Source organism: Leptidea sinapis, chromosome 42 (genome assembly GCF_905404315.1).
Source record: "Leptidea sinapis chromosome 42, ilLepSina1.1, whole genome shotgun sequence".
In the NCBI taxonomy this organism is placed as follows: domain Eukaryota; kingdom Metazoa; phylum Arthropoda; class Insecta; order Lepidoptera; family Pieridae; genus Leptidea; species Leptidea sinapis.
The window spans coordinates 6998172-7070260 of record NC_066306.1 but is presented as its reverse complement, the minus strand read 5'-3'; positions in this window follow the sequence as shown (position 1 = coordinate 7070260).

The window sequence follows — 72089 nt, the reverse complement described above, 5'->3', positions numbered from 1 at the left end:
TCCAAACTAATATTTACTCTGTTACTACATACCAATTTAGATGTCTCCGAAGTTGCTTGTTTGGGTTTATAAGAATTTATATAGAATCATTCCTATTAACACTTACTTTTTCATTGTCTAGACTAACAGACAGCGGATTTTAATAATATAGTACTAGCTGACCCAGCAAACGTTGTATTGCCGATATTAAAATCGCGATACAAAAGTAACTTTGATCGTAGATGGGTGAAAATTTGAAGTTGTATGTATTTTTTAATGCTGACTCATAATCAAACAAATTAAAAAAAAAATTTTTGGCGTGGACCACCCTTAACATGGGGGATGTTGTCCGATTCACAGACCTACCCAATGTGCACTTAAAATTTCATAAGAATCGGTCAAGCCGTTTCGAAAGAGTTCAACTACAAAACACCGCGACATGAAAATTTTATATATTGGATGATAATAATATACAACAATTGAGTATACAAAAAAAACTACGTTTAAAAAACCGACTTCATAAACTGAAAATTACCTAGTACCTACTATTACATTTGGCTTAGCACCGACTTAAAAGTTATCAATATGTACCATGTAAGATACGTATAATAGTATTTTATTAATATTAAAGGTAAAGGTTTGCATAAGAGGTGTATTAAATTAAATTTTTAGTTATTTGATATATTTCAGTCTTTGAAGTCGGTTTTTTTAAACGTAGTTTTTTTTTTAATTTTACTTTTTAGTGTAAAATAAAAAATAAATAACAAATAAACAACCGACTTCGAAAACACTTCCAAACCAATAGATATAATATGCACAAAAAAGTATTAAAATAATTGCGTATTTTTATACAATCTAATTAATAAATCTAATTCTAGTTACGATTATTGTTATTTTTGGAGTCGGTGTCATCTAAGATAGGTTTTGTAACTACATACATAATTATAGGTGAGATGTGCTTGAGTCGTGAGGAGGCTTATATTAATCACATATTAATATAACCGAGAATAGAAACCAAGAAATATTTAACCAATGTTGCAAACGTTAGACTTAATACTTTTATTTATTATAAAAGTAGTATTAAATAAACAACTACACTTGAAGATTTAAAAAAGATATTATTGAGAAATTAAAAAAACAAATAAAATCTTTAAATTATTTATTACGTACTGTACATCCGTCAGAAAAAAATATGAGTTACCCCCAAGCCGCACCTAAAGAAGTTTTACTTCAAAAACAGCGGCACTCCGGGAGTGCCGGCAGAAGTGAAGACGTGAACAATCACGTGTGTATTTTGTGAATCGACCGAAAATAATTTAATTTAGTAATTTATTAAGACAGAAAGAAATACTTTCAAAAGAAGTGTTTTGTAACGCTAACGGTAACAGTGTCGTGAAATTAATGGTTTTCTACGTACATACACAATATACGTACATACTTATATACACAGGTGTCGGTAACGGAAACGGTGACTGAGTTCAATGGTTTTTCCAATCTCAAAAAATGCCTGCTGCACCTCAGAAGTTTCCACTCCAAAAAAGAAAATATCAAAGATAACGTGATTTATAAGCCCTAAATTGTTTTAGTACCTCACAAAACGATCGAATCACAAGTCCTAAACGTACAGTACGTATCCGATCAAACGCTAGACTATAAAATTTAAACGCGGCGCGGTAGAAACAGTCTTGTTTTAATACTGTTTAATGTTTATTGCCCTTATCCGAGATTTCAATTACTTAAGCCTGTGTTCTTTGATGGACCTGTGGGCGTTACGTCGTGGGCGTTACGTCACATTACAGATTACACAATGTATCGTGATTAGCTTTTAATCCTTCTATTCTTTTGTATTACTCATGCAGCAAAAGTAGTATATTGGCGCTCGCTGTTGCGTTTGAAAAAGAGCCGTTTGCCCTTTTTAAAATTTGAATGCGAAAAGTTTACTTGTTGCACGCATATTATACTTGCTGTTGTTTGAGTGCGAAAAGTTTACTCGTCGCATGCAAATTAAACTTTGCACACACTTTAGATAATCAAAATTGAATTGAGGTTGACGTGTCTGACTGTTTAATTTGAATTGAGGTTGACGTGTCTAACAGTTTAAGTTAATAAAAAAAGCCCGCAGAGTTCGGTTCGCCCATTCTTCTCAGGTTGGTTCATTCGTTTTGGAATGGGTGGTAGTTTTTCACTTTCAATAAATCACATCCTATTTTGAATAAAATATTTCAACTTGATAATTGCTCCAAGACAATAGTTACTGCGATTGTTTACTGCTGTAGGCTCTAGGCATTAACAACGATTTCGGGAAACAATCCCTCGAAGTTTCAACTAGTTAGGATTGTTTCAGTGGTGTCATATTACGTTCCTCGAATTGGTACATAATTATGGACTGGTGGAACGCTAAAAGTTAAGGCGAAGAGTAAGCAGAAAACACGCAAACAAGGTGTTTTTAAACAAGATTTGTTGTGAAAATATAGCATTTGGAGCTATAAACACTACTTTATCCTGTTACACATACCCTTAAGTCTTATTTGTAGGTTGCTAATGCTTGCTGTTAGTTAAACTTAACACTCCAGAGCTATTATGAATTACCAGTTTTATTTGCAGTTAAACAAGTTTTTTCTCGGCATGATGCATTTGTTTAGTATATTGCTCTCATAAAAGTTGTTCTTATAGCTTTTACTTTTTTGTGTTGGTACATTTATTAAGATTGGTAATCAATAATGAGGATTGTAAGCAATTAAACTGTTTGCGCCTGTTAAACTGTTAAATTTTCGACGCAAGAATTTTGAAAATATTGGCTTTGTTACATAGGAGCCGTGATCTCATATCGCTCAAGGTCGCTGGCATTTAGTGTCGCCTTAAGTCGGCGAGTGACCATTGAATTTCGACTGGACAAACGCATCACCTCTTAGTCTTAGTATAAAAATCGCTTTATCAATCTTAATTTTATACTTGGAAAATTGGAATGATGATGAGAAATAATAAAAGTAGACTCCAACTAATATTTTTATTGAACTATGTTAAGACATAGTTCTATGCGCACCTCAGAAGAGCCGAGCCCGAGCTATTGTCGCCTATGTGAATTGCAACATGACCATGATAATAATTATTTTTTTTAAACATCGTGGCATCACAATTCCACTCGACACTTTTACATCACATCTAGGAACAAATCTTCGATACACACTTATTAACTTCTTTCACTTTCTAATTCAGTTTTATCAAAAAGTTACAAACCTTTTAAATGTTAACATAAACACATATTAATAATTTGCTCTTCCTACTAGACAACCGATGAAAACAGGCCATGTTTATTACTTTGGTGTGCGTGACAAGCTACGTTTTACACTCGCGATTTGTATGCCACTTTGTGTTAGTTTTTTTTTTATTCAAGTACGGGACGAGACGAGCAGGACGTTCAGCTGATGGTAATTGATACGCCCTTCCCATTTCAATGCAGTGCCGCTCCGGATTCTTGAAAAGCCCAAAAATTCTGAGCGGTACGATAAGATGTTAAGTCTCATTGCCTAGTAATTTCACTAGCTACGGCGCCCTTCAGACCGAAACACGGTAATGTTTACATATTACTGCTTCATGGCAAAAGTAGGCGTTGTAGTATCCATAATCTAGTCGGCATCCTGTGCAAAGGAGCCTCCCACTTGTAACACTGGTGGTTAGTGTGTGTGCATTGCTCATTATAGAGGTTAACAGTCACTCTCAATCTTCTTCGACCTATTCACAGCTGTCACAGTCTATCTAGACGTATAAATGATCTAAGTATTATTATTATTGATAGTGTATCTCGTGCTTTTGATCTGAATACACAACCAATACCTTCATTATTCAGCATCACGCATGACCTTGTTCAGTATCGCATGAAGTTCGGTAAACTTTAATCTACGGATTAAATGAATATTAATTATATTCATCGAAGATATTCCGTTAGCGAACATTATCAATTTTCGCTGTGATAATAATTGAATCTGCATCAAGACGTGCTATATTCGAGAAAGTTATATCAATTTTGAAGTTAAAGTGTTTGGGAAAAATGATGAAAGTGAATATTTAAGTTGCGCGTGCATACTGACACTATATCAGGATGAAGTTGGTTTTTAAATATCTAAATGGTAAATTAATTATAACTAGAAAGCTCATAGTCGCTCAGAGGGCAATGGAGAGGGCTATGCTCGGAGTTTCCCTGCGAGATCGAATCAGAAATGAGGAGATCCGTAGAAGAACCAAAGTCACCGACATAGCCCAAATGATTGCGAAACTCAAGTGGCAGTGGGCAGGGCACATAGTTCGATGGACAGATGGCCGTTGGGGCAGTAAAGTCCTCGAATGGAGACCACATACCGGAAGACGTAGTGTTGGTAGCCCCCCCACAAGATGGACCGATGATCTGTTCAACAGCGCCAGAAGACGTTGGATTAGGGCAGCGCAGGATTGATCGTCGTGGAAATCTTTGGGGGAGGCCTTTGTCCAGCAGTAAAGGTGATGATGGTATGGTAGATAACTATTATAGAATAGAAACTCTCTAAGATAAAAGCGATTTAACAGATGACGGTTACAATCATGTAAAAAAAGGAAGATAACCGAAATGCACTGCGTTTTAAGCATCTGTTCGCTTTCAAACTTAGCCGGATTATACTTCGTGGCCAATCGCCATACTGTAATCACAACTACTTCAAAGTTATGTCAAATCACTGCACGTTTCATACTAAACTACATCTCATTTTTTACTGAAGCAGTTCCGCCTTTTATTAAGTACTATTTACATTCTCTTTGTTTCCAGTCTTCATATTAATTACTATGTTTAAATATTTATGAATCTTTAACACACGAGTTTTATATTAAAGGGTATTATTAAAAAATAATAAAATATATGGACGTGAATGATACTGTAATAAGAATGTTCGTGGTAAAGTGGCATATCTTTATATATATAATTCTTCTGTGCGTGTGTATGTCACTGAACTCCTCCTAGACGGCTGGGCCGATTTGGATGAAATTTTTTGTGTGAGTTCAAGGGGATTCGAGGATGGTTTAGATTCACAATTGAACTACCTCCTAAACGGCTGGACCGATTTTGATGATATTTTTGTGTGTTCCAGTGAATTTGAGATTGGTGTGTGTCTTCAGGTGGATTCGAGAATGGTTAAGATTCACAATTAAACTACCTCCTAAACGGCTGGACCGATTTTGATGATTTTTTTGTTTGTTTCAGTGAATTTGAGATTGGTTTAGATTCTCAATTCCGTCCATATAATATAATTCTCTCCGTCCATATAAATAAGAACTCCTCTTAACGGCTGGACAGATTTTGCAAATTTAAGACGTGTGTACAGGACAACATCTGTTGGGTCTACTAGTCTTTTATAAACTTTTGTTATTATTTTTAAATTTTAAGTGTATTAACATGTTTAAGGTTAAATGTCGGTAAGTACTCTTTTTATTTGTTTACATCGTACACTTTTATTCAAAGCTTGTTTATTAAATTTAATGTTTAAATTGATTACTGTTTTATTTTTAATATTTATTTTACTGTATAAAATAAAAGGTTTTTCATCGATAATTTTATCATTTTTGCTACTTTAACTTAATGTTTTGTAAACACGTCTTATTCAATCACAGTCAATAAAGAGTACACACACTTCATGTACATTAATACACACACTTTTTTTATTAGGACAAAATATAATTAATAACAAATTCCTTTGTACGTCCGCCAATCTGTAATTAGAAACAGTAACGGCTGTTCCCAACATTCAATCTATCTCTTACTTGAGATAAAAATAGTAACTATCGTTGACTTTTCTGTCCCAATAAACTTATCGACGGTAACTCACTTTATCCGTACATGCTGTCTGTCAATAGGACGACGTATAGCTTACCAGCGATAGAAGTTTGTATGGAAATTTCAATTCACGCGTCCCAACATAAAGTGATAAGAATGACTTATCGGGTATATTGGGAAAGCTTCAGATTATTGACAGCTAATTACTGACAGTAGAAGGTAGTAATTTATCTCTATCTGTAGTAAGTATAATAAGTAAATATAATATAAGTAATATTTAAATATGTTTATTAAATCCTTCAGGTAGTTCATAACACACAAGTTCAACAAAAATCAATTTATAAGTATTGTAGAACTCCCAAACACTATTTTTCTATCGGACTTAAAGGAGATGATTTATCGATATGCATTTCATTCATCACTATATTTCATTTACAGTCTTGTATTCACTAGAGATGGGAACGACCTTCGTATCGATGCTTTTATTGACGTATGCGAGCCATATTTATCACTCTAAAAAGCTGCCAGATGTACAGCTGAAATAATAATAGATCTTAGAAAGTTATAGATTGTTGAATATTTCTGAAAAAATATTCTTTGTCGACACCATCTCGGACTTTACGACATCATCTCGGAAAGGGGCTATTGCAGTGAACTCATATAAAACATATAATAAAACTTTACTATTTTATTACAACTGGCTTATTTATAATATTATAAAAAATTGTATAAAGTTCCATTTGTAACGTTAACTTCGTTTGTTATTTGTTTGGACTTTTTTTTTTCAAATTAAAATATTTTTATTCAAACTAGGATGTGACATCACTTATTGAAAGTCAAAAACTACCACTCATTCCAAAGAGAATGCCTAAGACCTGAGAAGAATGGGTGCAACAAACTCAACGGGCTTTTTTTTCATCAAATATTAAAAAAAATGTTTACAAAGTAATATTGTACAAGTAAACAAACTATTTAATAGCCTGAGGGCGGCCGCTCCATTCCCAAACTGTGGAATAATTAAAATTCATTTATGTTATAGTAACCCCCACACAAACGTTTTTAACAATTCTTTTGAATATCGTAACACTTATGTTTTGAACAATTTCCGGGATCTTGTTATAAAAGCATACTTACTAACTCGACGTAGCCGAGTAGTAGGCACTACAAGTTTATGTTTGTTCCTCGTGTTAGCATTATGATTGTCACGATTTCTAGCAAATTCCTCAATGTCCTTATGAACATATAGCATATTATTAACAATATATTGAGAAGCAACAGTCAAAATGTTTATTTCTTTAAATTTTTCTCTAAATGATTCTTTAGGACCTAGGTTATAAATCGCGCGAATAGCCCTCTTCTGCAGCACAAAGATGGCATTAATATCGGCCGCACTGCCCCATAACAATATACTATAGGACATAGTACTATGAAAATAACTAAAGTGTACTAATAAATTTATTTATTATTCATTGATTGGCATTTATGAACCAACATTTAACTGTCGAATAGGTACTTATTCCCAAATATTTATAAATTCTATAGAAATAACTACGGATTAAACTCTCCCTTCATTCAACTCATATTATGTGTAAGCTATATTTAAAAAAAATATTGAATTAGGCGTTACTTTGCGCAAATCCATAATTATACAAATGATTTAAGTTTTCTTTAGTGTTAATTCCGCCAATATTTGTTTTTAAAACAATTCGACACGTGTTTCGCCTCTACACGAGGCATCCTCAGGACGTGTTGTGTCGCCAAAGTCTGGCACGATTTTTTATTTTTCTAATTTCTTTTTATCATTCGTATTTTTAGTTTAGTAACGTTGTGCATACCTTTGATTAAGAAAGTAAAGTAAATATTAACACTTATTACTATTTATCTTATTTGTAAATGCTACATTATGTACCTAGTTGGTAAGCCTTAATAAATAAATAAATAAATTTTAAACAACTATGATATTGGAAGGCTTCGTTCATTTACGTTCTTCGCACCACTTCCATAATCATATTTTGAATTTTGGGTAGCACTTTATGAAAATCCTGTTTTATGTGCGCATATCTCTGCCGTGAAGCTGTAATGTGTAAGCATTATTGTGTTTCGGTCTGAAGGGTGCCGTAGCTAGTGAAATTACTGGGCAAATGACACTTAACATGTTGTCTCAAGGTGACGGGCGCATTTTTAGTGCAACTCAGAATATTTGGGATTTTCAAGAATCCTGAGTAGCACTGCATTGTAATGGGCAAGGCGTATCAGATACCATCAACTGGACGTCCTGCTCGTATCGTCCCTTATTTTCATAAAAAAAAATGTTTACGTTGTTTATATTTTAATTTTGGTATTTAAAAAGCTTTACTTGATTGATAGAAAGAGCTATAGATCACCAAAAGATATTATTATAAAAGAAAATGTAAAACAGACAAATACATCAAAACGGAAGTTTTTCTACTAGGCGCAATAATTTACTATCCAACCTACGGCTTTATTTTACTCTTTAGCTCTCCAGTAGTTTTATTTAAAATAAAAGACATATCTACGTTTATCTCCACCCATGCTTTAAATCCTCTATTATCTAAAATTACTACTAAGATACTATCTAAGATTTTAAAACAGTTAGCTTATTGCTAACATTAAAAAAGCCAGTCCTAGTAACCATTACATCATCCAAATGAGTGTTGTAATGTTGCACTGAATTTCATTACAACACTCGTTTGGATGATGTTTATAGTTATTAGGACATTGGGTCTCTTTATAGAGGATTCATATTATGGGTGTAGATAAAGTCTTGTATGCAACTGTTGATAGTTAGGTATTCAAATACTCATGTGAAACTATTTTCCGTGTTAACCCACATTCGTGTTTTAATACCCCTTATTACACAACAGTTGCATAAATAATTATTACCATGCTTTAAATCCTCTATTAAAGATTTTGAAACAGTAAGGTTATTGCCAACATTAAAACACCCAATGTCCTTATATCCATTACATCATCCAAACGAGTGTTGTAATGTTGTACTGAATTTCATAACAATACTCCTTTGTTTTTTTTCGGTGCCTTCATGCGCAAACAGTTTCAACAGACAGCCAATGCGTGCTCGATGCGTGGTATTTGTATGAACTTCAAAAAAAGAACATTTTCGTTTACGCGCGTTCCACACTACCAGAACGTTGCGTGCCGTAAAAAAAATGTAGGTAATTCGAATCCCCGCCATTTTTCCTAGATATTTTAAGTGTTTTGTTTACAAAAATGAGCAATTCAAGTTTTGACAGCATACCGCCAGATAGTTTAAACGCTGCAAAAGAGCATAATATTCTAGTGAATTTTAATAATTATTGCACTATACAAAATGTTAATTACTATTGAAATAAATAATTGAACTATTGAAATAATAATTTATTTGTTTATTTGTATACAATCAGTAAATGATTTAATGTAAGACTGGCTGTTTTAATGTAAGCAGTAAGCTGTTTCAGAATCTTTTAGAAGATTCAAATTATGGGTGTAGATAAAGTCTTGTACGCAACTGTTGATAATTAGGTATTAAAATACTCATGTGATACTATTATCACACGAGGAGAAGCCGAGAACCCCAATTCGTGTTTTAATACCCCTTATTACACAACAGTTGCATAAATAACTAATACAATACTATACACAGATGAAGCCACAGGGCACAAATAAGCTTCTTATAAACCAATAATATTTTTTTCTGAAACACAATAGTATTCATCAACTTACTATTGTGCTGTGACTTCAAAGAAGTCTTTTGTGAAGCGGAAAACACCATGTCAAGGTTTGTTTCAGAGAGCACTTACACAATTTCGGGGAAACATTATATTTGACCCAGTATGGAAGTATTCGTACTTTTTAACCGACTTCAAAAAGGAGGAGGTTCTCAATTCGATCCGTATTTTTTTATGTATGTACACCGATTTCGCTGAGATTTATGATCCGATATACGTGATTCTTCTTTAGTTCGATGCAGAATAGATGCCATTTGGTCCCATTAAAATTCACATAGTTTGGCCCAGTACTTTTTGTTTATTCTATTATATTATTATAATAATAAAATAAATAAACCCATATAAGCGGCGGGTCGTGTCTTATCCTAGAAATTGTGCGAAATTTAAAATAAAAAAAAACTTCAATATCCATTCGTCCGTCTGTCTGTCTGCAAATATAATATCTCGTAAAAAAAGAATGCTGGGAGAGTTTCTTGCGCTGCTTCTTCTCTCTCAAAGCGATATTTGGTCTCAAAGCCGTAGTTAGAAATGATATCAAAAATAATTCTAAAGGACTACATTTTGAGAAGATAAATGCCTTTTATGCCATTCTCATAAGCCACTCAGACATCTGAAATGTTTACACTTTGTGCATTACAATCGCCATTACAAATAACAAAAATAAATAAATTAAAACAATCGTCGACAGCACAGCACTACAGCCGTAGCACACCTATTCCCATTTACCAGTGGGAGGCTTCTTAGCACAAGATGCCGGCTAGATTATGGATACCACAACAGCGCCTATTTCTACTGTGAAGCAGTAATATACAAACGTACCTGTGTTTCGGTCTGAAGGGCGCCGTAGCCAGTGAAATTACTGGGCAAATAAGACTTAACAACTTATGTCTCAAGATGACGATCGCAATCGTAGTGCAACTCTGAATTTCTGGATGTTTCAAGAATCCTGAGTGGCACTGCATTGTAACGGGCTGGGCGAGTCAATTACCATCAGCTGAACGTCCTGTTCGTCTCTACCCCTATTTTCATTAAAAAAAAACAATCAATCACTATTATTAATATACTGCGAAAAGTATTATAAGTATCTCAACCGCACCACGAGTGACCCAGCACGATAATATAACAAATTGAATAAACATCAATTAGTATCTCGAGTGATATCGCGATCGAGAAGTTTATCAGTTTACTAAGTAATAATAATGAAATGTTCGATCCACTGATTCACTACTCGAGAGGACTTCAATTATATTTTTACGGCGCGGCGCTCAATTACTTAATAGCATTTTGTGTCGTTAAAGGAAGTCTTATCATACTAGCTGATAACCCGTCGTTCGCGTACGTATTTTTTCACCTTGGGTTAAATTACTGGACATCTAGTAGGGATCCCTAATTTTTTGAAAATGAAATATAGCCTATAACACTCGGGGATAATGTAGCTTCCCAACAGTGAAAGAATTATTCAAATCGGTTCAGTAGTTGCGGAGCCTATTCAATACAAACAAACAAACAAACAAACAATCAAATCTTTCCTCTTTATAATATAAGAATAGATAGTATAGATTATATCATGAGGTATAGATGGATACGTATTTTTTATATTACATTATATGTAACTACCTCCTAGCACGCGACGTCACCCACGTGGGTGCTATAAATAAATAAATCATTTTTATTTCAGGCTACAAGGCTCATAAAACAAATACCTTATAATCTAACATATATATTTTTAAAACTTAAATCTACGTCACATTTTCGCGGCGATGTGAGGTGCGGGTTCGGTAACATCCGGCGGTCGGCGATGTCTGCGATACTTGCGGAACACGACCCCCTTCGGCCACAGCTTCACGTCCAGGAAGGTCGATATATGTTCTGTCGGGACGCGAACAACAAAAGAGTTAAAGTCTACTGCGTGACGCGTCACCAACTTTTCGAACCCCAACCGGAACCTTGTCTTCTCCACCAAGTACTGAACAATGTCGGAGGCCTTGGTGGCACACCACCAAGTTCACAGCGGTGAAAGCGGGAGACGTAGATATACGTCGCTGGGACTACAGGACGCAGGAGCTGGTTCTGTCCTATCGGTGCTGTGCCACATTGATTTTGACTAGGAGGCCTCCTCTTCTAAGCTATATCTTCTCTACTATAAGCAGAAAAGATACCGTACCTGCATACGTTATAATATGTAGCCTATCTGGCCAAGTTTAATACGTATAAGTACTATAGTTTAAAAATGAGGTTTTTGAAGTGAAAACTTATTTAGCGACGTTGAACACTTTTCTTGGGATAGGTATAAAATAAAAAACTCGCGTCAGGATACGTGACCTGATCGAAAATTCGTAAGATAGTCGTTGAAATTATAGATGAAAGTTGATTTTTCTGAGAGATACGCTTTTTAATGTAGAATAATTGTAATAGTTCTGAAGTGTACCTTTTACGTAGTATACATTGTCATTTTTGTGTAATAATATTGTATTTAGCCACATAAATGATATGCATAATAAATTCTTTTACACTGATAGATAAAGCAATCCGAGCGAAGTTATTCCCTAACGATTCCAAAATATTCCAAAATGCACAACGTTAATGTTCAACTTTTCCTTCCTGCCGGCACTTCCGAAGTGCAACCCGTTTTTTGTTAACTATCCCCCAGTGAACCTCGTTGTCGGTGATATTTCGTAAAAGTTTGTGGATCGTATGGTTCTAAAGACATCAAAAATATATAAATAAACAACAAACATCGCCATAAAAAAATTGTGGTATACAAACATATTACGACCGACGTTTCAACAATGAAGTTTGATACATTCTAAAATGTTATAACAAAAAAAGAAAATGCAGCGTAAGCCGCGAAAATACAAATTTCTGACGTAAAAAAGACTTAATGCAATGTCAGAAAGTGCTTAAACCAACTAGCTAAAAGTTGGTTTAAGCATTTTCAATCCAAGCACTTACAGATAAAGTGCACGCCAATTTTGAAAACGTAGAGCAAGACGGATATATTAGAGATAACAACATAACTTAAGAACCGGGAATTGACAACAAAACAGTTTAGACCCATTTGTTCAGTTTACCAACACTGCACCTTCCAGACTTCCTACAGATTTTCATAGGGAGCAGTTAATTGTAAAATTGCCTGTCCCATTTTACTTATCAGGATCTTCAGGATAAGTGACTTTTATATGACCGATACGCGGTAGTAATGGTGCAAAAGACCAAGGCATGTGCATACGAATAATTTCGATTATTCATTGTTTTGGCTTTATCATCGTTTTAGTAGTAAAAAAGCAAAAATAAAGAATAGTAAAAAAAAGAAAAGCTTGTATAGAAAACCTAAATCAAAAGTAGAAAATAATTTAATTGGGAATAGCATGATTACCGAAAAAACTAATTAATTGTCGTTTGTGGACAATGCCGTTCCACTCATCTTGGATCTCAGCCACGCTAATGAATTAACGATGTGGCTAAGCAATCCTTGTAACGTAAACCCTTAATTAAAAGCTTGGTTTATAAATTGTTATTGGTAATTCCACTCAGCGCAGTAAATCGTGGACACCAATGAAACACGTATTGCAACGACTGGAACTAATTAAAGTATTACAGAGGATATGGCGTAACTCTGAGGTTATACTACAACATATTTAATTCGCTCTACCGATTGGCTTGGGTTCCTCTTTGTTTTCACCTACAAAAAAGATAAATTTTAGATATTGATATTATTTACTGTCTTTTAAACTATTGCAGTGATTAAAATATATGCAGAAGTTTAATTTATTATTATACAAAGACGGACAAACTCTTTCGCGACTATATTGTTTTTTTTATGGAATAGGAGGAAAAACGAAATCATGGAGAGCATAATTAGCCGCTAGCTTTTAGTATACCTAGAGGGTCAACAGTTGTTTAACGACCGACAGTACGACTTTCGCCATGGACGGTCGGCAGGTGATCTTCTGGTATACCTAAAACATAGATGGGCGGCGGCTATTGAAAGCAAGGGGAAAGGCCTGGCATGGCCGTGTATGGCACAAGGCGCTCCTCTCAAAACTTCCATCATTTGGGCTTCCCGAGATCTTGTGCAAGTGGACCTCCAGCTTCCTCACTGGGCGTAGCATACAGGTCGTTGTCGACGGATATTGCTCGAACCCGAAGCTCGTGAATGCTGGAGTGCCCCAAGGCTGTGTGCTATCTCCTACGCTGTTTCTTCTGCATACCAATGATATGTTGGACACCGCCAACATGCATTGCTATGCAGACGACAGCACTGGTGATGCCGTATACACGGGCCATGCAGGTCTCTCTCGGGAAATCGTTGACCAGTGCCGGAAGAAACTTGTGTCTTCTATCGAGTCCTCTCTCGACAAGGTCGCGGAATGGGGTACATTGAACCTTGTCCAATTTAACCCCCAGAAGACTCAAGTTTGTGCGTTTACCACGAAAGAAAAACCCATTTGTCGTATCACCGCTCTTCGAACACTTCTCTTAAAGCCGCGCCTAGTATCAGAATACTGGGTCTCGAAATCTCGAGCGATTGCCAATTCCGTGGCCATCTGGAGGGCAAAGCCAAATTGGCTTCGAAGAAGCTGGGCGTCATCAATAAAGCACGGAAATATTTGAAGCGGGCCCACATTCTAGCGCTCTACAATCTGCTCGATCCATTTGACCGCGTGCAACGTAGAGCAGCTCGAATTGTCGGGGACTCAGTGCTCTGTGAACGGCTGTATCTCTTGGCGTTGCGTAGAGACGTCGCTTCATTGTGTGTCTTCTACCGCATTTATCACGGGGAGTGTTCCGAAGAGCTGTTTAACCTGATTCCTGCCGCCGAATTCCACCTTCGCACGACACGCCACAAGTTAGGATATCATCCCCACCATCTGGATGTGTGGCGGTCCTCTACAGTGCGGTTTTCAAGGAGCTTTCTCCATCGTACTACAAAGCTGTGGAATGAGCTTCCTTGTGCAGTGTTTCCGGGACGATACGATATGGGTACCTTCAAAAAAAGCGCGTACACCTTCCTTAAAGGCCGGCAATGCTCTTGTGATTCTTATGGTTTTGCAAGAGAATGTGGGCGGCGGTGATCACTTAACACCAGGTGACCCGTACGCTCGTTTGTCCTCCTATTCCATAAAAATAAACGTGCGTACGGTACCTGGTCTATTGTCCCGGAAACAGCGCACAAGGAAGCTTATTCCACAGTTTTGTAGTACGTGGAAGAAAGCCCTTTGAAAACCGCACTGTTTAATTTCAATTCGACTCAAATATTACGATGTCCATTCATCTACATATATCTGATTTGTGTATTACTAATCATAAGCTCACCCAACCATTTCCATTAGAGTTACTGTGCAATAAAAATGCTACGAATCGAGTTCGTAGCTCTGGTGTAGCGCTTATCTGCAATGTAGCTTTAAGGTAAACTCGTAGGATAATAATAGCACATTTACTAAGTTACCAACCGTGGAAAAACATCTAAATTGTGTGTTATCAAATTAAAAATTCTAATTCGGATGTTTGATTAATAAAATCAATTGAATCAAGTCACACTCCGCTTTTAGCTAACACGTTGTACTACTATAGTTGAAGGATATCTTTCAAACTCTACTATTAATTCCCACATCGGATATTTCAAACAAGATCAAATTTTAAATTACGTTTAATCATGATTACGAGTTATATTCAAATCTCTTTATTGCACAAAACTCCTAGTTCACCAGTGGGAGGCTCCTTTGCAGAGTATGCCAGCTAAAGCGTAAGCATTATTGTGTTTCGGTCTGAAGGGCGCCATAGCTAGTGAAATTACTGGGTATATGCGACTTGACATCTTATGTCTCAAGGTGATGAGCGCAGTTGTAGTGCCACTCAGAATTTTTGAGTTTTTTAAGAGTCCAGAACGGCACTGCATTGTGATGCTCTGGACGTCCTGCTCATCTCGACCTCTGTTGTCATAAAAAAAGTAGATGTCAAGGAAATTCATATTATTTATGCAGAAACAATTCAATAATATTTTGTGGCAATTTATTTAAATTAATTTATACTGATTCTCATAAGTGAACCACCATTGTGGAACCTAATATTTGAAATGGCGTGTCCTGTCTTTTTCTGGTGTTAAGGCTATGTATTTCCGGTTTCTTTGGATATGGTAGGATATTTAAAACATATTTAGTTAATATAAAATAACAAAAATAGGGGTTGCATTAAATACTTGTAGATGAAATAACTTAAAATACTTGTATAGAGAAGGAACTTATGGAAGGCTATTTCAATGAATAAAAAGTGCGTGAGAAGCTACAGTTTTTATTGTTTACGGAACAGCTTCAAAAAAAAAGTTATAAAAATCCTATTGCACATAAATACAATAGTCGGCGCAAAGAAATGTTTATGCTCTCTGTACCGTGAACGCAGAATTATTATGGTGAACGAGCAAAATGATACCAAAACTGTTAATCAGTATACCAAGGCATATCAGAAATAGGCCCAATACAAAAAAATTAATAGGAAATGAACATTCTAGCTCATTTGCTATAAATTTGACTTTAATATCCGTATGACCAAGGCAGCTGTTTCTCTGCCAACAAACTGCTATGCAATAACGTGTTTGGTGGAGGTCTGTATTTGTATTGTATTGTGTAATTGGAGTTAATAAAGGCTTTTTATAATAATAAGAACCTATAATTTTTGGTGAATGAACTTATGCGGAAACTTTTTTTTTTATGGAATAGGAGGACAAACTAGCGTACGGGTCACCTGTTGTTAAGTGATCACCGCCGCCCACAATCTCTTGCAACACCAGAGGAATCACAGGAGCGTTGCCGGCCTTTAAGGAAGGTGTACGCGCTTTTTTTGAAGGTACCCATGTCGTATCGTCCCTGAAACACCGCACAAGGAAGCTCATTCCACAGCTTTGTAGAACGTGGAAGAAAGCTCCTTGAAAACCGCATTGTGGAGGACCGCCACACATCCAGATGGTGAGGATGATATCCTAACTTGTGGCGTGTCGTGCGAAGGTGGAATTCGGCTGCAGGAATCAGGTTAAACAGCTCTTCGGAACACTCCCCGTGATAAATGCGGTAGAAGACACACAATGAAGCGACGTCTCTACGCAACGCCAAGTGATCCAGCCGTTTACAGAGCACTGGGTCCCCGACAATTCGAGCTGCTCTGCGTTGCACGCGGTCAAATGGATCGAGCTGATACTGGGGTGCGCCAGACTAGAGATGACAGCAATACTCCATGTGTGGCCGGACCTGCGCTTTGTAGAGCGCTAGTATGTGGGCCGGCTTGAAGTATTGCCGTGCTCTATTAATGACGCCCGGTTTCTTTGAAGCCAATTTGGCTTTGCCTTCCAGATGACCACGAAATTGGCAATCGCTCGAGATTTCGAGACCCAGTATTCCGATACTAGGCGAGGACAAATGGGGTTTTTTAGTGGTAAACGCGCAAACTTGAGTCTTCTGGGGGTTAAATTGGACAAGGTTCAATTTTCCCCATTCCGCGACTTTCTCAAGAGAGGACTCGATAGAAGACACAAGTTTCTCCCAGCACTGGTCGACGATTTCCCGAGAGAGACCTGCATGGCCCGTGTATATGGCATCACCAGTGCTGTCGTCTGCATAGCAATGAATGTTGGAGGTGTCCAACATATCATTGATATGCATAAGAAACAGCGTGGGAGACAGCGTTCAGCCCTGGGGCACTCCAGAATTCACGGGCTTCGGGTTCGAGCAATATCCGTCGACAACGACCTGTATGCTACGCCCAGTGAGGAAGCTGGAGGTCCACTTGCACAAGCTCTCGGGAAGCACAAATGATGGAAGTTTGGAGAGGAGCACCTTGTGCCATACACGATCAAAGGCCTTCGCTATATCCAGGCTAACTGCCAGGCCTTCCATCTTGCTTTCAATAGCCGCAGCCCATCTATGTGTCAGGTATACCAGAAGATCACCTGCTGACCGACCATGGCGAAACCCGTATTGTCGGTCGTTGGTCAACTGGTGACCCTCTAGGTATACCAAGAGCTGACGGCTAATTATGCACTCCATGATTTTGTAGAGCAGGGAGGTAATAGCAATAGGCCTGTAGTTTGCCGGATCCGAACTGTCTTCTTTTTTTTGGATCGGATGGACAAGGGCAGACTTCCATGAGTCAGGGACTACGCCTTTAGAATTAGAGTGCCGGAATAAACGCGTTAGCACCGGCGTCAACTCAAGAGCACACGTCCTAAGCACGATTGGAGAAATGCCATCCGGCCCGCTCGACTTCCTGACGTCCAAAGAAAACATAGCTCGCCTAACAGTTTTCTGTCTGAACTGTACTTCAGGCATAGAGCTCTGACACCGCGGGATGGTCGGCGGTGTTTTTCCGTTGTCGTCAAGAGTCGATTTGGAGGCGAAAAGAGTGCACAAGAGATCGGCTTTTTCTTTTGCCGTATGGGCCAGGGTGTCATTCCTCATGTGCAACGGTGGCATGGACGGCTGGCTGAAGTTACCAAGAGCAGCTTTCGACAATGACCAGAACTTGCGTGTTCCGGTCGGGTAACTGGAAAGCTGCTCGCCGATTTTGACGACGTGTTTTGACTTTGCACAGGCGATTTGCCGCTTAAAAAATCTGGAGGCACGGTTGTATTTCCTCCTAAGAACTGTGCAGTTCGGATCCTTTGTGCTCAGAACCGCAAGCCAAGTTCGATACACCTGTTTTTTGCAGTCAGATGCTGCTTTAAGTGACGCATCGAACCAGGGCTGTGATCTGCCACCGATGGGTACTACAGAGTTTGGTATAAAAATATCCATACCCTGTAGGATCACATCGGCTACTGGAACGGCGCAGGCACTAGGATCATCCGAAGGGAAACAAACCCTGCCCCAAGAGTAGGATGCAAAAAAGGAACGCATCCTATCCCATTCTGCTGACTTGTAGTGCCAAACGAGTCGGGTCGCTGGTGGTCTGCGACGTTGGCGTTTGATAGGCACTACACTCCTGACCAGGCAATGGTCGGACGTTCCAAGAGGGGCGTCGACAAAGACCTGGTAACCATCGGGATGTGTAGTCAGCAGAAGATCCAATAAGGACGGCATGTGGCTATCCACATGCGTCAATGCAAAATTATGCACAGATCGCCCTGCGTAGTCTGTGGTACGTGATCCAAGCCATTCGGCATTGTGCCCGTTGAAATCACCGAAGACTACGATTTCAGCGGAGGGGATCTGTGCAAGTATGTCGTCAATTGCCGCTTGAACGCAGCCCATGAGATGATCGGTTTCTGCGTTACCACTATGGGACCTGTAGACACACGCATAGATGCGGACGCGGTCCTCTAAATCTACGCGGAGCCAGAGAGTGGACAGGTCCCTACCCTCAAAATTGCCGAGACGGCGACAGCAGATATCCTCCCTAACGTACACACATACCCCGACATGAGGCAAAAAATTGTGCTCAATTTTGTACCCGGGGTACGTTAAATATAACGTATCGCTAGGTCGAGATATCTGCGTCTCAGTAAGGAAACACAAGGCCGGCTGCGCCGTCCCAAGGTGGTGGTGGACGGCGTTTAAATTGGAGTGAATTTCCCTGATATTGCAAAAGTCCACGTTGAGAGTGGAGCGGGGTGCCGTGGTGATACTGCCTCGTTTGTCCTTGGTCATGCGCGGTTCTGTGCCCTCCCCAGAATACGAAGGGCAGCCCGAGCTAGAGTGCCCGGGGAGGGATTCTCCAACTCTGGTAGAGCCGGTACCCTCCTGGGGTAAAATCTTTTTTAGTTCCACTGTCATATTCGGGTGGAGGGGGAGGGGGGGGGGGGGAATGGCCACCGGTCCTCGACACTAACCTATGCGAAACATAGGGGCACTAGGCCGCTACTTCACGCCGGTATTCTGTGCGAGTGTGGTAATTAACCCGGACGAGTCTGGCCCGATTGTGCTGACGTCAAAAGACGGCAGCGTGACTCTCCCACTTCTAAAAAGCCCTTAGTCGCCTCTTTCGACACCCATGGGCCTGGGACTCCCCTATTCTTTTTACGCCCCGGGAAAAGTACACTAAATACAAAGTAAGTAAACTATATTTTTTTGACTTAGAAAAAAAATCACAATGCAAGTTATTCAGTAAATAAATGTGAGAATTCAATTTAAACTTACTTCTAGCCAACCGATGAAAACAGGCCAGGTTTATTACTTTAGTGTGCGTGACAAGCTATGTCTTACACTCGCGATTTGTGCGTCACTGGGTGTTAGTATCCAATCCTCAAAATAGAAGTTATTTTGAGAATTGCATACTAACCAAGCTAAACCAACCTCAACCTTTTTTTCGCCGTTCTTACAGCTGTTACAGTCTCTGTAGACGGATAAATGATCTAATTTGCCGTGTCATATACTAGTATGTTTAATAAAACCTTAACCTGACATTTAGGCGGGCGGGTGCCTCTCGAACACGGAGCAGCCTTTGCTCGATGCTGAAGTGCCAAATGAAAGGCCAAGCTCAATGTCAATGACACTGCATACGTCTCTCTCGCACTCACGAACAGCGGCGGCTCACACAGAACCACGAGTATACAACAGCATATACAGGGTGGTATCGTTAAGAAAGTATGTTAAGTTATCATTAAAATTACATCAATAACTATTGAAAAATCAGACGAGAAGTATCCAAAATTTTATATTAAACACACCCAAACATTTACTTTGAAATGTAAAAAAGTTTTAGTTTTCTTATTTTAAAAGTTTATTTTACCTATTATTATTATGATATTAAGGGAAACTGTGAATTGACCTAAAAAAATAATAAAACTATAATATTTTATTTGAATAACATTTATTTCTTAGTAAGTACAAAATTTTGTATTCAAAGTGTCGTCCATGTTTTGCGATAGAATGACCTTTCTACTAATCTCAAACATAAACATACGAATTGTATTATATGTGAAGTGTTTAATATAAAAAATTTTGAATTTTTTTACTAACATCCTGTATAGAGTACAGGCATAATGTGAGTATCACTCGCCCGCTTGGAACTATTAAATCTTAATATGGCGGTCGGGCTTATAAAATGTTTCAGTAAGTATTTCATAAACTTTAAAGTTTAAGGGCATTCAAAAATTTTATATAACATCGTAAAAAATTCATTTTATTGGCTTTTCATCGCATAGTACTCGAACAAATTGGATAAAAATAATGTCTTACTAGTTGAAATGCTATACTAAAATTGCAAAATTTAATTTCATTAATAAATGGTAATTCTGGTCCAGTTTTAATGTTTGTCTGTCAATCTTACATTAGAAACACAATAGTAACCAATGAAAGCTGTACACAGCGCCACTATGTTATTTAATGATGTGGTTAAAGATTGTTAAGAGAGAAAAAATCTGCGTTTGACGTCAAACATCCTCAATGGAAGTGCCAAATATGTCACACGTAAAATGGCGTTTAAAATGTAAAGCTTATTAAATAGGTGTGCGGTTGGGTGACCCCTGTCAGCTGTCAAAACCATTGTAATATAATATATTGGGGATAATTTAATAGATTATATTTTTTATGAAAAAAACCGATGAAAGCAGGAAGACGTTCACCTGTGTGTATGCAATACGAGAGACCTACGTTTTTTAACATGATAACGTCTTATAAATCGATGAACGCCGGCTGCACGCACGAAAAAGTGTCACGTTACGTTTGAGTCGAGCGTGTAAGCGAGAGAGAGAGAGGAACAAGCGATAGAGAGACACGATCGGCTTGCGACGTATCTTGTACTTTGTTTATTAAAAAACGTAGTATCGGTCGGCAAGTGCAGTTTTCTCATGACGTTATCACCTAAAATTATCGTCAATAAACCGACTTTATAGAAAACCAATTTTTTTTTGAAAAGTCTTTCAAGTTTCAATAAAATTTACAAAATTTATCTCAATTATTTATCCAACAACAGAAAATACATATCTTTTTATATAAAATATTAATTATTTTCTTCGCTTCACCTAAATAAATACATATTGTATACAAAATTTCATATCCTAAAAAACACTACTTTTAAAAAAACCGACTTCAAAAACTCAAAAGTATTAAATAACTTAATAGAGTATTCATTTAATATACCTTTTATGCAAATCTTATAGTTATACTCGCTCAAAGTCACGCGTGGCGAGTGAAGGTACCTGCTATTACATTTGGCTTGGCACAGACTTCAATATCACAACAGAACTTTGCGTCAATTATTAATCTCATACAGAATCAAAATTCTAAATTAAAAAAAGTAACGGCCACGAATCGAAACAACAACTATTATCAACTATCCTATATCTCAATTTGAACCTAGTACAATTATACAAGACGATGCTCAATCAATAGAAAAATATCAGCGAGATTTGTGTCTCAAATTGATTGACAAACAATCCTTGCTTATACACGTAAGTGCCCTACTCTGTGCTTACATATATACTATTAGAAATTACTCAGTTTTAAATAAAACACTTTTAAAGGATAAAAACGCGTATAATTGTAACTGTTTTAACATTAGATTTCTGCGTAAAGTTACATTTCAATTCTAACCAACACGACGTTTCAGTCAACCCGAATTTCAGATCTCGCTTTCTGGGAGACAACAGATAAAAACAAAATGCTATTGTACGCGTTTTAATCCTTTAGAAGTATATTATTTAAATGTGTAACACTCGCTTTAATCAAAGAAAAAACTAATAACTCAGTTACCTAATAGCATTATCATAATTTTTTGTGCGTTTTATTTTGTGTACCGCAACATTTTTAATTCTTTTAATATAGGTTTTTGATGTTATTTTCTTGGTTTAATTGCAAGCACCCAATGCAATAATGATTATAATAATAATATTCTACCGGTTACCAGTTTCCTTGTTATGTTAAACATTATAAATATCATGATAGCTGAAGTTAATTACAGAGTGTTGCCATATAGTACTCAATGTATTGTATGTTAAATATATTATTAGACAAGAAGTAATAATAATAATAATAATAATAATAATAATAATAATAATAATAATAATAATAATAATAGCCTTTAATAACAATGTTTACATAGTTTTCGATTTACATTTAGTTTGCAGTAGACATCGGCACAGATTGTTTTGCTTTCGCATAGGCCTCCCCCAGGCTCTTCCACTGTTCTCGGTCATGACATGATCTGCTCCACGTCACACCAGCGGCATCTTTTAAATCGTCGCTCCATCTACGACTCGGTCTCCCTCTCTGTCTTTTTCCTTCTCTAGGATACCATTCTGTTACTATTTTGGCCCATTTTTCTTGTTTGCATCTTTCGTATTAGGTGTCCTGCCCATTGCCATTTGAGTTTACTAATAGTTTGTGATACGTCTGCAATGTTTGTCCTTTTTCTTATTTATTTTAAGTTTATTCTATCGCTTTTCTTAATCCTTAGTATACTTCTTTCTATGTTATGCTGACATGTTTTTAGTTTGTTGAGATTATCGTTGGTGAGTGCCCATGTTTGACATCCATACGTCATGGCTGGGAGTATGCAGGTGTTGTAAACAATACTTTTGAGTTTAAGTGGCATTGACGGGTTTTTCATAATCTCCTTTAGGGACCAGTAACGTTTCCATGCTATATTTATTCTGTTATGTATTTCCTTTGAGGTAGTATTCGTAGGGGAAGATTATCTGGCCGAGGTAAGTATATTCGTCGACGTAGTCTATTGTTACGTTGTTTACTTCAATCGGTGATCTTAAACTATTCGTCATCAGCTTAGTCTTCTTTGTATTCATCTGCAGGCCCACCTTTTCGCTTTCTGATTCTAGTTCTTTGAGCATGACCTGCAGTTTACTTGGCTTGTCTGTAATTATTATCAGATCATCGGCAAATCGGAGGTGGTTCAGCATCATCCCGTTTATTCGTATCCCATATTTTGTCCAATTTAATTTGCGAAATATATGTTCTAATGTAGCCGAAAATAGTTTGGGGGAAAGAGGATCTCAGGACAAGAAGTAAATAATATGTTTATTTAAAACGAATGATCCGCCTTCATATACAGACATCGTATATATACTATTATAATGCTATACATTTTTCAATATACAACTTTTTCTTATGTCTTCGCACTTCACTATGTCACTTCGCACGGCGTACAGAAATTGTTGTTTGTTCCACTTACGGATTATTCGGAAATCCATTAAAAATATCACAAACAAAGAAAATAATAGGATAAAATATGATTGATTAGCATTTCAATTCAATACAATTCGGACGGAGACCTTGCTCTATAAATTTTCAGAAAATCCACGGGACAGTTACGAACAAAAAGTTATTACCCAATATGGTACAGTCGTACATACATTACTGTGTTTTTTAAAGGATACATAAATGAACTTTAATTTCTGTTATTATAAATGTTAACAGTTTAATCTGGTATATATCTCTCTCTCTTGGGGCAAGAGACATGTGGCAGTTAAAATCAGTAATGTAGTGATTCTCATCTATGGCCCAGAGCTATTCTTAAAGAACTGTCCTCCTATCATTGATTTGCTCTCCTTTGCTTCTCTTGCTATCTAGTAAAGTATGTAATAGTTATTATTTTGGTCCATTCCTCGCTTATTCCAGGTAGCATATGTCCTGCTAATATCACCATTTAATTCGTTGCATACAGTTTGATAAGTCATTCTTATCGCCTTATATTGGGACGCGTGAATTGCAAAGTCCATACAAACTTTTATCGCTGATAACCTATACGTCGTCCCATTGACAAACAGCTGTACGGATAAGGTGAGTTAGTCGTTAAGTTTATTGGGACAGAAAAGTCAACAATAGTTATGATTTTTATCTCAAGTAGGCCACAACCGGAGATAGACTGAATTTTGTTGAATTCTGTGATTATTAATAATCACAGAATGCACTTGGTATCTTCTGTGATTTATCTAAGGCTTTTGATTGTGTTCAACATTCAACGCTGGTCAGGAAGCTATGTCACTATGGTATAAGAGGATCTGCACTCGATCTTCTAATCTCATATTTAAATAATAGGATTCAGAGGGTCGAGTTGAATGGCAGGAGATCTCTTGGAATCCTCTCGGTATGTGGGTACCACAAGGGTCTATACTTGGACCCTTCCTCTTCCTAATTTATATAAATAATCTACCTTACGTTGCAGAAAAAAAAAACAAGGTGGTATTGCTTACGGATGACACTTCACGATATTATTTTATTTGTTTTATTTTACGAAAATAAGGGACGAGACGAGCAAGACGGTCAGCTGATGGTAATTGATACGCCTACCTATTACAATGCAGTGCCGCTCAGGATTATTGAAAAACCCAAAAATTCTGAGCAGCACTAAAACTGCGCTAGTCACCTTGTGACATAAGTTGTCAAGTCTCATTCGCCCAGTAATTTCACTAGCTATGGCCTCCTTCAGATCGAAACACAGTAATGCTTACACATTACTCCTTTACAGTAGAAATAGGCACCGTGGTGGTACCCATAATCTAGCCAGCATCCGGTGCAAAGAAGCCTCCCACAGGTATCTATCGGTAATGAAACTGCTAACCGTACTAACGCAACAGGACGGAAACGGGAGGCTTTAGGTTCCAGTGAGGTCCAAAGATAATGTTGCCATGAAGTACATTTAATATATTACTGACGTGAATTTTATTCATCACAATGTTTAATGTCTCGCTACTGTTGGAAATGTATTCCAAATCAATATTGTTATTGAAGTTTATTGTTACTGAAGAAGGCACGTAATGCTTTCTTTATTGCACTAGGAAACTTCCACGCGTTATATAAAACAATGAACGATCCTAACAGATTAATGAAAAAGAAATGCCAACGGCTTCTGAAGAAAAGATTCTTTTATTTAATATTCCTAGAAGAAACACGTATAAGTATATTTATGCTGTAATTTATAAAGTATTAAGTTTAAATATTATATTTTCATGATAATTTCAACAAATTTCTCCGAAGAAATCAGGCAATTTAAGACAAATAGATATAGTTTTAGAACGACGAAATTATGTATGGTCTCTGTGAGATTGAAATATGTTTGAGTATTGTTATCGTTTGTGTAATATTAAATAAATAACATAAGTTTATTAACCACGTAACAAATGATAGAGACAGATAATATAATTTAAAGTTTATATAATTTGTTATTCTGTCTTCAATAACATTTCAGTTAAATTAAATTGATGTATCTAATAAATGATGTACTAAGCGTTTTTTGGGTGGCATTTGTTCTTAGAAATCTTTATCTGTTTTTATAATATATTGCGGGTCTTTTAGGAATCTAACGCACTTTTTTTTAAGGGTACTCTTGTAATATCGCCTTGGAAACTCAGCGCAAGCAAGCTCATTCCATATCTTAGTTGTTCCTGGCAGATTGTTCCTTAAGAAACGCCACACGTCGGGATGGGATTATGAAAGGTGGAGAAGGTCCCGAACGTGGGACTTTGTGGCAAGAAACAGGTCAAACAGCTTTTTAAATGTGCCCCGTGATAAATGCGTTAGAAGATATATACAATGAACGGACTTTTCTACGCAACGCCATGTGATCTAGCTGTTCAATATTTTGTTTATAGTATTAAAATAATAAAAGGAAATTTGTGTATTAAAATATAAAACATTTGATTATTGAATTACCAAAATGATAACTAAAATTTTGTCAAATTTAACCCCCAGAAGACTCAAGTTTGCGCGTTTACCACTTAAAAACCCCATTTGTCGTATCACCGCCTTCGACAACACTTCCCTTACAGCCTCGCCTAGTATCAGAATTCTGGGTCTCGATATCTCGAGCGATTGCCAATTCATGGTCAATGGGTGCCATAAATAGAGCAAGGCAATACTTCAAGCCGGCCAACATTCTAGCGCTGTTCAACGCACAGGTCCGGCCACACATTGAGTATTGCTGTCATGTCTGGTCTGGCGCACCCCAGTATCAGCTCGATCCATTTGACCGCGTGCAACGCAGAGCAACTCAAATTGTCGGGGAACTAGTGCTCTGTGAACGGCTGGATCACTTGGCGTTGCGTAGAGACATCGCTTCATTGTGTGTCCTCTAGCGCATATATCATGGGGAGTGTTCCGAAGAGCTGTTTCACCTGATTCCTGCCGCCGAATTCCACCTTCGCATGACACGCCACAAGTTAGGATATCATCTGGATGTGTGGCGGTCCTCCACTGCGGTTTTCAAGGACCTTTCTTCTACGTACTACAAAGCTGTGGAATGAGCTTCCTTGTGCGGTGTATGCGGGACGATACGACATGGGTACCTACAAAAAAAGCGCTGTCACCTTCCTTAAAAGCCGACAACTCTGGTGTTGCAAGCTAATTTAGATTTGAAAGAGCGATATCTCAAGTCAATTTCCTAATACGCAATAATGGGGGTTGAGTAGGTTATCAACTGTAGAGTAGATTCTGTAGGTGGAACTTGAGAGTTCAACAAGACCTAGATTAACGTTCGATGGGTTACTCCGCCTAAGCCAAAGACAGTAAGAGCGCTCAGACGGAACCCGAGAGGCGCGGGTTGAGTTCCGGATTGTTCATAAATTTTGGTACAGTTGAAATGTGTAGAAATATGTTAATCAGTAATGGGTACATTCGAACATTTTTTCATTTGGATATATTTCACTTTGAGAACATTTCAAGAGATAAGTGATAATTAGTAATTGATAACATTATATAAATATAACACAGCATAGTACAAATAACTATGAGTACATTTGCAACACTATTGTAATAATCATCCACGTTATGATCCAAGTTTATTTAAGTATATTAATCACTTTTATAAGCTTTGTTATTATAAAGACAAAGGTAGAATAACAATTTTTCACTTTACGTTAAAAATTTGCAATTTTATAATTGAGTTTTCGTAAAAGAGATGCATAATTGCCATTTAGTCAGTGACTCGAGCTTCTGAAAGTTAATGGAAATTGCTGAAACTATTAAAAGGCATAAAAGGCATTTATTTTCTCAAATTTGATTCCTAAAGAATTATTTTTGATGTCATTTCTAGTATACTAGATACTACTACCGCTTCGGAAACAAATGGCACTCTGAGAGAGAAGAAGCGGCGCAAGAAGCTCTCTCAGCATTGTTTTGCGCTCTCTTTATTAAAATATACAAATATAATATTATGAATCAGGGATCTAGGGCGCTACAGTGCTTGTTGTGTCAATTACTAATAGATAAGTCTCATCAGACTATTTTTCTTCGTAAATTTCTTTATTACTATACATATTGATTTACAAATTTAAAGATTTACAAATAGGCTTAGTTCTGCAACATACGCCGTTAAAAAAATCGGGTTGTACTCCGGGAGTGCGGACAGAAGTGAAAACTTGAACATTCACGTTGTGCATTTTTGAATATTTTCGTACAGTTAGGGAATAATTTCGCACGAATTGCTTTATTTATCAGAATAAAAGTACTAGCATTTATGTGGTTAAATACAATATTCATTTATTGCGATATCGTACACAAAAATGACAATTTATATTACATAAAAAATTTAACACTTCATAACTGTTACAATTATTTACATTAGAAAGGCAGAAAAATCAACTTTCATGCATAATTTCGACGACTGTCTTACGAATTTTCGATCAGGTCACGTGTCTTGACGCGAGTTTAACATTTTATACCCATCCCAAGTTAAAGTGCTCAACTTCGCTACAGAAGTTTTTACTTCAAAAATTAGACAATAACTGACATAGATACGGTGCGACTAGTTTATAAAACATTATGTCCTATGGTATATTGATATGGGATAGCCGATATTAATGCCATCTTTGTGCTGCAGAAAAGGGCTATTCGCGCTATTTATAACCTAGGCCCTGAATAATCATTAAGAGAAAAATTTAAAGAAATAAACATTTTAAACCAATAAATTTACAATTACGATCCAAAAGTTTCAAATTCAAACTATTAGATTTTGTTCAATCAAAGGTTAAAGGTTAGTCAAAGTTGTCTTACCCAACAGAGAAATGTCAAATGTGTATACACTATTAATTATTAACACAGAACATAATCAATAATTAAGAGTATATGCTAGAAAGTTATTTCGATCTGGTAATTTCTAGTGTTATAATTGTGGAATTCAAATCAAATCAAAATCACTTTATTCATATAGTTCAAGGAAATGACACTTATGAATTAAAAGTTTTCTTTCTCTATATAACCGACTTCAAAAATGGAGGTAGTTCTCAATTCGTCGGTGTTTTTTTATGTTGATAACGATGATTCTATTTTTATTGGAAAAGATTTACTTCGAAAGATGTTTGGTGAGAGTTTGGTTAGGTCCTGATTATGTGATCCATGACAAAGTAACATAACTCTTCGAGCAAATTATTTCACACATATTCAGCCGAATCTTTTGATGCTATAGTTTGAGTACATCTGCATCTACATGCATCATAAATAAATGTAGGAATAATGCCGGCATTTTCTTAGCGATCATAAAACATATACATAGAACAACTTTAATTTTAAAAGAATGACGCAGAGTTTCTGTTAACTGGATCATCCAGCCACCACAAGAAGCGCCCACTTACCAGCATGCCGTATGCGTCATACTGACCAGCCTGACTGACGTGACATAGACCAGCCATCGCCTCCGTCGACCATATTTTATCGAAGAGAACGACCTGCCCACGACAGGCATAAACAGTGACATTTAAGTGAGAATAATGAAGCCTGTCACGAGAACTCAACCAAATAACAAAAAAGAGAGTGCATCTACACGGACGAGTAAAAAACGAAGGACTCCGTGTCACCTTACATAACAGTGATGCACCAAAACATGCCGGTAAACGAGTAAATACATAGCCCCACGCACACACTAATACAAGCCGATCGGCCGCCATTATGAGATTTGCCATCGTCTGACAGATCAGTTTGCGTCGCAATTAAATATTTTAAAAATGCCGTCGTGCGTTGTGAAAAAGTGAAAAAACGATACTATAAAAGCATTTGTGGCCATATACGATTATTTAAGGGAAAAAAAATTGTGTAAATGGTATCCCCCGTAACCACACACACGCACTAGCATAACGGTGCTTCACTTGCTAATATCGCGGCGCGGAGTCCTACTTTTTTTACTCGTCCGTGTGCATCTACAATATATTATTACGGAATACTCACTAAATGGGTCTTCTTACAATATATAATACTTATTTAGTTGTCCTAACTCAATTGACGTACTTACAAGTAATTTAATTAGAATCAAAATAAAATACTGTTACTAAGACATTAAATACATATTTCATAAACAAGTTGTGAATTGAACTTACAAAATAATAATATCATTAATGTATATTATGCTTCTGAATTAAAGAAACAATTTAAAAATACATTGGTTTATCGCGTTATTTGTACGAGGTCAACACTTACCGATTATCGAATAACGCGATGTACACGAACTGCGGGCCAGGTTGACCTCAGCGTTTAAGCTATCAGAGACAATAAACTTGACCATGCACAGTGACATGGCCACTGATATTATGTAGATGATATGGACTGTAGACCTACTCTCATATAATCTATTGTTCAACAATATCTTGTTTTTATATTCTTTACTAGCAGTTCCCGGCCGCATCGCTCAACGAATAATAATATAAAGAATAAAAGAAAGGAACGTTGGAATTCGAAAATAATGCCAAAAACTATCTAGGAAAAATTTCACATCGAATGGTGGTAGTTTCATGTCGATACGATCAGTGGCTTAGGCGTGATTAAGCCTAAAACAAAGACCATTTTCACTATAATATATAGATAGATAAATTCCAACTTTTTTTTTACTTTTCGTTCCTTTAGAGAACATAATAATATAGTTATTATAATGTTGCCCCACTTGCATTACAATCTAGCCTTAACTTAGACTTATAAGTAATTCTACTTTAACTTAAACTGCTTGATAGATTAAACTAAGAATGTGTCCATTAACACATTTCTTAATGTCTCTATTAAGGAGAAGTCACTTTTTTCATGTGTCTTTTATAATATCACTATTTTTATATTGTATTACACTAAATCACTAGCACTACACTAACACAAAATGTTTTGTTCGTTTTAGTCTTCTTACTATATCAGTGTTGTCAAGGAACTGGATTACCTCGACATTCACGTGATGGTGAAGTCTATGTTGATGAGCTTCAGAGTATTTTTGGATAACTTTGTCAACGAACTCAATGTTTATTCCAACTTGATCTTATTTCTTACATTTAGACGCATCACTATTTTTTTTTTTTATGGAATAGGAGGACAAACGAGCGTACGGGTCACCTGGTGTTAAGTGATCACCGCCGCCCACACTCTCCTGCAACACCAGAGGAATCACAAGAGCGTTGCCGGCCTTTAAGGAAGGTGTACGCGCTTTTCTTGAAGGTACCCATGTCGTATCGTCCCGGAAACACCGCACAAGGAAGCTCATTCCACAGCTTCGTGGTACGAGAAAGAAAGCTCCTTGAAAACCGCACTGTGGAGGACCGCCACACATCCAGATGGTGGGGATGATATCGTAACTTGTGGCGTGTCGTGCGAAGGTGAAATTCGGCGGCAGGAATCAGGTTGAACAGCTCTTCGGAACACTCCCCGTGATAAATGCGGTAGAAGACACACAATGAAGCGACGTCTCTACGCAACGCCAAGTGATCCAGCCGTTCACAGAGTACTGGATCCCCGACAATTCGAGCTGCTCTGCGTTGCACGCGGTCAAATGGATCGAGCTGATACTGGGGTGCGCCGAACCAGAGATGACAGCAATACTCCATGTGAGGCCGGACCTGCGCTTTGTAGAGCGCTAGAATGTGGGCTGGCTTGAAGTATTGCCGTGCTCTATTTATGACGCCCAGTTTCTTTGAAGCCAGTTTGTTTTTGCCCTCCAGATGGCCTGGGAATTGGCAATTGCTCGAGATTTCGAGACCCAGTATTCCGATACTAGGCGAGGCTTTAAGGGAAGTGTTCTCGAAGAGCGGTGATACGGCAAATGGGGTTTTTTAGTGGTAAACGCGCAAACTTGAGTCTTCTGGGGGTTAAATTGGACAAGGTTCAACTTACCCCATTCCGCGACCTTCTCGAGAGAGGACTCGATAGAAGACACAAGTTTCTCCCAGCACTGGTCGACGTTTTCCCGAGAGAGACCTGCATGGCCCGTGTATACGACATCACCAGTGCTGTCGTCTGCATAGCAATGCATGTTGGCGGTGTCCAACATATCATTGATATGCAGAAAAAACAGCGTGGGAGATAGCACACAGCCTTGGGGCACTCCAGCGTTCACGGGCTTGGGATTCGAGCAATAACCGTCGATAACGACCTGTATGCTGCGCCCAGTGAGGAAGCTGGAGGTCCACTTGCATAAGCTCTCGGGAAGCCCAAATGATGGAAGTTTTGCGAGGAGCACCTTGTGCCATACACGATCAAAGGCCTTCGCTACTTCAACTGTACTTCAGGCATGGAGCTCTGACACCGCGGGATGGTCGGCGGTGTTTTTCCGTTGTCGTCAAGAGTCGAGTTGGAGACAAAAAGAGTGCACAGGAGATCGGCTTTCTCTTTTGCCGTATGGGCCAGGGTGTCATTCCTCATGTGCAACGGCGGCATGGATGGCTGGTTGAAGTTACCAAGAGCAGCTTTCGACAATGACCAGAACTTGCGTGTTCCGGTCGGGTAACTGGAAAGCTGCTCGCCAATTTTGACGACGTGCTTCGATTCCGCAAGGGCGATTTGCCGCTTAAAAAAATCTGGAGGCACGGTTATATTTCCTCTTCAGAACTTTGCAGTTCGGATCCTTTGAGCCCAGCGCCGCAACCCAAGTTCGATACGTCTGTTTTTTGCAGTCAGATGCTGCTTTAACTGACGCATCGAACCAGGGCTGTGATCTGCCACCGATCGGTACTACAGAGCTTGGTATAAAAATATCCATGCCCTGCAGTATCACATCGGCTACTGCAACGGCGCAGGCACTAGGATCTTCCGAAGGGAAACAAACCCCGCCCCAAGGGTAGGATGCAAAAAAGGAACGCATCCTATCCCAATCTGCTGACTTGTAGCCAAACGCGGCGGGTCGCTGGTGGTCTGCGACGTTGGCGTCGGATAGGCACTACACTCCTGACCAGGCAGTGGTCGGACTTTCTGAGAGGGGCGTCGACAGAGACCTGGTAACCATCGGGATGTGTAGTCAGCAGAAGATCTAATAAGGACGGCATGTGGCTATCCACATCCGCGTCGGCGACTCAACCAATTGGGACAGACCATACGCCAATGCAAAATTATGCACAGATCGCCCTGCGTAGTCTGTGGTACGTGATCCAAGCCATTCGGCATTGTGCCCGTTGAAATCACCCAAGACTACGATTTCAGCGGAGGGGATCTGAGCAAGCACGTCATCAAATGCCGCTTGAACGCAGCCCATGAGGTGATCCGTTTCTGCGTTACCACTATGGGACCTGTAGACACACGCATAGATGCGGACGCGGTCCTCTAAATCTACGCGGAGCCAGAGAGTAGACAGGCCCCTACCCTCAAAATTGCCGAGACGGCGACAGCAGATATCCTTCCTAACGTACACACATACCCCGGCATGAGGCATGAAATTATGCTCAATTTTGTACCCGGGGTAAGTTAAATATGACGTATCGCTAGGTCGAGATATCTACGTCTCCGTAAGGAAAGACAAGGCCGGCTGCGCCGTCTCAAGGTGGTGGTGGACGGCTTTTAAGTTGGAGTGAATTCCCCGGATGTTACAAAAGTCCACATTAAGCGTGGAGCGGGGTGCCGTGGTGTTGCTGCCCTGTTTGTCCTGTGACATACGGGGTACTGTGCCCTCCCCAGAATACGAGGGGCAGCCCGAGCGCGAATGCTCGGGGAGGGATTATCCGGCTCTACAAGAGCCGGTTAATCCCTAATTTCTTTTTTAGGACCGCTCTCATATTTTGTTGGGGGGGGGAAGGACGGGGGGGAATGGCCTCCGGTCCTCGACACTAACCTCGAAACGTAGCGGCACTAGGCCGCTACTTCACGCCGGTATTCTGTGCGAGTGTGGTAAGTAACCCGGACGAGTCTGGCCCGATTGTGCTGACGTCATAAGACAGCAGCGTGATTCTCCCACTTTCAAAAAGCCCGTAGTCGCCTCTTACGACACCCTTGGACCTGGGACTACCCTATTCTTTTTACGCCCCGGGGCAGCACAGGGCAGAAGTACTATGTCACTAGTAGTTTCACTCACTTAGTCCTTATTAGTAGTTAGATAAATCGATAAATCCACTGGTACGTAGCGCGAAGGACCAGACATTCGCACGACACGTGCTGTTCCCAATACATTCCAGTATCTGACATTAACTCTGTTTTTAAGAGGTAACATAAGCTAAGGCTCTTTTCAAATTTCAGAATTCTTAAACAATATTTGGGTGAAACTATAATCAATGCGATGAGGACTATTAGATCTCCAAAAATTAGAGTTTCGTTCTTGACAGTTTCCTCGTCAAAAAGTTAAGCAATCGTAACTGACTTAGCTGAATGGGAAGGAAATATTATATGTTTAAGTGTTTAAATTTTTCTGCTTATTGTTGTTGGATTTGTTTGCTAGGCTTCTGTTTGCGGATTATATGACTGGCCGTTTTAAGCAGTGTTTGAAGCACTTAAAAATAAAAATATCGAAGAAAGTACAACAGAGAGATACAGATGATTTATTTTTTATAAAAGAGGAGGTCGACGGTCAATGAGCTCACGTCATGGAACGTGGTGAGACATCTGTAACACAAGGGGTGAAGAGATGCGTTGCCGACCTTTAAGTTAGGTAGTATCGGGGAAACTGCAGCCCGTAATTATTGATTCCACAAAGTGGCTGTGCGAAGCAAGCAATGTCTTGCAAGCGCTTGTAGAATACCAGACATCAATACAATGCGGATGGAATTTCGTCCGGTGGTAATATTGAACTTATATGAAAATAATATTGATCTAGAGTTAAAAAATAGCAGAAAACATTGAACTTTTGTTTGGAAAAATTGCTGCTAGTGTTCTTAAGCGAGAGCCTCTTAAGGTAATGGTCGACGATGTTTGCTATAAGACCGTTTACGGAAACTACTATCGGGACAATTACTGTTGTACCAACATCGCATCGGTAACATCATGTGATATGTACTTAAACAAACAAAACAATAATATTTTATTGCGTAGGTAAATTGCATTACACTTGAAATATGTCATATTTCATGCATCTCGTTCGGAAGGCAGATTTCATTAAAGAAGTTGTTATTTTTAATTAAATTTTACAAATCATTTCAATTACAATATATGCAAAGTGATGCAACAAAATACACAAACGTCAATTACTAAATGCCTTACACGAGTAAGTCAAGAAAATGTAAATTAATATCTAAAAACATAGTTATAGTTATTGAGTTGTACTTGTATTGTTACTTAAAGTACAATATAGTAGATACATCAATCCACACATACCGTAAATAAAAAAAACCTAGAGCCTAGTACCTACTTCGACAACATCTATTTTATCATAGGTTAGAATCCCACTGAATGGTGATATCAACATATGATATGCTATGAGTACACATAAGATCCCATTTCAAAATATCACAATGTATTTTCATTCAAAGAGATTGTTGATACAATTCCATGTCCCTCTTAAGACATTTGTTTAAATGTATTCTGTTTTGTCTTGAAGTAATCCTTGTGTATCCTATAAGGGATGGATTTTCGGCATTTTATCATAATATATCCGAGTCTCGTGTCAAATGTGTTCGGGATAGCATTAAAGTTGTATGGGATCATATAGCTTTTATGCATTATTTATTTGTGATTCTTTTTATGTAAACTTAAAAAAAGAATGTTTGGGATATCCAATATAGTTATTTGGTTGTAAAGTTTTCTACATAACAGTTTTTCAGTAATATAGAAATCTTAAGAAGACTATTACTAAAACTATATGACATGGATTGAAGATTCGGTATTACATGGATCCACAGAACAGGTAAATGAAATAACTGTTCTGTGCATGGATCTCACAACTTTTTACGGTGGAAGAACTGAGTTGCGTGACTTGGTTTTTTTTTAACAAGTTATGATTTCAATGGCATTATAGATTGTTACAATAGCCTTCAGATAATTAATTTACTTGAATCATCCTAACTGTAAGCATTCTTTTGCTACACGTAAAATAATACGCATACGAGATACGCGATCCTCACCTCTAGTTTGTGATCATCCTTCTGATGTCACTAGTCCCAATTAAATAGCACAGAAGGTTGAGAAGGAAGGATATTTGTCCCAGCGGATACACCATTGGGAGTGCCCCTTGCGCCTCTCTCTCCACAAGAGAAGGTCGCGTTCGATGAAGGCTTAGAGGGCTCTTGTTCAAAGCCAACTTTGGGTGGTGTTTAGTGGGTAGGCACTTACGTTTTATGTGACTCCCACATAAACAACGCAGACTTAGGCTGCGTTGGTATGCATGAGCATTCACCACCTCCCTCCCGTCTGTATCTCCTGGCGGAGATAAATAAAATACGCGATCGAACGCGCAAAATACTACGAAGTTACTAAAGTGGCATTCAGCTTAGTGAGCGAATGGTTAAACCCATGCATTTCTTAATATAATATAATAAAACGTTGTCATATGAGAGTTACTGTAATCGATTATACTATAGAGATCCATTCAATTTAGTGAGCAATCACATAATGTGGTTACTATTAGTACGTGGAAATTGTAAAGGCTTTAATTCTATTGAATGATCAATCTTCCGACACGACGCAATCAAGTTGGTGCGAACTTTAATCAAGATTTTGTAGTAAGCCGTAAGCTTTTATCAAATTTAATGCTTAAGGCGAAAAGTAAGCAGAAAACACGCAAACATGGTGTTTTTAGACAAGTTTTGTGGTGAAAGTATATGACGAGGAAAGAACCTCTGTATTGTTTTTAAAAGGTGTGACGTCATTACTATTGACATCACAATTGCTATCTTGTTGAAGATCACTCATTGGTTCTTCTAAATAAAACTACACGAGTAGGCATTTTATTACTTTCGTTTATTCAACGGGCAGCGTTACGACGTCCCAGAGAGGTCCGTACCGTACGACAGCCCGAGCACGACTGACTCAAGTGTCGACCGTGCGGCTGTATTTATAGGACCCGGCGCATGTGCTAATCCACGTGTTTTTGCGCCGATATATAGCATTTAGAGCTATGAACACTACTTAATCCTGTTACACATATCCGTAAGTCTTATTTGTAGGTTGCTAATGCTTGCTGTTGGTTAAAGTTAACACTGCCGAGCCTTTTTGAACTACCACTTTTCTTTGAAGTTAAATAAGTTTTTTGGCATGGCGTGACGCATTTTTTTGATACTTCTCTAAGAAAAGTTATTCTTATAGCTTGTACTTTTTTGTGAAGGTTCATTTATTCAGATTAGTAGTGAATAACGAGGATTGTAAGCATATAAACTGTTTTCCACGCAAGAATTTTGAAAATATTGGCTTTGTTACATAGATGGCGGGCCGGCAGCCGTGATATATATATATATATATATATACTCATATCCCTCAAGGTCGCTGGCATTTAGTATCGCGTTAAAGCGTACCTACGAATGATTTTAAATATTACATTTGTGTATTATTTTTATGGCTTATTATTACGATGTAAATATACTATAGGATTATAGTTAACTGTTCACTATTTTTAACCGACTTCAAAAAGGAGGAGGTTATCAATTTGATTGGTATTTTTTTATGTATTTACACCGATTACTCTGAGATTAATGATGCGATTTACGTAACTTTTGTTCGATGCAGAATAGATGCCATTTGGTCCCATAAAAAATTTACATTGTTTGGCCCAGTAGTTTTTAGTTTATGTACAAAACTTTAAAATAACCGACTTCAATAGCTGAAAAGTATCAAATAACTAAAAATTTAATTTAAAACACCTTTAAGTTTTAAGTCGTTTTATTTTTTTTAAACGTAGTTTTTTTATATATAAATGAAAGCCAAATCCAATCACGCTTCACTTAATATTTATTTATGTTTAGCGCAGCTATGTATTTTACAAGGATTTATTTTTATGTATCAGATTATTTGTGTCATTCGACGCTGACTATAGATACTTATAATCTTTCCGCAATTACAATTAAGAACAATCAAACATAAGTCTATACTAATAAATCGAGAGTCGGTTTTTGCCTTTGGTCAAAAAGCGGAAAAGTGCGAGTCAGATTCGTCCATGAAGGGTTCCGTAGCAGCAAGTAGCATAATATAAAAGTTCTTTTAGTTCGTTGTAACTTTGATCGATGTCTTAATAATAGTAAAATTTTTTAAATTAACACACACACTCACGCCTTGTTCCCGTCGGGGTAGGCAGAGAGTCAGAGACAATAGAATGCCATTTGCTTCTATCCTTACAAACCTCACGCGCTTCCTCTACATTCATTACTCTTTTCATAAATGCTCGCCGATTGCGGGTGCTTTGGACCTCTCCTTTTCTCAAAACGTCCCCAATTTGGTCGACGAATGTTCTACGAGGTCTCCCGCGACCGACTTGGCCACACACACTTGCCTTATATCTTTGATGCGTCATTCTTTCTTCACTCATTCGCTCCTCGTGTCCAAACCATTTAAGCATTCCTTTTTCAGTCCTTGTCACAACATCCTCTTTCAAACTACAGCGCGCTCGTATTACCGCATTCGGAATTCTATCAGTCAGTCTTTTTTAAATTAAGTTGATAAGTAAACGTTATAATTAGGTACCTAAATGATGGGTTGTAGATCTAAGTACATGCGAGCCCATATAGGCCACAAAGTTTGCATGGTAATGTACATCATATATTTTTTTTAGTTTTATCAGTCTCTTATTTTAGAAGTTACAGGGTGTGGGGGGAGGGGCATTTTAGCACTTTGGAAGTGTCTCTTGCGCAAACTATTCAGTTTAGAAAAAAATAATATTAGAAACCTCAATATTATTTTTGAAGACCTATCCATAGATACCCGAATACCCACGTATGGGTTTAATAAAAAATAAAATTTGAGATTCAGTTCGTACGTACAGTACTAAGTACGGGGAAATGACCCTCAAAATTTTGTGTGAAAATCTTAATGCAGTTCACAGAATACATTTACTTACCAAGTTTCAACGGTATAGTTCTTATAGTTTCAGAAAAAATGGCTGTGACTTACGTAGGGACTGACAGACAGACATGACAAATCCATCCGTTTCTTGCCATTTGGCTACGGAAACATAAAAAGTGGTGAGGACAAAAGAAAACTCGAGAGAAAAGTTTTGTAGGAATGAAGTTTAAATCAAGATGCAAAATATGGCAACAGCAATGGTTAAATTTCTGGAAGAAGCAAGTCCAGACATAAACTTGTTATGAAGAACCAACAGTTTACAAAGTTTCAGTGTCCGTATTTTAAAGTCGTGTAACCAAAAAGATGTGCACGAAAGGGAAATAAGTTTTTTTTAATAAATATAAGATTCGTAACGGGTCCTTGGTGAGTATAAGTGTTTGATAATTAAATGTTAGATGCAAGAAAAGCATACCTTATAAAAAAATGCCTGATAATAAATTATGGGTATCAAATGAATAACGGGAACATTACTCGTACCAGCCCTTGATTTTGTAAGTGGCAACCCTACGCTTTTGTTCTTAATAGTGATTTTCATTATCATAACACTAGAAATAAGGGATTGCTTGTAACTAATTCTAGTAGGCTTCATAAGATACATAATAGCTTTAAGGGTAAATGTATACACTTCTATAATAAAGTTCCAGGCACTGTTCAGGCATTATCTATAAATAAATTTAAATGTTTTATAAAAGAAATGGCTCTGTCGCAAATCCTATTACTCCATTGCTGAATATCTAAATGATCGGACAGCCTGGGACTAGATTGTGATTATTTTATAGCGATATAAATGACTGTACAATATTGTATATTTTTATTGAAAAGAGCGCAATAAAAGAATGCTGGGAGAATTTCTTGCGCCACTTCTTCTTCTCTCTCAGAGCGCCATTTGTTTCCGAAGCGGTAGTAGTATCTAGTAGTTATTATAAATGATATCAAAAAGGATTCTTAAGGAATCAATTTTGTGAAAATAAATGTCTTTTGTGCCTTTTATGCCTTTATGCCTTTTTACGCTACAACTACTACGCTTAATTAAACTTTATAGTGTTCAATAATCAGTGTCCTCTTTGAAACACTGGAGCCAAACGACTCATAGCACAGTATGAGACAAGCGCCACAAGCATTTACATATATATATATATATATATATATATATATATATATATATATATATATAATACACTGGCCTTCAAAAGTAAGTATCACACTTTTAAAATTGGGATAACGTTTTAAGTTCACAAGATATACTTTCGAAATAAAAAGGACTCCAAAGAGAATTTAATTTTGTACATAAAAACTTTATAGTCGGTAACCTTCTTTTAAGAATTGGCTTAAAAAAACTTCAAAAACAAAACCATTTCTTTTTCAAAGTGGACGTTTCCGAATTACAATTTTACCATTCACATTTTTCTTTTTGTTTTAAATTTTTTTCAAGATCGATGGGTCTTGTTTTAAAAATATATGCTAAAAAGCACATAACATTTATTTATCATGCCTCTTTCAGTTGAAGAATGTGCTAGGATCATGGCTTTTCTGGAACTAGGCATCAGTATACGTCGCACTGCAAGAATGATGGGTGTGACGGTACGAACGGTCCAGAAGGTAAAGCGAAGGTACGAAGAGACTGTACACCATCTGAGGAGACCTTGTAATAGCAGACCCAGGTGTACCAGTGCCCGAGAAGATCGTTATATTATTTCTACTGTGTTAAGAAATTGCCACCAAAATGCAGTTGAAGTGCAGCAATAGCTACTTCAGATCCGGAGGGACTACATTAGTGACAGTACAGTGTGAAGAAGACTTGCTGAAGCTAATTTGAAACCCCGAAGACCAGCGAGTGGCCCAAAACTCGAGAGACAGCATCGAGTAGCGAGACTGCGATACGCCTGTGAACACATGCAGTGGGATGAGGAAGAATGGTCAAGAATTTTGTTTGCAGATGAGTCTCGATTCTCCCTTTACACTTCTGATGGAAGGCGAAGTGTTTACAGGCGACCCGGTGAGCGATACCTTCAAACCTGCATCTCAGAAAGAGTTCAATTCGGTGGAGGCAGTGTACATGTATGGGCTGGCATATCTTCAGAAGGTCTCACAGAGCTAGGAGTCATAGAAAATGGCACCCTCACTGGGCAAAGATATGCTCAAGAGATTCTCAATGAGTATGCAGGGCCGTATTTAGCAAATATGGGTGATGGATCGATGCTGATGCATGATAATGCCCGGCCACACACGGCTCATATCGAACAAGAGTATATTCAGGTGGTCGGTATCAGCGTGATGGCTTGGCCATCAAGAAGTCCTGATCTCAACCCGATTGAACACGCCTGGGATGAGCTTGGGAGGCTAGTCAGAAATCGCAGACCACCACCTACTACCCTCAGTGCACTAAAGCAGGCCCTGGTAGAAGAATGGGAGAATATTCCCCAACATCGGCTCCGAAACCTAATGTTCAGTATGCCAAACCGGCTCGAAGCTGTAATCAGAGCTCGAGGAGGCAATACCAGTTATTAAAAATTAAATAACATGTAATACATTTTAGTTGAATTTTTTTACACTAAACTAAAAATGTCTATTTTCATTGTTTTATCTTTTTTAGTTAAAAATGTTACTAATGTATAATTTTAGTTTCTAAGAATTAAAGCCTATAAAATTTGCAACAAAACGTTTTTAATCTTAAATCTCTACCTTCTATAGTTAAGAAAAAAAAATTAATTTGAAAAGTGTGATACTTACTTTTGCAGGCCAGTGTATAATATGTTACGATGTTCGTGTTTTTACCGGTGGGAAGCTCCCTTGCACCGGATGCCGGCTAGATAATGGGTACCACAAAAGCGCCTATTTCTGCCGTGAAGCAGTAATGTATAAGCATTACTGTGTTTCGGTCTAAAGGAGACTTAACATCTTATCAGGAGCGCAGTTGTAGTGCCGCTCAGAATCTTTGGGTCTTTCAAGAATCCTGATCGGCACTGCATTGTAATGGGCAGGGCGTATCAATTACCATCAGCTGAACGTCCTGCTCGTTTCGTCCCTTATTTTCATAAAAAAGAGGTCTTTGAAACAGGTAGCAGTTAATATTGCAAATTTAATTTGTACGAAAATTTATGAACGTTGCGAGTACGGTTGGCTTATCTGGTAAGAGCGCTGGGAAGTGACCCGAGTACATATGTCTACTGTGCCCGAGAGGCGCGGGTTTGAATCCCGCAACGTCAATAAAATTTTTGTTTAAAGTATATTTCATTCCAAATGTGAGGGACTGACACTTAAAGTCATTTTACACATTGGTTGTTATTTTAGACGTAACTGTATTCGTTAATTATTAAAGTTATAATTTATTCTTAAATTATCGACAATTTCTCCCTTTGTATAAATATAAATACTCAAAAATCACAAAAAAAAAAATTGAAACTGAATGGCGATAAAAGTGTCATTTATATTTTCATATTACTCATACACTAAAAATATTCAATCCTCCAAGAAAACGTATTAAAATGGCTTTAAAGTTGCTGTTTTATCAAGCAAGATAAAACGGCTTAGACCGTCAAATTTCCCCTTTTCAAAGGGATAAAATGTATATTCAGTAGGATTTTTGTGGTTAATCCTCCGGGCGTTAACCATTCCGAGTCTGTTAAATATTTCGACGTTTCATGTTTTGAGAAAATCGTGCTATTCATTTATTCAATCATTTTGTATACCGACGAAACTCATTAAAATCTACAGCGATAATTAATAAGTCGTGATGAAGCAATAAAAATGCGTTCGATTTTACCAACATTATGTGAACAATGTTTTTAACTATTTGGTAGAAAGTTACTTAAATATGAATGATGGAATACTGTTTGACACGGTCCCACTGACCTATTTAACATCGAAGGTCGCACCTTGAAGATTTCAAGAGTTTAACTCATTAGGTTACTGATGTTATATGCGGAAAAAACAAAATTACTAGAATAATTTTGTTCCACATTTTACGTTTGTAGAAAGAATAATTGTATAATAAAGAACGTATTAAATACAATCAATTTGTATAATACGTTTTATTTTGAGACAAAATAAAATATTTATATTTGAATGACTTTTTTTATTTTATCGCATAATTTAGCTAAATGACGTTTTTTTAAATATCTGTACTGAACAGTACTGAACTTTTTAATAACAGTAAAGGCTGCTTTATAAGGAGTGTTAATAAAAATCTAAAGGAAGGTTAAATTAAGAGTCATTCACATTCACATTATAACCTATATGTTATATAAGTTCTGTGGATTTTGTGATGTTTTAAATAAATAAATCATTTATTTTTATATAATTTGAAAGAAATGTTTTTATTTTTATGTTACAACATATAATACGTATATTTAATTTAATTAATTGTCGTCCATTGGTTGTGGTTCAGTAGATATATCAGTTACAAGAAGCTTGTAGTAGCTGAATGCTTCAATGTATTCCCTGCTTGCGAACCAAGGCCTCAATTTAAAGGTCACTCTACACCTCTTATGTAAAAAAGTATTATATCTACCTATGTTAAAACTTATCTCTGGTTTTTCATCGTTTTTCAATGTTTTTAATTAAATGAGTATCGGTCATTTCATTGTAAACAAAATATAATATAAGAGTCATAGGCTCATTGATACAAGCACTGGAAGACTTTTATAAATGTTAGCCTTTAAGGCATTTGACAGTAATGCCAAATTAGAGGTTTTTTATGGAAGAGAAGAAGAAAAAGTGATACCGCGTTCACATTCTCCACCAAAGACCACCAAAGGAATCACAGGAACGAAAGTTATTCGAAAACTGCACTGTAGGGGAACGGAAGACATGCAGATTGTGAGTATGATATCCTATTTTAAGGCATGTCGTGGTGAGGGTGAAATCGGGTCAAAGAGCTCTTCTGTACACTCTCCGTGATAAATGCGATAAAATACACACAATGAAGCGACGCTACACCAAGAGATCTAGCCGCTCACAGAGCATTGGAACAGCGACTATACGAGCTGCTCTGACCTACATGCGGTCCAATATTTCGTGCTGATGCTGGATTGTACTCATACCAGAGACGAACGTAATTCTCCATATGTGGCCACGACGATCAGTCCTGCGCTCTCATTCAACGTATTCCGGCGATCTTGACCAGATCGTCTTCCCATCTTGTGGGGGGCCTACCAGCACCGTCTTCCGGTACGTGGTGGCCATTTGAGGACTTTACTGCCCCAACGGCCATCTGTCCGTAGAACTATGTGCCCTGTCCACTGCCACTTCAGTTTCGTAATCATTTCGACTATGTCGGTAACTTTGGTTCTCGTATGGATCTCCTCATTTCTGATTCGGTCTCGCAGGGAAACTCCGAGCATAGCCCTCTTCATTGCCCTCTGAGCGACCAGGAGCTTACTCATAAGGTGAATAGTTAGCGACCACGTCTGCGTACCATAAGTCAATACTGGCAATATACACTGGTTTAAAATCTGTCTTCACACACTGTGGTATTTGGGATAAGAAGATTTTACGATGCTTCCCAAACGCTGCTTATCCGAGTTGGATTCAACGAGTGAACTCTATCGTGTGAATTCGAAAGTGAGTCAGCTTGAAGTATTGCCGTGCTCTATTTATATGACCCCCAATCTAAGCGAAGCCAATTTGGCTATGCGTTCCGGATCACTGCAGTATTGGCAACAAAAAAAAATCACTCGAGATTTCGAGACCCAGTATTCCGATATAAACGTGGCATTAAGGAGGTGAGGAAATGTAATCCAAGAATGGTGATACGACAAAATGTAGATTTTTGTGGTTAACGCGTAATTAAAGACTTCTGGGGGTTAAATTGGCCACGCTTTATTTTACTCCCTTTAGCAAGCTTCTCAGATATTTCTTCCGGCACTGGTCAATGATTGAAAGAGACCTGCATGGCGACTTGTATATGGCGCTTTGGGGAACACCATCGTTCATGGGTTTCATATTCGATTGTCACAATTATAGTTATTCATTTAATAGCGACGTATTGTTTTTTTTATGGAAAAGTAGGTCAAACGAGAGTACGGGTCACCTGATGTTAAGTGATTTAAAAAAGTGTAAGCGCTTTGTTTTGAAGGTACCCATGTCATATCGTCCTGGAAACACCGAACATGGAAGCTAATGAGCTTCCATGTTCGGTGGAGCTGTGGAATGCCACAGCTTGGTAACACGTAAAAGAAAGTTCATTGAAAACCGCAATGTGGACGAACGATATACTTCCAGATGTTAGTGATGATATCATAATTTGGGGCGTGTCGTGCGAAGGTGGATTTCGGCAGCAGGATTCAAACAGCTCTTCGAAACACGCCTAGTGATAAATGCGGTAAAAGACGCACAATGAAACTTTCTGTATAGTCTATAATCTTGTTTATCGACCAAACATCACAGACTTATTACTCTATCATTTTTATTTACTTTATGTTATAGAGCTTTATGGATCTCACCCCAATCGCGTTGGTTATTATTTCCGGCATAGAAACACCCCCTTCATTCTCTACGGTGTCGTATGGATTATCTAAGAAATTTTATTTTGTTCGGATAAAGAACATAATAATATGACCAACTTGCTGAGTAATATTTATTTTTTTTAAACCTTATAGTAATATGGCTTGAAAGAAAATAATAAACAGTACATATTTGAGTTGTTTGATTAAATTCGGGAGGAAATATGTTTGTAACAAGGTCGCATCACCGACATGCTAATATATCATATTTGTAAATGTGACATAAGCGTTTGATATTTTTTGAATAGTTATATGAATGCATAAAAGGCAATAATTTTCTCAAAATGGATTACTTTAGATTTTTTTTTGATGTATTTCTAACATTTTTTTTATGGGATAGGAGGACAAACGAGCGTACGGGTCACCTGGTGTTAAGCGCCGCCCACATTCTCTTGCAACACCAGAGGAATCACAAGAGCGTTGCCGGCCCTTAAGGAAGGTGTACGCGCTTTTTTGAAGGTACCCACGTCGTATCGTCCCGGAAACACCGCACAAGGAAGCTCATTCCACAGCTTTGTAGTACGAGGGAGAAAGCTCCTTGAAAACCGCACTGTAGAGGACCGCCACACATCCAGATGGTGGGGATGATATCCTGACTTGTGGCGTGTCGTTCGAAGATGGAATTACATTACCACCGTTTCGGAAACAATATGGTGGTGGTAATATAAATTATTGCCTATATCAATCAAGATTAGGTAATTTAGTCAAGATAGACTAGCTTTTATCACTTTTATGATAACTGTGTATAAAAGGGACAAAATACACTGTCTCAATAATCACGTATTACATTACGAAACGAATTACAGGAGCGTTGCCAACCATAAAGGTTGCTTTAAAATTATTCAAACTACAACTAAGATGGACAGGTAGGTAAAATAATAGCAAGCCAAGGTCCATACTCCGTCATCATGGTAAATCCTTTTATTATTTAAAACAGGGCAAACGGGCAAGGGACTCGCATAATGTGGAGTACAGAAGCAGCCTCCCATGGATATCCGCAACACCAGGGGTTAAGAGATGCGTTGCTGGCCTGTAAGGTGAGTATGATCTTTTCTAGAAAGTTAGAGTCTTATCAGTTACTACAGCAGCCAGTAAGCAGCAGCCCGTAATAATTTGGTAAAGGATGCAACGCCAAAGAATCAAGCAAATCGCAGATGACTTGATCGTCAATGATTCGAGCCGCTCTTCGTTATATGTGGTCTCCATGTCAGGCCGAATTTCTGCCTTATAAGTATTAATAATTTATTGGACACTTCTTGAAACTTTTTATTTTGTTTTTTTTTTGTTTTTAATAATATTGACACACTTTTTACACAAATTATCTTGCCCCAAGTTAAGCATATATAGCCTGTGTTATGGGTTACAAGACAATGATATATTTAATACAATATACTTACTTAAACATACATAAATTCATATAAACATACATATACACATACATAAATACATTTAAACATCCATGACTCGGAAACAAACATCCATATTCATCATATAAATGCTTGCACCTACCGGGATTCGAACCCGGGACCTCTAGCTTAGTAGGTAGGATCGCTAACCACTCGGCTATACAGGTCGCCAATTTTATGTTATAGATAAGCATTTACAATATGATCTGAGTTACAAAGATAGAACCCCGATCTCACTGTGTTATGCCTGTCACTTGGGGATAAGATAGAACATCTCGTGTGGTTGTAATTCTAACAATCAATCATTTAAGTTGGAGACAGTTTCTACTGTTTTCAGAAAAATAATTTTGCAGGAATGTAATTGTTCTTTCAACTCTACATTGCAGTTTCAATGTTTTTGTATTGATAAGGAAATAATAGGCGCTTACGGAGATAAATTATATGTTGTATGTTCAGCTATCTTAAAATACTTGGGTCAAATGATAACCTGGCCTCTATGAACTCCGACAAGGTATAAGTATCAGATATAAATATTGAGATAAATGTTTTGATAGAGTATTTTTACTATATGTAAGTAGTATTTGAGGGACTGAGCAGGGCTAATCACCCCTTACGGTATTTCTCCTCGTACCATATACACCAGGAGGGTGCTCATTAGGGTGCGAGCGGCTGTTCCATTTGGACATCTTCTTTTTTTTACAGTAGAGGATAATGATTTACGGATGCTTCCCTTTATGATCGTTGTCGTCGTCAGATATCATGGAAACAGTTTGATATATATACGATATAAGAGCTGCCACAGTATACCGCCGTCTGGTGATGAGATACAACAGCATTCAGATTCATTCAAACACCTTCAGATTGAAAACCTACGTTCATGTAATATGAGTTAAGGTATTCACGGGTTAATTTCCATAACTGGACGTGTGTTCCAACCCTTGTAAGCCCAGGTGTGTGTAGGAACATGAGTAAACAAAACAGTACAAAGACTAAGCTTCATACCACCACTACTACCAGTGTAGGTTTCCTCATGATTCCAACGTTTACCGTAAGAGCTACGAATGAATGTACATAATATGAATTCGGAAAATTGAAAACACAGTACGTAGCGGGCAGGGTCGGACCGGCGCGTCCGGAATGAAAGGCTTACGCTTACACTAACAAGCTATAGTTATGCTCTTTTATTAACACGAGTATTACACATTTAATAAACTGCTTTTGAATGGATTAAAACCAAAACTCAAGCGGCGTCCTAATACGTAATCTGTGATTAAGTATATTATGTCTCTTTTAGACACAGTTATGAAGACAATTCCCAAATTAAACAATCCCAAAGTATTTTTGTTTGTTAATGATACCACAGATTGGAAATGGAGCGACTGCTCTCAGGCTATTTAATTAATTTTTATAGTTAATTGCACCCCTACTTCTGGCTTAAATTTTCGAATGGCTGGTAGGTTCTTGACGTGTAATTTAATAATACTATTTTGAATAAAAATACATGAATAGTATTTAAATCAATATGGCTCAAAAGTAAACCTAGTCAAGTCAAGTTAAGACTGTATTGTTCAAGAAGGAGTTGAGTACAGCTGAAAGTTTAGTATTAAATGTATGAAACACATGTCTTTTTATGCAATAAGACATGTTTCATATTTTGGTGGTGCATAAACTAATATGGCAGTCAAATGCGCTAGGAGATATACAATTTAGTAGTTGTACTGAACAACAAAAATCCATGTTAAATTCTGCTTTAACCTACATAAATACCTATCATGTGGGCAGCGGTGGATTTACACTAGGGGCAGTTGGGGCAAGTGCCCAGGGCGGCAAATTTTATAGGGCGGCAAATTTTTTAAAGTGAAAAAAATTTTTAGTCTTATCGAGATTGCTCAATATAATTAATTAATTCTGTTACTTAATAATTTTTGATTGTATTGATAATTTAAGAAATTCAATTTATCCATTATTTGTAAATTATAATATTGGCACGTTTAGCCAAAATTACTAATAAAAAAGATTTAATCAATTTATTTCCTTGGAGATTTAAAATAATAATTGATTTTTTTATTTTGTAGAATAAAAGAAATTTAATTAGTGTTTTATATTTTTACTTTTAGTAAAATTCCAGTATTGGGATGGATTTTTTTCCGGTGCCCAGGGGCGGCATTAAGTTTAAATCCGGCCCTGCATCTAGGTATACATGAAGTATATATTAGTATAGTGAATTAAATATTTACATAATCGTTGTCTTGCAGTCTAGCAACCATAGTAACAGACTATGCCTGAATCGGTGAAATAATTTATAACATGAACATGTATCATTTTGTGGGAAGCTCCTTTGCACAGATTGCCGGCTAGATTATGGGTACCACAACGGCGCCTATTTCTGCCGTGAAGCAGTAATGTGTTAGCATTATTGTATTTCGGTCTGAAGGGCGCCGTAGCAAGTGAAATTACTGGACGAATGAGACTTAACATCTTATGTCTCAATGAGACGAGCGCAATTGTAGAGCCGCTCAGAAATTTCGGATTTTTCAAGAATCCTGAGCGGCACTGCATTGTAATGAGCAGAGCGTTTCAATCACCATTAGCTGAACGTCCTGCTCGTCTCGTTTTTTCATAAAAAAATATTGTAAGTCTATAAGATATAAATGCAACTTAGGTACCTAAACAAATGAAATATCACTTTCAATATATTTTCCTTGTGATTTTTGTATAGTAAAAATTTAGGCTAGCCTAAAAAGAAAACATAAATATTACCTGTTCTTTTAAATAATTAAATTAACACCACAAAATCATTTCACTGTGTTAATAAATCACCACATAGATCACTGTAACATCCCGCGCGTTAAAACTTCACTGACACATCGAATATAATGATAAGCATTGGACAGGCATACGTCCAGTTGCCTTCGTAACAGATGTGGCACTGACGCAGACACGGAAGAAAATTCGTAGTAGCTTCTGCCTGCTACCTAATAATTATATTTTCCACTTTTCTATTCTACGTATTGCTACTCGCAATAACAATTTTCAAAACGGAAGCAGGATTTTAATTTAATTGTATTCTTAAAATGAAAACTTATTTAGGCACGCTGGTGATTATATTTCGAGGGCATTGAATAAGGCTGTGCTATCACGGTCGTTGAATAGCTACTGAGCTAAAGGTCCCGGGTTCGAATCCCGGTAAATGCTATTATTTATATGATGAATATGGATGTTTGTTTCCGAGTCATGGATGTTTATTTGTATTTATGTATGTTTAAGTAAGTATGTTGTAATAAATATATCGTTGTCTTGCTCCCATAGTACAGGCTATGCCTAGTTTGGGGCGAGGTAATTTGTGTAAAAGTGTGCCAATATTATATAATATATTAGCCAATCCTTATAATATAACGATCGTTCGGATAAGGTTGGTTTGAGTCGACTAACATTCCCAATTTATATCTTCAGATAGAGATAAATTACTACCTTCTACTGTCAGTAATTAGCTGACAATAATCTGAAGCTGTCTTTCATTCTTATCGCCTTATATTGGGACGCGTGGATTGCAATTTCCATAGAAACTTCTATCGCTAGTAAGCTATACGTCGTCCCATTGACAGACAGCGTGTACGGATAAGGTGAGTTGCCGTCGATAAGTTTATTGGAAAAGAAAAGTCAACGATAGAGACGATTTTTATCTCAAGTAAGAGATAGACTGAATATTGGGAACGGCCGTAAGAGAGGAAGTTTATTCAGAACAAATACCAGAGATACAGAATTACAATATTATGAATTTTCAATTATTAATCTATAAATTTGAGAACAAACACCTCGTCTTAAAGTTTTAACTTCAGTCGTTTGATCTCAAACACCGCTTCTTTGCTGCGTGTATATTATCATTTTTTACTAATTTTGAGCGGCTTTAAGTGTGTAGGTTAATCAGGGACCATTGATAAACTCTATGTATTAAAATTTCCTTAATTTTATGTTTGTCTCAATACCCTCGCCAATTATGATCGTATCTTAAATAATTATCATGCCTTTCAAGCAAATATGCATAATATTTTTTTATAGTATAATAATAATACTAAGCATATTTATTCAAGAGTAAAGATTACATATTATAAGGTGTTAAAAGGTATAAAAAAGGCATAAAAAAGACATAAAAGGCATTTATTTTCTCAAAATTGATTCCTTTAGAATTCATTTTGATGTTATTTCTAATAACTACTAGATACTACTACCGCTTCGGAAACTAATGGCGCTCTAAGAGAGAAGAAGCGGCGCAAGAAACTCTCCCAGCGTTCTTTTCAATAAAAATATACAATATTGTACAGTCATTTCTATCGCTATAAAATAATCACAATCTAGACCCAGGCTGTCCGAAAATTAGATATTCAGCAGTGGAGTAATAGGATTTACGACAGAGCCATTTTTTTTTATAAAACATTTAAATTAGTTTATAGATAATGCCTGAACAGTGGCTGGGACTTTATTATAGAAGTATATACATTTACCCTTAAAGCTATTATGTATCTTATGAAGCCTACTAGAATTAGTTACAAGCAATCCCTTAAAGTTAGTAACATAATAAATTATAAATACCTTAAAATAATGTTTTTACTTAAATTATAATCTTGATACCTCCTCCATCTTCTTCCAAAACCCTCTATTCTTTGCTTTCTCCAGCCAGTTTTTACCTGTAAGAAGGTCATCACTCCACCTCATTTTGGGTCAACCTCGGTATCTGTTACCCGAAGACCACTCCATCTTGTCGCTTTTAAAGCCCATCTTTGGTCTGGGACCTTAGCCACATGTCCTGCCCATTGCCATTTCATTTTTAATGCATGTTCAAGGACATCTGTAAGGTTGGCTTTTTTCCTGATGGTTTTGTTTCGAATTTTATGTATCTTCTAAGCCTCAAGATACTTCTCTCCATGGCTTCTCTTTTTTATAGTACAAATTAATATTAAATGTTTCGTAGTCTCGCATCCATAGCACACGCTATGCTTAGTTTGGGGCAAGATAATTAAAGTGTGTTAATATTATTATTATGATTCTTAATAATAATTATTATGAATCGTTTCTGTGAATGTGATAATAAAGGTTTTTATTTATTTTAAATGAAGATAATAATGCAGAGGTAAAATTAGTTTAGAGTTTATAGTAATCAAGACGTCTCTTAAAATTTTATATATATGCGTACGGCGTTTGTGATTTTTTCAAATATTCACATACAAATAGCCACCAGAAGTTTTCAATGAAAAGTGTCTCGCGGATGGCGACAAGATAGGTATTCAATCATCTTTCTTTAAAGGGAACAACCAAATTTCTTTGAACAGGAAGCTGACTGGGTACCACAACCTTCTTCTGTCGTAAAGGCTAAAGTGGTGTAATTTATAGGCATTATTGTCAAATTTTGCCGGCCGCTGCTCGCGTGTTTAATTGCCAGTAATGCTATTTCGATTTATCTCGAAGATGGTTGTCAATATAATGCTCCGATGCATGTTGGAGAACACAGTATTTACGAAATGTCTTTGCTAATCTATATAATATGCTCAATATTTGATTAACAAGCTGATGCGTTGAATTTGCTTATCCTCGGCATAGTTTGTTTTTTGTAAATGCTATAGCACTTTTAATCGTTACGTTGCATCTTCTAAATTCATTTCAATTCTTGTATCATCCAATCATCAAGTTTTTAGTTTTCTAAATTATATTGATTTAAGATTGCATCCCTAAAAATTTTTAGATATCCTCTCGTCAGAATAAAATTCGTTCCGAAGTGAAAGAAATTTCAAACGACCGTGAATCTGTAACTATAATTAAGTATGTAAGTTTTCTTTTAGTTTATGGCCACTAAAATATTATCTCTACGAGGAAGTGTATCAACAATTATGGTGGCCTTTTCGCATTGGTTAGCTAAGCTGATCCGTTGGCTGAAATAACTGGCAGCACTTAGGATTCCATTGCCCCTATTAAGACGCGTAAGTCTCACTGAGACTAAGGAGTATCTAAAGAGTACTCAGACTCTGCTCAGGCTTTACTTACGTAAACCTCAGCTGAGTTCAAGCTAAGCGCAATCTATGATTTGGTTTTTATAGTCCTTTGACAGCTGAGATTAATTTAGCTAAGACAGCCTAATGGAAAGGTTTAGCGCGTGTTTCATTATACTCAATACATTGTCGATGTTTATTAAGGCTGGGAACCGAGCCAACGGCCTTGAGGATTCGAGCGGAGCTAGGTTACCTCTCCCGCACAAGATCGACATAGTTTTAATTTGGAATTCGAAGAATTTTTTAATTTATTACAAACTTAATACCATTTTCTTTACAAAACTAGCAAAACTATGTCATGTGTACAATTCATAAAGTTTTGAACAAGTATTATCTAGATTTAATGATTAGCATGGCTCCAACTGTAAAAGGTCTCTGGTGATTTTTATTTCGCACTGTCTATTAAAAATAGAAATGTAATGAGAGAATTAATTTACTTCTCATATTCTGCAGATATAAAATTATTTATTCTATAAATATTAGCCTTCTATAAACCTTCAAGAAATTATTTTAATTATTTTGCGCTATTCTGGCGATTTCTTGATATAGCGTCTTAAACAATCTTTTACAATAGAATTTAAAACAATATCATAAACTCATTTGATTATTAGTTTTGTTGAAATAAGTGGAAATTTATGAATGATTTATGCGATATGCAGTCTTGTTAACTAATTTGGTATGAGAAACGGAACGCATTATTAGATACGTGACAGAAATTTTTACAAACACGTACATGACAACAAACGTATGCAAAAACCTTCTTCGAAACACGCTGCATATGGTATAAGTATTATTGTGAACGTTTCAGTGGTTTTCGCAATATAACCGTAGAAAAAAACGGCCCTTCGTTTATTAGCATATAGGTTTATCTTTCTCTGGTGACTCGCTAGTTTTCTGGTGTCTTATCTTTATCTGCTGACTTCACTAGTTTTCTCCATATTTAGTTATGGAGCAGAGATTCTGGACACTGAAAAAGGCCGACATCGACCGAATAGACGCCTTTGAAATGTGGTGCTGGAGAAAAATGCTGCAGATTCCATGGACCGCCTTTCGCACCAACGTGTCTATTCTAAGAGCACTTAACGTCAAAGCTAGACTTTCCACAATTTGCCTTCGTAGGATGCTGGAATTCTTTGGACATATTGCTCGTAAAGAGGGTCATAATCTGGAACAGCTGATGGTGACAGGCAAGGTAGATGGCAGGCGTCCCAGAAGACGCAGTCCCACGAGATGGTCGGACCAAATACGATCTGCTCTAAACATCAACTTCCATGTTGTCCTTCATAAGGCTAAGGATCGCAGCAGATGGAGGGGAATCGTACGGGAGAAACTGATGCAGTGGGGGAGTCACGGCCCTCAGTAATGAGGAAAACGACACGAGGAGGAGAAGGTTTATCTTTAATTAAATACTAAATCTTATATATGTATAAGAGCAATTCTTGTATATATATATAATCTGAATCTCGGAAACGGCTCCAACTATTTTAATAAAATTTAGTATACAGGTAGTTTTGGGGGCGAGAAATGGATCTAGCTAGGTTTCAATTATAAAAAATGGGTTTTTTTTGATTTAATGAAAAACTGCTACAATAACATTCGAATACAAAGGTAAATTTTGCCACTATACACAATAGCTCAGTTGGGACATTGGGTGATCCGGAAAGCAAAATCCAAAATCCGGAAGCCCGGTTCGAACCCAGATGTCCTATTAGTTTTATTTTTATGGTCAAGTTTTGTACCTTCTTAAAATCCGAGCAGGCCTCGGTCGTCCGGATATTGTTGATAATTTGAGACTAACAATATACCTACAGCGCAGTTTAAAAATCAAAACACACTTATGAGAAATATTGTGGTTTACTTCAACTTTGTCTAAAGATTAAGTTGCTTGCATACATGCACATAATACAGGCGTGCTAGCTTTGAAATTATAAAATTATTTTCATTTTATACAGCAGTTAACATTTTTCTATTCTCGTAAAGGTTTCTTCTAACATGTTCTCGGTTCTTGAGTTAAGCACTTGGCTTTGCGGCTTTCCTTTTACGGTCATAATTGTGTACCTTTGTAGGTCAACAGAGGGAATTAACAGAAGTTTAGAAAATATTGTGTAAAAATATTTATTTAAATAGTCTGCATTTTACACACATTTGATAATATGAATTATTGTGTAGCTGGGATTTAATATAAATTTAGCTGCACTCGTCGAAATTAAAAATATTGTTGAAGTAAGTCATATTAAAATTTCCATACTTTTTACTTTTAATTTATGTGAATTTTAGGGAATATTTTTGACTAAAAAAATCACTATGGGTACCACAACTGCGTCTATTTCTGCCGTGAAGCAGTAAATTTTTTTATGGAATAGGAGGACAAATGAGCGTACGGGTCACCTGTTGTTAAGTGATCACCGCCGCCCACAATCTCTTGCAACACCAGAGGAATCACAGGAGCGTTGCTGGCCTGTAAGGAAGGTGTACGCGCTTTTTTTGAAAGTATCTATGTCGTATCGTCCCGGTAACATCGCACAAGGAAGTTCATCCCACAGGTTTGTAGTACGTGGAACAAAGCTCCTTGAAAACAGCACTGTGGAGGATCGCCACACATCCAAATGGTGGGGATGATATCCGAACTTGTGGCGTGTCATGCGAAGGTGGAATTCGGCGGCAGGAATCAGTTTAAATATCTCTACGCAACGCTAAGTGTCGCAGCCGTTCACAGAGCACTGGGTCCCCCACAATTCGAGCTGCTCTACGTTACACGCAGTCGAATCGATTGAGCTGATACTGGGGTGCGCCAGACCAGAGACGACAGCAATACTCCATGTGTGGCCGGACCTGCGCTTTGTAGAGCGCTAGAATGTGGGCTGGCTTGAAGGAATGCCGTGCTCTATTAATGACGCCCAGTTTCTTCGAAGCCAATTTGGCTTTGCCCTCCAGATGGCCACGAAATTGGCAATCACTCGAGATTTCGAGACCCAGAATTCCGATACTAGGCGAGGCTTTAAGGGAAGTGTTGTCGAAGAGCGGTGATATGACTAAAGGGGTTTTTTTAGTGGTAAACGCGCATACTTGAGTCTTCAGGGGGTTAAATTGGACAACGTTAAATTTACCCCATTCCGCGACCTTCTCAAGAGAGGACTCGATAGAAGACACAAGTTTCTCCCGGCACTGGTCGACGATTTCCCGAGAGAGATCTGCATGGCCCGTGTATACGGCATCAGCAGTGCTGTCGTCTGCATAGCAATGTATGTTGGCGGTGTCCAACATATCATTGATATGCAGAAGAGACAGAGTGGGAAATAGCACATAGCCTTGGGGCACTCCAGCATTCACGGGCTCCGGGTTCGAACAATATCCGTCGACAACGACCTGTATGCTGCGCCCAGTGAGGAAGCTGAATGTCCACTTGCACAAGCTCTCGGGAAGCCCAAATGATGGAAGTTTTCAGAGGAGCGCCTTGTGCCATACTTGCCCATCTATGTGTTAGGTATACCAGAAGATCACCTGACGACCAAACATGGCGAAAGCCGTACTGTCGGTCATTGATCAACTGGTGACTCTCTAGGTATACCAAGAGCTGGCGGTTGATTATGCTCTCCACGATTTTGGACAGCAGGGAGGTAATAGCAATAGGCCTGTAGTTTGCCAGATCCGAACTGTCTCCTTTTTTTTTGGATCGGATGGACAAGGGTTGACTTGCATGGGTCAGGGACTACGCCTTTTGAATAAGAGTGCCGGAATAAACGCGTTAGCACCGGCGTCAACTCAGGGGGCACACGTTCTAAACACTATTGGAGAGATGCCATCCGGCCCACTCGACTTCCTGATATCCAACGAAAACAGAACTCGCCTAACAGTTTTCTGTCTAATCTGTACTTCAGACATAGAGGTCTGACACCGCGGGATGGTTGGCGGCGTTTTTTCGTTTCGTTTCACGAGTCGAAGAACGTAAGAACTTTTCAGTTCGGATCCTTTGAGCCCAGCGCCGCCACACAAGTTCAATACCCCTGTTTTTTGGAGTCAGATGCTGCGTTAACGCGCTTCTATGACGCATCGAACCAGGGCTGTAAACTCCCACCGATCGGTACTACAGAACTTGGTATAAAAATATCCATGCCCTGTAGTATCACATTGGCTGCTGCAACAGCGCAGGCACTAGGATCATCCGAAGGGAAACAAACCTCTCCCCACTACACTCCTGACCAGGCAATGGTCGGACGTTCCGAGAGGGTCGTCGACAAAGACCTGGTAAACATCGGGATGTGTAGTCAGCAGAAGATCTAATAACTACGGCATGTGGCTATCCACATCCGGGAGCCGTGTTGGCGACTCAACCAATTAAGACAGACCATACGCCAATGCAAAATTATGCACAGATCACCCTGCGTAGTCTGTGGTACGTGATCCAAGCCATTCGGCATTGTGCCTGTTGAAATCACCCAAGACTACGATTTCAGCGGAGGGGATGTGTGCAAGCATGTCGTCAATTGCCGTTTGAACGCAGCACATGAGATGATCGGTTTCTGCGTTACCACTATTGGACCTGTAGACACACGCATAGATGCGGACGGTCCTCTTAATCTACGCGGAGCCAGAGAGTAGACAGGTCCTCACAATTGCCGAGACGGCGACAGCAGATATCATCCCTAACGTACACACATACGTCATGAGGCAAAAAATTGTGCTCAATTTTGTACCCGGGGTACGTTAAATATGACGTATCGCTAGGTCGTGATATCTGCGTCTCCGTAAGGAAACACAAGGACGGCGTTTAAATTGGAGTGAATTCCCCTGATATTGCAAAAGTCCACGTTGAGCGTGGAGCGGGGTGCCGTGGTGTTACTGCCTCGTTTGTCCTCGGTTATGCGCGGTTCTGTGCTCTCAACAGAATGCGATGGGCAGCCCGAGCGAGAGGGCTCGGGGAGGGATTTTCCGACTCTGGTAGAGCCGGTACCCTCCTGGGGTAAAATCTTTTTTGGATCCGCTGTCATATTATGGGAATGGCCTCCGGTCCTCGACACTAACCTATGCGATTCATACCGGCACTAGGCCGCTACTTCACGCTGGTATTCTGTGCGAGTGTGGTAATTAGCCCGGACGAGTTAGCGCAACATCCAATCAGTTGCGCTAACGTCATAAGACAGCAGCGTGACTCTCCCTCTCTATAAAGCCCTTAATCGCCTCTTACGACTCCTATGGGCCTGGGACTCCCATATTCTTTTTACGCCGGGGAAAGTACAGGGCAAATAAGTAATGTGAAAGGATTACTGTGATTCGGTATGAAGGGCGCCGTAGCTAGTGAAATTACTGGACAAATAAGACTTAACATCTTATGTCTCAAGGTGACTAGCGCAATTGTAATGCTGCTCAGAATTTTTTGGTTTTTCAAGAATCCTGAGTTCAGTAATTGTAATAGGCAGGGCGTATCAATTACGCAAAGGCTGGGAGATGACAGAAATATATGTATTACGACATATATTGCCTCGCGCTCTTAATACATTATAAATTGTGGGATGTGGCTGGAGAGATCGTTCGGGTTACATGCAGCCATATATGACAACCAGTCATCGCGTGAACTGAGAAAATTGTACTCATATTTTCCTAATGTCTGGAATTTCACAACCTCATCATTCGCAAGAATTTCTATAGTTAGAAATATGAATCTATAATTTTATAACATATTTCCCAAAACTACGCGACTTAGGAGTCTTAAAGCTCAAAGTATAACTTCAAGGGCCGATATCGCATCGAGAAAATTGTGTTTATTTCCAGATGTGAATGGACAGAGGTTTTCACTCTCCCTCAGGAGCCACTTTGATGTATTTGACTTTTCCAAACAACAAATAAGTACATAAAGTGTGTATTCAAATTTCGGAGTGAAAAATTTGTTAGAGAAGTTAGAGGCTTCTTTCTCTTTATGATATAAAATAGTTAACATTTAAAATATTATTCGTACTTTAACACGAAGGGACTGGTACTTGTAGATGTTCTTTTAAATACTTTGGAATTTAAATTGGTAATTAAAAGAAACAGGCGCTTTTAATGTTCGTTAAATGATTTAAATTCTTATTTTGAATAAATAAAATATGAATTTAGAATCTATGAACAAGTTTTAACAACAACTTTTAACATTCGTTGAAAAATTTGAAATCTTATTTTGAATAAAATAACAGGTTACACTCCAGGAGTTAAAACTTAAAACTTGAACATTAACGTTGTGCATTTTTGAATATTTTGGAATTTTAGAGGAATAATTTCACACGAAATGATTTATTTATTAGTATAAAAGTACTAGCATTTATGTGGTTTAATATAAAATTCATTTATTGCGCTATCGTACACAAAAAGGTCAATTTATATTACATAAAAAATTTACACTTCAGAACTATTACAATCATTTTACATTAAAAAGTTTTTAAAAACTTTCATCCATAATTTCAACGAATGTCTTTTTCCGATCAGGCCACGTATCCTGACGCGAGTTTAACATTTTATATCCATCCCAAGAAAAGTGTTCAACGCCGCTAAAGAAGTTTTCACTTTAAAAATATGAATTTGAAATCAATGAACAGGACCTTAATGAAATTGCCATTAATTACCATTCGGTATCTACCTATCCTAAAAACAAAAGTTTTCCGTGTTGTGATAACAGTAAAAATATGGGACACAATCGAACAAAATGAGTTCATTGACGTGAACATATAGCGACAATATTCAGTTCATTGGCTATCAGTGTCCGAGGACACGGATCTGTAATTGACACCGGGGTGACTGCAATTGTCAGCTTGTCGGGACCAATCGTTGTTTCCGATAGAGTTAATTACATTTATTGTTACAGGGCTACATAGTAGGTACGCTTAACAAGTAACTATTCAATGACAAGTTATACTACTACACAAAAAAACTGAAAACAAAATTTTATGAATGATGCGGGACTCGAACCCGTGACCTCTCGCGTTCCTTGCGAGCGCACTTCCAACCGTGCAAACCATTTGAGTGACGTATCGTTTATAAGATCTTGTATGCTTTGTTCAACTCTCAAGTTGTGGCTTCATCTACAGGATCTCCGTTAGATATATCATAGATTAAGGATCATCATCATGCTCGCTTAAATGTGGCTTGTGTGTAATTGTGGCGGCGACATGGGACGGGTCGTCCTCTTCCCTAAAATATGGTTGAGGGAGGCGATGGCTGGCTCATGCGTCATGCTCGTGAACGGGCGCTGCTTGTGGTGGCAGGATGATCCTGTTGCCGGAGACTCGGTTTCAGATTCTTAAAAGTTATTGTGTATATATATTATATGTATGGATATATACATGTTTATTTATTTATAATCGCTTATAAAATGCTCACGAATACCTTTATTGATTTATGGTGTATGTGGATGATGCAGCTACTGTACTCAATAACTTTTGTATTAATTTACATTTACTTTTTTGACTTACTCGTGTAAAACATTGACTATTTGACGTTTGAGTGTGTTTGTTGCATCATTTTACATTTTACATATTATATTGTAATTCAAATGATCTGTAAATCTTGATACAAAAGAGTGGCAATGAGTTTCTTGCTACTTCTTCTCATTAGCTCAACCCTTTACGAAGTAGCGGTAGATTCAATAGGATTTTTTTTGACATTTATAAGTGTCATTTCCGGGACCTACTTGATTTTGATTTGATTTAATTTGAAGGATGGATACTTACGTATTAAATTATATTATTGTTATAAACATTATTGCGGATATACATAAAAATTTATTGTATCGCCTTCAAAGTATTCTCCTTCTGAAACGATACACTTACACTACGAATAATACAATCATCACATTAGCAGGTAATAATTATTTTCATGATTTTGTTCAGACCATAGTACTATTGTCTACTCAACAGTAGGTATTTAGTTTTTATGACAGTCTTCCGAGCTATTATCGGCTAAAAACCAGATCGCCGGCTTATTGCTATCATGTGTGTGGATAAATAGGAGTCTCATGTTTGTCCGTTGATGACTGACATAAGAAACATTAACGGCCTTACAAATAAACTTGTTATAAAGTTCTACCTGAAAACCAACAATATACAATATGATTACAAATAGACATTTTGCAATTTTGTATAAGATTGGTTTATTTGGACTTATAAAGTTTCCCGCATATAAATAGATATGGCTGCTTGACTACGTACTACGTACATGAGCATACGGTCACCTTGTGTTAAGTGATCACCGCCGCCCACATTCTCCTGCAACACCAGAGGAATCACAAGAGCGTTTCCGGCCTTTAAGGAAGGTATACGCTCTTTTTTTCAAACACCGCACAAGGAAGCTCATTCCACAGCTTTGTAGTACGAGGAAGTAAGCTTCTTGAAAATCACACTGTGGAGGACCGCCACATATCCAGATGGTGGGGATGATATCCTAACTTATGGCGTGTCGTGCAAAGGTGGAATTTGGCGGCACGAATCAGGTTAAACAGCTCTTCGGAACACTCCCCGTGAAAAAAACTCACAGTAGAAGACACACAATGAAGCGACGTCTCTACGCAACACCAAGTGATCCAGCCGTTCACAGAGCACTGGGTCCCCGACAATTTGAGCTGCTCTGCGTTGCACGCGTTCAAATGGATCGAGCTGATACTGGGGTGCGCCAGACCAGAGATGACAGCAATACTCCATGTGTTACTTATAAGCGTCACACTGAAAATGAGAACTTCAAAACGTTGTGTACAATAGAAAAAAGAATACTTATTAGTAAACGTATTTTCTTGTCTTACAGTATATGCATGCTTAAAATCGGTTAATTAGTTTTTGCTTAAAATAAAAAGGTTTTAAAATTTGAGCAAATTTTCAATTGAAATTTCCCATCAAAACTCATCCAGTCGTTACCGAAATTATCCGGAATATACAGAAAGTTAGATAATTAATGTAATATTTTATTCAAGATGTACAAATGGTACACCATGTTAAAATTCATTAGCCATTATAAAAAAAATATTATATTTATATATATATATGCCTCACAAATGGATAAATAAAACAATTTACATTCTCGCTATACAATTTGCATCATTCATTCGTTAATATTTATTTGGCTGTCAAACGAATTGTATGAAATTAATTGACAAACTGTGCTTTTAATTAATAGGAATTGTTGCTTCCAATTTGTGTATTCGTTTGTTTTACACGTTTTTGTCACGAATTCATATTAATGTAATAATTTTTATTGTGATAACATGAGTTTTATGGAGTCACAAAACGATCATTTGATATTGACGTGAAAAAAAATCGAGAATATCGGCGATCGAGGGTTCAGTACATATTATTAGGTACCTACCTATACTTATAAAAAAGGAAATGATTTAATTTCATCCTAACATAATTATAAATCTGCTTCAGCTTGTGCCAATGAAGCCTTTTCATACGATACTCCATATGACACGGTGAACTCAATTCTAAAGAACAATGGCGAAATTTTACCTGACTATAGGAATAACCGTCTAAGGTTAGGATAGTTACAAAAAAAAACTTCGTAGATAAATTGACTTGTTAGATAAAATTGTATTGCAAAAGGAACCGGGGAAATAAATAAAATATTTATTTCATTTTCACATTATATGCTGTCATCTCTTCTTGTTTCTCTCGTTTTAAACTCTGAACCTCATTTTGAACTACTTCTGCACTCCATTACCGGACTATGATTATGCCCCACGATTTGGTCTAACGTACGCTGTTTATATAACAATAAACAAAATAAAATATTTTGCTTCTAATAATGCTAATAATGTCAGTAGATGCAGAAAATTATAGAGAATTAATTGGTACACGTCAGTTCTTAAGACGCTTCCATTCAATTTCAAATATTTTGTAGTATGAAACTTCGCCATTGTTCTTTGCATCGCCGTTTCTTGCATAATCCTGTTGTTTATGATTTAATTACAAATCCAGGTATTGTTTTCAGACTTATCCCTATACTTGTAGTATAGTTTGACAATCCGCTACATCACCTGGGGTTCTACAGAAGACGAGCGCTGATCATATCAGTTGTGGGAATGATTAGTATTAAGCTGAGGTGAACTGCATTTCTGCATGTTTATGTAAATTAATAAATAAGACTATTTGTGTACTTTAAGTTGCAGAATAAATGATTTTTCTTTCTTCTATCAATATGACGGTAGTTGTAGTTTAACCGTTGGACTTCGGACTCAGAAGTTAAGACCCGACAGTTTCCGCCCTTTTATACAAAACACTGAGCCAGCAAACGTTGCCATATACAGTAATAAAAAAATTCAATAATTAAAATTTTTGGACTATAAAAAACAGATGACGACCGATTCTCAGACCCACCAAATATATGGTACATAAAATTTACCGTACTAAAATAATTATCGATTGCCATCTTGCAACCCTATAGCGGATTTGTGGATGGAACAGAATAATATAAAAATCGTGATACAAAAATAGGTGTTAATTGTAGAGAGGTGAAAATTTTAAGTTCTATGTATTTATCAAACCTGAATTATAATTAAATAAAACAATATTTTAACAAAAAACAAACGCCTTCAAAAACACTATTATAAAACAATAGATTTAATTTGCACTAAAAAGTATAAAAATAATTGCATATTTTTATACAATCTAATTTTAATTACGATTATTGTTATTTTTGGAATCGATGTACTTCCGCTGCGACCCGCTCTCGCCTACTCACGACTCAAGCACATCTCACCTATAACTATGTATGTAGTGACAAACCTATCTTGGATGACACCGACTCCAAAAATTACAATAATCGTAACTAGAATTAGATTAATTAATTAGATTAAACTTTTTAATGATAACGACAAATTAATTAAAACATGAATTTTGAAAAAGAAACTTTGACGAATTGTTGAGCTTAAAAAATATTTTTTTATATTTCATTTTTAACCGACTTAGAAACCACCAGAGTACTGGCCGAGATAAAATAAATGAAATCCCAACTCAATGGGTCTATCTTGAATAGTTTAGAAGTTCCTATGAATACGTTCCAGCTCACCTGAAACCCACCAAAAAATTATAAATAGTTTATTATTATTATTATATTTTTAGTTTAGTTTAGTTGATATTTTCCCCAATAAATAACAATATTTCATTTATCTTATCATTATCATCGCTTTGTAAAATTATTGTTCATCATTTTGTTCAAGTCTGTATGTTGATGCTGGTAACAGACGCAAAAACAACTCATTGCCTAGCTTATGAGGTACCCTTTTTTTAATGAAAATAAGGAACGAGACGATGATGGTAATTGATACGCCCTGCCCATTACAACGCAGCGCCGCTCTAGATTATTGAAAAACCTAAAAATTCTGAGCGGCACGACAACTGTGCTCGTCACCTTGAGACTTCAGATGACAGGCCTCATTTGCCCAGTAATTTCCCTTCAGACTGAAACACAGTAATGGTTACACAATACTGCCTCATGGCAGAAATAGGCGCCGTTGTGGTGCCCATAATCTAAACGGTATCCTGTGTAAAAGACCCTCCCACTGGTACCTAAACTAATCTCATTCACTATTATATAAAATATAATGAAGTATTCCAATCAGACCGAAAGATTGATCCTTTATATGTGTTGGTATTTTATTGCTTCATTGACGTCGTTAGTTTTATAGCGTTTCTGAACGTTTAGATAATATACGCAACGCGGATAAACAGTATTTGAACGACGTAAACAATAATTATTTGAAGCGATAAAATATAACACACAGTCAATTAAACAGCTGACCTGTTTATATTTGTGTGCCATATTGATTGACGTCCTAAGAAATCTTCAAAATCCCGTGAAAAAGTGATTTCCGCCGTTTTATCTTTCTTATAAAAGAAGTAATAAAAGTGTTGGCTTTCTGAATGTGTACCCTATTTGATTTACTTTTACTGCTCACCGCTATGGTCGCTAACTATGGGCCCTATGAGGAAGCTCATTGTCTCTCAGAGGGCAATGGAGAGGGCTATGCTCTGCGTTTCCTTGCGAGATCGAATCAGAAATGAGGAGACCAGCAGGAGAACCAAAGTTACTGACACAGCCCAAATGATTGCGATACTGAAGTGGCAATGGGCAAGAAGTAATAAAAGTGTTGGCTTTCTGAATGTGTACCCTATTTGATTTACTTTTACTGCTCACCGCTATGGTCGCTAACTATGGGCCCTATGAGGAAGCTCATTGTCTCTCAGAGGGCAATGGAGAGGGCTATGCTCTGCGTTTCCTTGCGAGATCGAATCAGAAATGAGGAGACCAGCAGGAGAACCAAAGTTACTGACACAGCCCAAATGATTGCGATACTGAAGTGGCAATAGTTCGACGGACAGATGTCCGTTGGGGCAGAAACATCCTGGAGTAGCGACCACGTACTGGAATACGCAGTGTTGGTAGATGGACCGACGATCTGGTATAGATCGCCGGAATACGTTCGACGAGGGCAGCACAGGACCAGTTGTCGAGGAGATCTTTGCGAGAGGTCTTTGTCCGGCAGTGGACGTCTTCCGTATGATGATGCTCACCACTGCTGATTCTCTTATGCGACATAAAACAGACATTAAAATAAACACTGAGTTAACGTGGCCGTAACTGTAACTGCGTGAAAAATGCAACTATAATAATGCTAAAATATGCTGTATGCTAGACTCAGCATCTCAGTGGCTAAGAGGATATCTAAATCCAGTAATATGAGTTTAGCTTTTTTAGTAGAGTTTTTTTAAACAAAAGAGCAGAAAGTGACCGTAAATAAAAGCACGCTCGATAGTTCTACATCGCACAGAATGGCTTGCAATTCCAACTACAGATTTGTGTGTTAAGGCGAGTGCATAATGGTACACAAATTTAAGCCAAATTTTCATGTGCGATTAAATTGACATATGTTTAATAGCTATAAGTATAAAAAAAATACTCAAGTCATCTCTGCTACTGTATAAAACTGTAGCCTCTGTCTATAATTACATTTGTTGTAAAATTTAGTGATAATAAAACGTCTTATTACTTACTGACAACAATTTTCAAATTTTTTGTAGAACAGCTTGCACGATCTTGATACAAATTTGTATGTAGTCAAATTATGTGACTAGCTAATGAATGTATAATGGGCAGGGCACATAGTTCGACGGACAGATATCCGTTGGGGCAGAAAAATCCTGGAATAGCGACCACGTACCGGAATACGTAGTGTTGGTAGGCCCCCCACAAGATGGACTGACGATCTGATCAAGATCGCCGGAATACGTTGGACGAGGGCAGCACAGGACCAGTCGTCGTGGAGATCTTTGGGGAAGGTCTTTGTCCAGCAGTGGACGTCTTCCGTCTGATGATGCTCACCACTGCTGATTCTCTTATGCGACAACTATCAAAACAGACATTAAAATATACACTGAGTTAACGTGGCCGATACTGCAACTGCGTGAAAAATGCAACTATAATAATGCTAAAATATGCTGTATGCTAGACTCAGCATCTCAGTGGCTAAGAGGATATCTAAATCCAGTAATATGAGTTTAGCTTTTTTTTAAACAAAAGAGCAGAAAATGACCGTAAATAAAAGCACGCTCGATAGTTCTACATCGCACAGAATGGCTTGCAATTCCAACTACAGATTTGTGTGTTAAGGCGAGTGCATAATGGTACACAAATTTAAGCCAAATTTTCATGTGCGATTAAATTGAAATATGTTTAATAGCTATAAGTATGAAAAAAATACTCAAGTCATCTCTGCTACTGTATAAAACTGTAGCCTCTGTCTATAATTACATTTGTTGTAAAATTTAGTGATAATAAAACGTCTTATTACTTACTGACAACAATTTTCAAATTTTTTGTAGAACAGCTTGCACGATCTTGATACAAATTTGTATGTAGTCAAATTATGTGACTAGCTAATGAATTTATTCTTGGGTAGCATGTTTACAAGAGACGGAAGATATGAAGGTGATATTGAAAGGAGAGTGACTGCGGGAAATTGTGTGAATGGAGCGCTGCATGCCTTTATAAACGGTAAGACTGTGCCAATAGAAGCGCGAATGGCTGTACATAATGGAGTGCTTGTCGCCACGTTAATGTATGGAAGTGAGAGTTGGGTATGGCAGAAGAAGCATAAAAGCAGAATTAACGCAGTTGAGATGCGATCACTGCGTAGTATGTGTGGGGTAAGACTGACTGATAGAATTCCGAATGCGGTAATACGAGCGCGCTGTGGTTTGAAAGAGGATGTTGTGACAAGGACTGAAAAAGGAATGCTTAAATGGTTTGGACACGTGGAGCGAATGAGTGAAGAAAGAATGACGCATCAAATATATAAGGCAAGTGTGTGTGGGCAAGCCGGTCGCGGGAGACCTCGTAGAACATTCGTTGATCAAATTGGGGACGTTTTGAGAAAAGGAGAGGTCCGAAGCACCCGCAACCGGCGAGCATGTATGAAAAGAGTAATGAATGTAGAGGAAGCGCGTGAGGTGAGGTAAGGATAGAAGCAAATGGCATTCTATTGTCTCTGCCTACCCCGACGGAAACAAGGCGTGAGTATGTGTGTGTGATGAATTTATTCTTTCTGTGACTTCGTCTGCATTAGATTCGTACAAGCGTATCTTTTTTTTTATTCCAGGATAACATGCACCCTAAATCCATTCTCACAAAACGTATATTTAAAGGGGCTGTCAGCACAACAAAAAAAAATCATTTATTATTTAATATCTTAAGATCTGTTTTGCACTGATTTCGTCTATATACGCAACTAGCTTAGGCTCAACATCAATAAAAAAATATACATGTTACTTATCGTAATCATAAGAAAACATTTCTTATATCTTGGAAGCTGGGAGAGTTTTGACGAATAGTAAGAACATGCAATGAACATGCAATTTTATAAGACAAAATTTGAATCCTTTCTCATGGATTGCCTTAGAAGCTATAGATAGCATTTTGTAATCATCATTGTGTATGAGGGTTTATGTGTTCCAATATCTTTGTGGTGATTTTATTCAATCCAGGCTTTGTAAGTCTGCCATTACTTATATAATAGTCCTATTATATGTATACGAATAAATTTTACCAAAAACAAGATATTCTACCAACAAAAGTCGAAAAACTTGGTTTTAAATATTTTTCCTTTTTGATTTATTAAAATTTTACTTTCAGCAAAGCTTGCGATATCCAAAATTATATAAGGGCTTTAGATAAAAATATACATCTTAATCATAAGAAATACTTTGTAAAGAGTTAAAACGAGCTTGATCATACCTGAAGCGAAACATAAAACTCTTTGCGAAATTAACATGTAACCCGTGACGATGTTAACAGCAAAAATATGTGGTGGCTTGATGATCTTGTTATTGGGAGGTCTGCTTGATGTGTTTTATATTATTATTATTATTATTTCCTTTAAAGTTAAAGTTATTATATATTTTATTTTATGAAATGCTCTCATAATGCCTCTATTTATTTACGGTATGTGTGGATTGATGCATCTACTATACTCAATAACTCTTGTGTTTATAAGTATTAATTTACTTTTTTTTTCTTTTTTTAACTTACTCGTGTAAGCCTTTCAGTTTTTGATATTTGAGTATTTTTGTTGCGTCAATTTGCATATTATATTGTTATTGAAATGATTTGTAAAACAATTAAAATGTAAATCTTGACTTAAAAGAGTAGCAATGAGTTTCTTGGTAATTCTTATCATTAGCTCAACCCTTTATGAAGTAGCGGTAAATTCAATAAGACACAATATTTTTATTTATTTTTTGACATTCATAAGTGTCATTTCCGTGACTTACATGAATAAAGTGTTTTTGAATTTGAATAGCAAAACATAGGAATGGGAAAACATAGCAGTCAAAACTTGAAATTGTAAAGTAAGTAGCATTTTTTGTTTGAATCTTAAAATAAATGTAAGTATCAAAAATTATTCATAATATTTCTCGTCACCCATTGTGAGCTCGCCCTTATACTTCAACATTTATGTAACATTTTTGTTAAAAAAGAATACACGTAGAAAACATTTTTGTGAATAGAACTGTAGTTTTTAATCTTGCATGTATTTGAAAAGCAAACAGAAATGAAATCGACAGCAATTTAAATTGGAAGGGCCATATCCAAAAAAACAAAAACAAAATTATCTAAATTTATATTTGGACTCAGAGAACTAAAAAGAACTACAAACTTGAAAACCGCACTAGCCAAGTATTATTATTTTCTGGGGAAACAGCACAAATACCCAGGATCTCTTTATACTACAAAAAAAGTGCATACACCATGACCATGACTCATGTCTACTCCATTTCAATAAATTAATAATTCTAATCCTACTCTCCATATATATCTTCGAAATAAGCAAATTTGTGAACTGGAATCTGCATAGTTATACAAAAAAAGAATATTGTCCTGTCGATTTCCCGAAAGATATAGAAATAAATTAAACCTCCCGTTTGTGACAGAAAAAAATCTGGCTGTCCACGTAGTGTTCGTACGAAATACTATATATTATAAGAATTTTTAAATCGATTGCTACAGATAATTTTTACGGACAAAATTATCTTAATGATTCTTTAGGACCACTTTCACTAAGTTATAAATATAAATAGCGCGTATAGCCCTCTTCTGCGGCACAAAGATGGTATTAATATCGGCTGCACCGCCCCATAACAATATTCCATAGGACATAATACTATGAAAATAACTAAAGTAGAAACTAGTCGCGCCGTATCCATGTCAGGTAACTATCAATTTTTTTTTAACCGCATATGCTGCAGAAATAAGTCTATTCGGCAATCCTTCAATATGGGGGCCCCATTGCAATTTAGTATCAAGAGTAACGCCAAGAAATATAGCTGATTCCATGAGTGGTTTTACCACCTCTCCATTTAATAAAATATTCGCATCTACATTTTTGACATTTAGCGCGGTAAATTTAATATATTTAGTTTTATGACTATTTAACAATAACCTTAATGTGTTCGTGAAAGACAAAAATTCAAAATTGATGGAAGTGTAATCAAACAGACCATGAATTTTATATACCTTTATCTGTCTTCAAATGCTATAAAAGATACAGTTTCAATGATGTTGCAAGTTAGCCTGAGCTGTAGTTTTGCCTCACTGTCAGATGGGATCCTAATTCCATAAAATGCATAAAAAAAATTCGTATATAGTTAAAGATTTATTGTCTCCATAAAGCACATAGTACACACATATCTAGGGCGTGTATTGAACAATAAAACAAATGGTATTGCCTTTTATTGGTTGTTAACTTTTACTGCAAAAGCCAGATACTGTGTTAAAACAAAACAAAAGTTCATTTACAAGGATAACGTATCTTGAAGTAGCTAATCGAGAGCGGTACTTAATCGAAGAACCTTTTTGAAGTTATCTTATGGTTTCGAACCCGAAGAGTATAGAAGTTTCACTAAGTTACACCTTTTAAAGAAATATCTACATTAGTTTCTAGCTCACATCTAAGGTGGACTCACAAAGTATTTCCATTACAATAAAAAATATTAATAAAATAAAATATTCTTGTACAAAAGTGACGTTACTTAAGTTCCTGTATCCCCTAGCTGGGGCAGAGGGCATCTACAGTGCATCTCCATCACGATCCGTATCTCTCTTAATTTCACTCAATGTCAATGACAATTCGCCGCCAGATTTGCTTTGGACGGCCACGTGTGCGTTTTCTTTGAGGGTTGGGATCCCTCCGGAGTGTGTGGCCTATCCAGCTCCATTTGCGGTGTTATATCTGTTGGTCAATTGGGACTTCATGACAGCGTTGCTGATCGTTTGAGATTTTGTCGGGCCAGTGAATACCGAGGATATTTCGAAGGCATCGAGTATTCGAATTCGATGCACCTTTTTTTTTGTTGACGATTTACGTAAATATACATAGCTTGTTTTTGTTCTTTTAGGCATTGAATTAGAACCATATTGACGGGTAATATAGCGCTATCTTGGAATTTAACGACAGATTTGCTGCTATAGCTTCTCTCAGATTTAAAAAGTCTAAATCAATATTTCTGTCGCATTAATGCGGGCGAGACAAACATTTGTGCGACAAAGACATCTGTAATTCCGACTCAAATACTGAGTATAGAACTCACACATCGGGGATTAGTTCTCGACTATTTCCTTCTCCAAAACTTATTCAATCGTAATGAAATGTTAGAAACTGAATTGGAGGGAAATATTATGTGTCAGACTGTTCTAATTTTCCGCTTATTGTTGTAATATTTTCATACTGGGCTTATGTTTGCGGCCTGTATGATTAAGTAATTGTAACTAGTGTTTATATGTTCTTTAAAGCTAAAGAAAAAATACAACAAATTAGAAGGAAAATGGAAGGAAAAATGGCAGTGGGCTGGAAATGTCTGCAGAATAGAGGAAGCTTTTATCCGTATTAAACTCATAAGTATTAACTTTGCTAACTTAGTATACTTCAGAAATAAATATATTAATTTAAGTTTAAAAATCTTATTTATACAAAAAACATAATTTAAAAACTGATTTGGATTTAAATTTATTATTATTATTTTTGAGTACCGTTCGAAGTTATATAGCACTTGTAAAAACAAAAACGTAAAAAAGCAAAACTCTATCTACTTTTCATCACCAATTACCAAAACGGTTCGGTTTCATTACGTCTCAATAAAGAATTGCTAATGAAGACATGGTTCATGAGGTTTCTTTCAGTAAGAGATTTTAAATGTACCTAGCTTTTTCAAATCACTAAAACTGTTTTATGAACACCTAAATTGTATGTACAGGGCGACCAGAGAGGGCGAAGTGCATATTTCACATGAAAACCCCCGGATTGAAATCACTTTTAAACTGGTTTGTTGCGCCCATTCTTCTCAGGTCTAAGGCATTGGTTTTAGAATGGGTGGTCGTTTTTGACTTTCAATAAGTGACGTCACATCCTATTTTGAATAAAAACTTTTAAATTTGAAACTTTTCGTGTACAACTACATCTTAAAACAATCAAAATTTACCGTTTAATTGCATCAAACAATCTTAAAGTGACATAGTTTCTGCTACTTTTAACTATAATAACCAGGCAAACTGTCTGTGCCCCATTTTTAAAAGAAACATTGGTGTCTGATTATTTCATCTTTCTATATAAAAATGAATAGCTGTTCGTTAGTCTCGCTGAACTCGAGAACGGCTGGACCGATTTGGCTAATTTTCAGTCCAGAGAAGGTTTAAAAGGTCAATAAATATGAAAATTTTCGGAATTGTATAAAAACAACAATTTTGTTTTTCCTTCCCCCGTAGTTCAGAAATCAAATTGAAAAAATACTTTAAAATGAATAACTAATTACAATCTTTATATCTTTCTAACTTTCTCAGGAGGTAAAAAACAAACTAAATTTTAGCTCTCTATACTTGGTAGATTAACTACAGTTGTTAACTATGATGGCAATACAACGTTTGCTGGGTCAGCTAGTTATTTATAGTTGGCAGCCAGAAATGTTGGCCATTTCTATAGAAAAGTCATCTACAGCCATATTTCTAGAAAGTTCAACAAGTCGGGAG